At 38.8% G+C, this 72,089-nt stretch overlaps 2 protein-coding genes across 2 annotated transcripts; both read right to left on the bottom strand.

Moving 5' to 3' along the window:
- Positions 1-23,232: 23,232 nt before the first annotated feature.
- Positions 23,233-43,781, bottom strand: LOC125264448. Its single transcript, XM_048183749.1, has 2 exons — positions 43,441-43,781; positions 23,233-25,278 (listed from the first exon to the last, which is right to left on the bottom strand). Exons 1-2 carry the CDS (start codon positions 43,726-43,728, stop codon positions 23,794-23,796), a joined length of 1,773 nt encoding a protein of 590 aa, XP_048039706.1. The 5' UTR covers positions 43,729-43,781; the 3' UTR covers positions 23,233-23,793.
- Positions 43,782-62,717: 18,936 nt separating this feature from the next.
- LOC125279553 (interferon-induced very large GTPase 1-like) lies at positions 62,718-70,973 on the bottom strand. The gene is made up of 2 exons (XM_048209764.1): positions 70,932-70,973; positions 62,718-68,035 (listed from the first exon to the last, which is right to left on the bottom strand). The coding sequence occupies exons 1-2, from the start codon at positions 70,971-70,973 to the stop codon at positions 63,242-63,244; spliced, it is 4,836 nt and encodes a 1,611-aa protein (XP_048065721.1). The 3' UTR covers positions 62,718-63,241.
- Positions 70,974-72,089: the final 1,116 nt, after the last annotated feature.

Genomic DNA, 72,089 nt, shown 5'->3' with positions numbered 1-72,089 from the left:
TAGTAAATGGTCAATTCATCATTTATAAAGCATTAATAGACATTAGTAAGCGTATTACTGCCCTCCTCAGGTCAAAGTTTTGAACAAATTTTTATATGCAATATGCTAGTTCAATAGTATATAACAATTAGTTCAAACTGTGACCTGTGGAGGGCAGTATTACGCTTAGCAGTGTCGACACTGCCAGAATTCCCATAGAGAAGAAGAAGAAGAGAGCTAGTTCAAGATGAGCATTTCTGGCTAAAACTTATATAATTTTCAATTTTTTTTCAGAAAATGAGTGATGGTTTCACTAGATAAGACCCTTATTCCTCGTCTGGGATCGTGTTGAACAATTTGAAGCTGCAGTGAAACTAATTATGACCTTCAACAAAAACTTTAATTTCTTTTCGCGTGAAGAAAGAAAGACATGGACATCTCAGATGACATGAGGGTGAGTAAATTATCAGGATCATATATCACTTATTTATTGAGAAGATACACAGGGGTGAAGAGAACATGTTGAAACCGCCAGCAGAGATGAAATACATGAAGATTACAGTGAAGAAGAGAAAGAATGCTAGAAGACAAAAGCGTAAACGACAGAGAAAGGACAAACTGAGCCTCCAAAAAGAAGAAGCACAAGGGAGTCATCTCCGTCACGAAGCGCATTGTCAGATCTGCGAGTAGTAAGCACATATTCAGAGACCTCGTATTTGTTCTGAACAACAGCTGCACATGTTAACTCTAAACGCACTTCTCATTCACCTTCTCTCTTTTTCTCTCTCCTATCCACCATCTCTAGTGGCAGCATGAGGAACTACATTATAAGACACAACATTTGCCCTCTTTGTAAAAACATTTCTCTTAACTTAACCAAGGAAACATGTACTCTGAATAAAGCAGTTGTGTCAACCTAGGCAACTATTCAGTAACAGTCCGTACAATATATTCATTGTATATTAAAAAATGATGTATAGGTGGCTTTAAAACTCATGACATGAATACATGAACTGTCAGCAAAACAGTAAATTGATACTCGAACATATTCAACTACATTACTTTTAACATTTTTTAAACCAATAAGTGCAAAACTAGTCTTATTCTCACTCTCCCTCCCGCATCAAAGAGAGGATTGCGAGAACCGCGTTTGTGGTCAGTCTATCATTTCATTTTGGAATCAAGTCCAGCCGAGTGTAATTTGCTTCCGCAGCTTTATCAGCTCAGGACAAGCAGCACAGGAAGTCTCAAAGTCAGTCACTGAGAGAGAGCATAATGATGAAGAAATTAATGTGACAATGTCAGGCTCCATGTCAGCAGGTGCTGGTATGAGAAGATGAGACAGGCAGTCTGCAGTGTGATTTTGGGAATCAGGCCGGTAGACAACGTCAACGTCAAAACAGAGCAGATGTGCTGGCCCAGGAACTGCAGTTTTTTATCATTTAACACCAGCCCAGCCTCTTTCAGTTTCTGTAACACAGTAGTGAGGTTCGAGTCATGCCCTGCATCCCAATGTGCATACTATCCACCCTATCTGCCCTAAATAGTCATCCGGGTAATTTTTGACACCTGGTGCCCCTGCAGGATGGTGTTTACCAGCAAATAGTTGTCGAACATGTGCAACCACGTCGAATGGCATGATCGGCTCTCCCGAGCAGGGCAGGAACATTGGTGCTGACGAGACAGCCAATGTAGTTATACTTACCGATGTACCTCGTTTAAACATCCACATACTGGGAATGTCATGATAGAATACAGGAAACAAGAGCGAGTTAACACGTTTATTGAAACGTATAAAAATGGACAGTCACTGAACGTAGAGTTCACTGGTGGCACAGGGACTGAGATGGTCAGCGTGAAGACAAGGTGCGTTGATGAGATGAAGTGTGCTGGTGAAGATGACAGAAGAATCCAGACAAAGAACGTAATCCACATAGACACCGAACAGGAACAGGAATCACGAGACTGGCACGCCGAACAGGAACAGGATGGTAGACACAGCACGGAGACATCAAACAACGATCTGACAAATGAGATGAGATATGAGTGAGTATATATAGGGTGAGCAAATGAGCTGCAGCTGGTGCTGTGATAGGTGTCAGCTGGAAGCGCTGATCATCCAAGTGGCTCGGGCACGCCCACAAACACCCACACACACACACACACAACAACAGTGACACGAGACAAGCAGGAAACAATGCATTCAAATACCGTGACAGTACCCCTCCTCCTAGGAACGCCTCCTGGCGTTCCCCGACTCCCTTACCTGTCGATTGTAATCATCGATAAGGGAGTGATCCAGAATGTCTCTGGCAGGTACCCAACTTCTCTCCTCCGGACCGTAACCTTCCCAGTCCACCAAGTACTGAAATCCGCGTCCCCTCCGTCTAGCATCCAGAATGCGATTAACCGAATAGGTGGGTTCCCCATCTACGAGTCGCGGCGGTGGGGGAACCGGGGCTGGCGGATTAATTCTAGAATGAAACACGGGTTTTACTTTGGATACATGAAAGACGGGATGAACCCTCCTGTACGCTGGAGGGAGTTTGAGGCGGACTGCCACCGGACTAATGATCTTGGTGACAGTAAACGGACCAATAAATTTGGGAGCAAGTTTATTAGACACGGAGCGGAGAGGAATGTTCTTGGTAGAAAGCCACACCTTTTGACCAACGACGTATACGGGAGGCTTAGACCGGTGGCGATCGGCTTTGGCCTTGGTGCGCTCCCTCACCTGGAGAAGAGTCTCTCGGGCTCTAGTCCAGGTGCGGTGACACCTCTGGACGAAGGCGTGAGCGGAGGGGACCGCGACCTCGGATTCCAGACTAGGAAAAATGGATGGCTGGTAACCTACACTACACTCAAACGGAGATAGGCCCGTGGACGACACTGGCAACGTATTGTGGGCGTACTCCACCATAGAGAGTTGCTGGCTCCACGAGGAAGGATTCTTAGAGACCAAACATCGCAACGTTCTTTCCAAATCTTGGTTGGCTCTCTCAGTTGTGCCATTGCTCTGGGGATGAAACCCTGAGGACAGACTGACAGTCGCTCCTAACAACTTACAAAATTCTTGCCAAAATTTAGATACAAACTGGGGTCCTCTGTCGGAAACCACGTCTGTCGGGAGGCCATGTAAGCGAAAGACGTGATTCACGACTATCAACGCTGTCTCCTTGGCTGATGGCAATTTGGGCAAGGGAATGAAATGGGCCGCCTTCGAGAATCGGTCCACCACGGTTAAAACTACCGTGTAACCCTGAGAGAGCGGAAGGGCGGTGATAAAATCTAGTGCGATATGGGACCAGGGTCTCGAAGGGACAGGCAGCGGTTGGAGTAGCCCATCAGGAGGACGATTGGAAGTCTTACCAGTGGCACAAACTGAGCAAGCCAAAACAAAACTGTGAACATCACGAGCCATAAGTGGCCACCAGAATCGTTGCTTGACTAGAAATTTAGTGCGTTTAACTCCTGGATGACAAGCCACATTAGAACAATGTCCCCACTGGATGACCATGGACCGTAATCCCTCCGGCACGAATAACCGGTTCGGTGGGCACCCGGGCGGAGGCGTTACCCCTTCTAAGGCCGTCTTGACCTTCGATTCGACCTCCCATGTGAGTGTGGAAACAACTAGAGTCTCCGGAAAAATGTACTCGGGAGTAGACGGGCGCTCGGAACGATCAAAAATGCGCGACAATGAATCGGGTTTGATGTTTTTGGAACCCGGGCGGTACGAGAGAGTAAAATCAAAACGACCGAAAAAAAGTGCCCACCGAGCCTGCCTGGAGTTCAATCTTTTAGCGGTTCTGATATATTCCAAATTCTTGTGGTCGGTCCATACGATAAAAGGTACCCCTGAACCTTCTAACCAGTGACGCCACTCATCCAATGCAAGCTTGACCGCCAGCAACTCTCGGTTACCAATGTCGTAATTACGTTCAGCAGGAGATAACCGATGAGAAAAAAAACGCGCAAGGGTGCATCTTGTCGTCTGTGGGAGAACGCTGGGATAACACCGCCCCTACCCCCACCTCTGACGCATCAACCTCCACCACGAACTGCCGTGATGGATCAGGGGCAACGAGAATAGGGGCTGAAACAAAGCAACCTTTCAGTTTGGCAAACACAGCCTCGGCTGTGTCTGACCACCTGAACGTAGTTCTGGGGGAGGTCAAGGCAATCAGAGGCGCGGCTAGTTGGCTGAAATTGCGAATAAAACGCCGGTAGAAATTGGCGAATCCCAGAAACCTCTGTAGGGCCTTACGGGAATCCGGACTTGGCCAATCCACCACAGCCTTAACCTTCTCGGGATCCATGCGTACTCCCTCAGTCGACACAATGTACCCTAGAAAAGGAACAGACTGTGCATGAAACACGCATTTCTCCGCCTTGACAAAAAGCCCATTCACTAGCAACCTCTGAAGCACTCGTCGGACGTGCTGCACATGTTCCTGGAGAGAAGAAGAAAAAATCAATATGTCATCCAGGTAGACATATATGAACTGGTCGACCATATCTCGCAGCACGTCGTTGACGAGTGCCTGGAAAACCGCGGGGGAGTTGGAAAGCCCAAACGGCATAACCAAGTATTCAAAGTGCCCCCTAGGGGTGTTAAAAGCGGTCTTCCATTCATCCCCCTCCCTGATGCGGACCAAATGATAAGCATTACGTAAATCCAATTTTGTGAAAATTGACGCTCCCTGCAACCTCTCGAATGCTGAAGACATCAACGGCAAAGGGTAAGTATTCTTTACCGTGATGTTGTTCAGTCCCCGGTAATCAATACAAGGTCGCAGAGATCCGTCCTTCTTCCCCACAAAAAAGAACCCCGCCCCCGCTGGAGAAGAGGAAGGGCGGATGAACCTAGATGCCAGTGAATCAGAAATATATTTCTCCATAGCCTCCCTTTCCGGAACAGAAAGTGAATATAACTTGCCTTTAGGCGGAGATTTACCTGGCACTAAATCTATGGCACAGTCATAGGGACGATGCGGAGGGAGAGAAGCAGCCCGAGACTTACTGAACACCTCCTTCAGGTCGTGGTACTCCGCGGGCACGTTAGATAAATCCACTGTTTCCTCCTGAAAAACAGAAACAGAGACAGACGGACATGCAGACACAAGACACGACTCATGACACTTATTGCTCCAAGCCCCGATGGACTTCTGGAACCAGTCCACCTTGGGGTTGTGTTGAACTAGCCAGGGATGACCAAGGACGATGGGTGCAAGAGGAGAGTCCAAAATAAGAAAAGATATGATCTCGGAGTGGTTGCCTGATGTGATGAGGGTGAGGTCTTCAGTGGTGCGTGAGATGGTGGGGAGTTCTTGACCGTTAAGAGCGTGTACTGCAATCTTGTTAGTGAGGGATTTGAGGGGAATCTGAAGTTTGAGTGCGAATGCATAATCCATAAAATTACCTTCGGCCCCGGAGTCCAGAAGTGCTCGACAGTCGTGAATGTGATTAGACCATCTCAATCTTACCGGGAGGAGCGTAGATGTGGATGAGGTCTTCTCGGCGGAGATCCCACCCGATAGTAGCCTCATACTTACTACCGGGCTTGACCTTTTACCGGACAGTTGTAAGCGTAGTGGCCAGCTCCCCCGCAGTAGAGGCAAAGGCCCTGGGATCTCCGCCTCTCCCTCTCCTCCCGGGAAAGCCGAGCTCGCCCTACCTGCATGGGTTCGTGATCTTGAACGGGGCTGACCGCATCCCCACCGCTGGATCGTGAACTCTCAATTCCTCCAGAAACACGGCTGGGTAGGACTCGTCGCTCGACCCTGGTCAGTCGAGCATCCACTCTCAAAGCCAGTTCAATCAGTCCGTTAAGTGATGTGGGAAGATCCAAAGCATAAATCTCCTTGTGGATGCGGTCAGCCAACCCATGCAGGAACATGTCCCACTGCGCCTCCTCGTTCCATTGACACTCTGCCGCTAAAGTCCGAAACTCAATGGAAAAGTCAGAAACCGACCTCTCTCCCTGACGTAGCTCCGCCAGCATTCTGGCCGCTTCTCTCCCGGCAACCGCGCGGTCGAACACGCGTTTCATCTCAGCGGCGAGTGTCTGGAACGAGGCGCAGCACGGATCTTGGATTCTCCCACACCGCCGTTCCCCATAGCGCCGCCCTCCCAGTCAGTAGAGTCAGCACAAAAGCGACCTTGGCACGTTCTGTGTTGAAAGTTCTGGGTTGAAGAGAAAAATGCATAGAACATCGTGTGAGAAAAGATCTGCAGTAACTGGGTTCACCTGCATATGATTCAGGAACTGGTAGTCGGGGCTCCAGCTGGGCGACGCTTTCTGGTGGTGTGGGGAGAACGGCCGGTGTGGGTGGCGCAGTGGGAGCACGTAGAAGTTGGAGTTGTTGGGTGAGCTCGGACACCTGCGCCACCAATGCTTGGACAGCACGACCCGTGTCGTTCAGGTTCTTCTCCTGTGAATCCATTCTATGAAGACTGCTGTTGATAAAATCTTCCAGCGCTGAAGATGGATTACTCGCTGCTTCCATGCTTTGGTCAGATCGTTCTGTCATGATAGAATACAGGAAACAAGAGCGAGTTAACACGTTTATTGAAATGTATAAAAATGGACAGTCACTGAACGTAGAGTTCACTGGTGGCACAGGGACTGAGATGGTCAGCGTGAAGACAAGGTGCGTTGATGAGATGAAGTGTGCTGGTGAAGATGACAGAAGAATCCAGACAAAGAACGTAATCCACATAGACACCGAACAGGAACAGGAATCACGAGACTGGCACGCCGAACAGGAACAGGATGGTAGACACAGCACGGAGACATCAAACAACGATCTGACAAATGAGATGAGATATGAGTGAGTATATATAGGGTGAGCAAATGAGCTGCAGCTGGTGCTGTGATAGGTGTCAGCTGGAAGCGCTGATCATCCAAGTGGCTCGGGCACGCCCACAAACACACACACACACACAACAACAGTGACACGAGACAAGCAGGAAACAATGCATTCAAATACCGTGACAGTGAAACCTATCCCTATTAAAGGAATAATAAGCTGTAAAACTAAATCGGTTATTTATCTTATAACATGCCCATGTGGGAAATCATATGTTGGTAAAACAGCTCGCAAGTTGAACATCGTAGCACAATTTGATGTAGCAACATGAATTATCCATGGCTGCACATTTTGTTGAGTCTAACCATCCCGTTGCCTCTTTACGTTATATACAGGTGCTGGTCATATAATTAGAATATCATCAAAAAGTTGATTTATTTCACTAATTCCATTCAAAAAGTGAAATGTTTATTTCTTTTAATTTTGATGATTAGATCTGCAAGTAGTAAGCACACACTGTATGTGTTAACTCTGAGTGCACTTCTCCTTCACCTTCTACTAACTCTCTCCTTCTCCCTCCTATCCAGCATCTTCAGTGGCAGTGAGGAACTACATTATAAGACTCAATACACATCCTTCCCCTAGCATCAAATTAGAGTCAAAAACGTGATATTAAAATTGCGTATACACAGATTATGTGTCATTAGTAGATTATGTGACATCTCAAGAACAAATAAGACTTTCATGTTCTTTTCCACAGTCACGATTCCTGCCTCCCCCTTGACCTCCCTCCCCCTGACCTCCTCCTCCTCCTCCTCCTCCTCCTCCTCCTCCTCCGCTCCCCTCCCTGTGGTATTTTCCATACATACATTGTGTGTTGGAGGCATCTCAAGAACAAATAAGACATTCGTGTTCTTTTCCACTGTCACTGTGATGTTCTGCGTCCCACATCCCTGGACATGACCCTCTACTTGTAGTATTTTTCCTGAAAGTCATGTGATTTACAGGAAAGAGATTTAAGACTTCTGGCATTTCAATAACATGCAGATCGTTTCTTTTTGGCTGACATGCTTCCTTGGCATAACATGAGTACACTTATTTAAGCCCAGAACATAGTGGCAAAAAAATACAGCAGAAGAATTCAAGAAAACAAGACACATCTCTGATATACTATCCAGCAGAAACACTCAGTTTGCTGTTCGGAGTCACAGATTTCCTGAGGTTTGGACTTTTCTACATTTACATTTATTTCACTTTTACTAAAACTCATCTAATAATTTTTGATTCATGGGGCATTTCTGGAAATGTTAGTTCTGTTGGCACATTACCAGTTTAGAGAATTTATTTATTTATTGTGTTATTTCAGAATTGTAGTGTATGTTGTGCATGTATGTCTCGCGCAGGTTATAGGCAAATTATTGATTCTAAAATTTGGAAGTGTTCAGCGCATTTCAATGCATTAGACAGTAGCTAATGTTGGAGGATACACCTCATCGATGATGACATTATGGGTCACATTCAGTGGACAGAGACACGAACACACTGTATTTTTATATGTATTTCAACAAATGACAACTAAAATCAGAGCTTATGAACAGTTTAGTAGTGGCTCCCTGCAGGGGAACATTTTAAAACGCTGTCTTAATGTACTTAGAGATGAAGGAATAAATCTGACACCCTAAACTTGCCAATAAATTTAAAATTTCAATGTCACAACTGAAACACTGTGCAACATATACATCAGATTTCATTAGATCGGTTAGTGGAGTTTGCAGGATTTTCTCTGTTTCTACTAAAGGATAGACCGGGTTAAGACAGTTCTGTTGATACTATAAGAAATAAACACAATAAGAATAAAGGTGACTTGACTAAACGCATTAGTATTTGTGGTGGCACAATCAGTAACTGTTTTGGTCTTAATAAAAAGTCTTAAAGTACATAATAAGTTTGTGTTTGTTGTGTGTAGAACAGAAGAACTGAAGTAAAGTCAGAGCAGCAGAAGTTTCTGTTTATCTGACAGATTACAGTCTGTTGATGTGAGTAAATATTTGAATTACTTCTGAATGAAATTAAGTCTTGAATTTTGAAATAAAGTTATTTTTTTTCTTTTCCAGAAGCACATATAATTTTATCCCTGCCTGAAGAGAAGATCATTGGTTGAAGTGCTTGAAGATCTTGTGTTTTAGCTCTACATCTGTCTTAAGATGCCTGAAAACCAACATAAATCTTCCAATCGCGCTTCCAAGAAAGAGGAAGGAAAAGATTCTACACTCAGTGACATAGCTGAGGATTTGTCATCATACTTTAAAAAGTTTTCTCAGTTTAAAAAATATGAAAAAGATATTAAAAGGAAAAACAAAAAGTATTATAAAACTACACTGCCTGATCGCTGGCCAGTTGAGTTCATCAACAAAGCTTGGAGAAAAACAACAAAACACATGTACACATTCTCAGACAGAAGAAAATGCTGGTCTCTTGCTATATTGATGCAGGTGATGAAAAGAAGTCAGGGGTATGATGAGAGTGAAAGAGAAGAATCAACAGTCTGACCCTGAAGGAGGAAAATCCGCAGTCTGGAGGAGATCCCAGTGCTGTCTACATATGCATCCCATTCACAGAGATGATTAATGACAAAATATGCTCTAGCTCAGATAGCCCTCAAAATGAAAACACATATAAATTAATAAGACATACTCCCTTCACCTACTCAAACACTCCAAAATAAATTTTACATTACATTATATGACAATCAAACCAGGAATGCTGCATGGGTGTATGAGATATTGAACAAGATTCCTCTAGCTATTAATGTCTGTAAGGATCAAAATCTTACATTTACAAGCGATGCTTCAGTTCATCCACTCTTCCAGACACCTGAAGGTGAGAAGTCAAAGTCAAGTCAAGTCACCTTTATTTATATAGCGCTTTTTACAATGCAGATTGTGTCAAAGCAGCTTTACATTGATAACTGGTATATAATTTTGGCTGCACAGCAGCTCTTCAAGAATAGTGTCAATGCAGGCAGATCAAAGCACTGTTGAATAAATGTCAAGAATACAAGAGAACTCGTATAAGGATAAAAGATACAACCAAGGTCATCTTGCTGCGGCTGCCAATCACAGGTGGTGTCAGAAAGCCTATGAGGACACTTATTTGCTAAGCAATGCTGTACCACAGCAGCGTGACTTTAAACAAATGGCCTGTGGAGTGATTTGGAGGAACTTTGCCGGAAAATAGCTCAGAAAGAAGAAGTCCCTTAACATCCATGTGTACACTGGACCACTTTACCTGATAAGCAATAGTAAAAAGAAAAATAATGATAAAAATAAAAGCGAAGAGTGTGTGAACTACAAGGTTTGTGGGAGGGAAAGCAGTGCCAACTCACTTGTTTAAGGTGATAATTGTGGAGAACGAGGACAGGAAAGTACTAAAACCAGAATGCTATAAGATGCCCAATGAGAAATCAAGACCGAAAGAAAGAAAGGTCATTGCAAACCCTCCCCAGAAGGAACCGGTTAAAATAAAGGTCACTACAGTCCCCTTCCAGAAAGAACCAACCAAAGAGCAAATTTTAGCACAGATCATAGAGAACTGTTGAGAAAATCTGAAACCTGTACAATGTGTCAATTGAAGAAATCCAGAGAGACTCTGGGCTGATCTTCGAAGAAAGGGAAATCAAAGAGAAAATGAAGGACAAAATATGGAAAGTGCAATGGAAGAAAGCCCAAGAAAATCCTAATGCACAAGAACGTGTAATCTGAGATAGAAATCAAAGTAAGCAGCTCATATACTGATCACAGTGATCGTGCTGTATTGACACTGAAACACAGCGAGTTGTGTTTGATCTTATGTGTGTGTTTGGATGGATTGACCATCTCAGGAAAAGAAGGAATGCTTGTTTGACTATACAATAATAAAAGTAATATTATTATTACTTTTTTATAAATGCACGACTTGGACCAAAAACCACAGAGAAGCGGCAGTCAAGTGTGTTCAACAGGAACTCCAATATTGTGTAAAAAACATCCCATATGGAGACATTATAACATTGTCTTGATGAAAACTGTACAGTTGTGTAAATTACACGATACATTGAAGAAGCTAAAATATAACAGATTTGATTTAATTCACCTTTTTTAGTTCCTACATAACTCCAACGTATAGTTTATTATTCTTAAATGTGTTAAAAACATAATAATAATGAGTTTCCAAATGTGTATCTGAGTGAAGAGCATTCAATGACATATAACAGATATTCGCTCATGTTTCTACATATCTATGTTTTCTTTGAAATGTTTGCAGTGATTCTTTCTGTATTTGTTTTATAAGACACTTTCTCCTTCACAAATATAAAGAAGTGACTGAGAAAATCAAATACTGACTTTTTTATGTCTTGATATGCCTATTTTACAGTTTATATTACAGACATCTATATTGTTTTTTGTCTTGTTTGATTAATTATTTGATTGACATCTTTTTTTTCATATTGTGTTTCATTTTCTTGCCATTATTTCTTTTGTGTAGTAATGACTTGACACTATTGTTTGTAGACACAATCACTCTAATAAAGTAGCTGAAATTAATTTAAATTAACTTGCATTCGTATTTTACCCCAACATTGCTGTTGCAGATCAAACACTCTCAATAACTGTTACTTTCATTTCAGATTTTAAATAAAATGATCTATTGTTAAGACCCATTATTGCTTAATACTTTAATTTTCTGTGAACATTATTAGGAGTGATTGTGTTATGTTCAGATCATGTTTTTACATTAGAGACAGATAAAACTGTGTCCAGCAGGAGGCGCCAGATCTACAGGTGGAAAAACAAAATATTCCCACAAACTCACCAGGAGCATCACCTGAGGCAACATGGGGAAAATATGAAACACATTTCAATGCTTTTTTTAATATTTGTATTGAACATTGATGAAGCAACATATGTTGTGTGAAAATAAATTATAAAGGTGTTTAGCAAAGTTTGAAGGCTACTTTTTTTTTGTTTATTTTGAAAAAAAATTGTTCAACAAATATAGCCTACTGTCTTTAAAATATGTTAAAATAAAAATACAGAAATACTCCCATAATAAAGATTTACAGTAGTATCAACATGTCATATTTCATTGATTATTAACATATTTTTTAAATATGATGGTTTCATAATAAATATGGTGATTACATTTCCGAAATTTTGTATTAATTACCGCGACCGCGAAATCCTGTAGTCTCTTACCAGGTGTCTCGGGACTCATCGCCATTTTACTGTATCTGCATTGCTGACAGGTCACAGCGCAGGAAAATGCTTACTAAAATAACAACAAATGCGCTTCATTAAAACACATAAAATATACTCGGTTACGAACGTAACCTTGGTTCTCTGAGATACGGAACGAGTACTGCGTATGGGGGAAAGGTCTCCTTTTTCCCCGCTGCTAAAGCCTTTTTCAATCGCCCAGTATAACTGCACGGCCATTTGTTCAAACTTAAGAATTTTGTACGGCGGAGCTACGTGAGCCTATGGCGATGCAGCGTGCCAAAGCCCGCCAAAATGGGTCGCCAATGACTAGACTTATCTTTGGCACCGTAGGGGTCCAGGGGACAAGTGAGAGGGCCGAAGCCGTCAAACCCTTTGTTACACTTGCTAAGAGGGAGCTGGCTCCCTGGAAGTGGCATGATGGCGGAGCTCAACAGAGGCCGTCGTATCACACCGAGAGGACCCAAGCATGCAAGGTCGGGATGTCCACGTTATAAAATCTGACAAAAGTGGATGGCGAGGACCAGCCGGCCGCCTCACAGATGTCTTTGATAGAGACTCCACTAGACCAGGCCCAAAAAGAGGCCATCCCTCTCGTGGAGTGGGCTCTAACTCCTATGGGGCAATCAAGGCCCATAGAGGAGTAACATAGAGCAATAGCGTCGACTATCCAACGCGAGAGTCGCTGCTTTGAGACCAGAGACCCTTTGGTGCGTCCACCAAAGCAGACGAAATGCTGGTCAGATTGCCAAAATGGCTGTGACCGCTCAATGTAGGTCCTCAATGCCCTAACCGGGCAGAGTAATGACCTGTGCTCTGAACGAGGTCGAGTGCACTTTAGGGACATGACCTTATTATGACCTATTAAAATGACCTTAGAGTGATTGGGCCTGAACTCAAGGCATGCCGGGCTCATGGAGAGGGCCTGCAGGTCACCGACACCCTTGACTGATGCTATTGCAAGTAGCAGAGCAGTTTTGAGTGTTAAGGGCCGGGCCAGCTGAAATAGACTATTTACCCAGAGTTTGCTTTCTGTTTTGGAACAAAGTGTGTTGATTCACTGTTTTCAACAATCTGCCAAACTTTGACCTTTGACCCGGTAACTCTGTGCCATCAACATCAGGGTCAGAATTACATACATTACTGTCTTCAAGACTTCCCTGACAGACCGGGTGATCTGGAGAAACATTTCCAGGGACCACATTTTGTGATGGAACATCAACAATTTTAGATGAGTCGTGAGCATTACCTGACTCAACCACCTGAGCATCATCGTCGGCCACGACACCATCAGGTACAGAATCATCAGAAGATACAGAACAGTTATCAGGAACGTCATCATTTACAGAAAATACACTCTCGTCATCTTTTTTCCCCACAATGTCACATACAGGTCCTTCTCAAAAAATTAGCATATTGTGATAAAAGTTCATTATTTTCCATAATGTAATGATAAAAATTAAACTTTCATATATTTTAGATTTAATGCACACCAACTGAAATATTTCAGGTCTTTTATTGTTTTAATACTGATGTTTTTGGCATACAGCTCATGAAAACCCAAAATTCATATCTCAAAAAATTAGCATATTTCATCCGACCAATAAAAGAAAAGTGTTTTTAATACAAAAAAAAGTCAACCTTCAAATAATTATGTTCAGTTATGCACTCAATACTTGGTCGGGAATCCTTTTGCAGAAATTACTGCTTCAATGCGGCGTGGCATGGAGGCAATCAGCCTGTGGCACTGCTGAGGTGTTATGGAGGCCCAGGATGCTTCGATAGCGGCCTTAAGCTCATCCAGAGTGTTGGGTCTTGCGTCTCTCAACTTTCTCTTCACAATATCCCACAGATTCTCTATGGGGTTCAGGTCAGGAGAGTTGGCAGGCCAATTGAGCACAGTAATACCATGGTCAGTAAACCATTTACCAGTGGTTTTGGCACTGTGAGCAGGTGCCAGGTCGTGCTGAAAAATGAAATCTTCATCTCCATAAAGCTTTTCAGCAGATGGAAGCATGAAGTGCTCCAAAATCTCCTGATAGCTAGCTGCATTGACCCTGCCCTTGATAAAACACAGTGGACCAACACCAGCAGCTGACATGGCACCCCAGACCATCACTGACTGTGGGTACTTGACACTGGACTTCAGGCATTTTGGCATTTCCTCTCCCCAGTCTTCCTCCAGACTCTGGCACCTTGATTTCCGAATGACATGCAAAACTGAGCAACAGTCCAGTGCTGCTTCTCTGTAGCCCAGGTCAGGCGCTTCTGCCGCTGTTTCTGGTTCAAAAGTGGCTTGACCTGGGAATGCGGCACCTGTAGCCCATTTCCTGCACACGCCTGTGCACGGTGGCTCTGGATGTTTCTACTCCAGACTCAGTCCACTGCTTCCGCAGGTCCCCCAAGGTCTGGAATCGGTCCTTCTCCGCAATCTTCCTCAGGTCCGGTCACCTCTTCTCGTTGTGCAGCGTTTTTTGCCACACTTTTTCCTTCCCACAGACTTCCCACTGAGGTGCCTTGATACAGCACTCTGGGAACAGCCTATTCGTTCAGAAATTTCTTTCTGTGTCTTACCCTCTCGCTTGAGGGTGTCAATGATGGCCTTCTGGACAGCAGTCAGGTCGGCAGTCTTACCCATGATTGCGGTTTTGAGTAATGAACCAAGCTGGGAGTTTTTAAAAACCTCAGGAATTTTTTGCAGGTGTTTAGAGTTAATTAGTTGATTCAGATGATTAGGTTAATAGCTCGTTTAGAGAACCTTTTCATGATATGCTAATTTTTTGAGATATGAATTTTGGGTTTTCATGAGCTGTATGCCAAAATCATCAGTATTAAAACAATAAAAGACCTGAAATATTTCAGTTGGTGTGCAATGAATCTAAAATATATGAAAGTTTAATTTTTATCATTACATTATGGAAAATAATGAACCTTTATCACAATATGCTAATTTTTTGAGAAGGACCTGTAAAGGGAGGAAATTTACACACAAAAGAAGGTTTCTGTGTACCACCTTTAACTGACCAGATAAAGGATGTTTGTGGCAAGGGGGGCGTGGTTCAGCGAGGTCTGCAACTGGAGAGAGTGTCGGGAGACGTGTGGTAAGCGAGTGGGTTAAATGTAAATTACGAACACCTGTTTCTCATTCCAGTAATTGGCGCGGAGACAGGATAAAACGCCAGGAAGGAGGAGTGTGCGAGAGAGAGAGGGACTGCTGACTGAGACACTGAGCACGACAACAGCACTGGAGAGAAGCCCTATTGTAGATTGTTTATACCGTTCTGGAGTGAAGCCCTGTTGTGGATTGTTTATTTTCGTTGTTGTGCGGTGCACAGACTTTTGTTGGACATTTTTCATATACACTAAATAAAGCTCAGTCAGCAGTCAAAAGCCGACCCTTGTCCTCTTCCTTCCCCACGAACTTTGAACATTACTACACTGGTGCCAAAACCCGGGAAGGAAGAAGGGAGCCGCCGCCATGCAAACGCCCTCCGCCGTGCCGTTTGCGGACATCATATCATCCCTCGCGGTCTTACACCAAGACCAACATCAAGCCCTGCTGGACCTCCGTTCGGATCAGGAGCGGTGTTTCCAGGCCATCCTTCAGGTCCAGCAGGAAGACCGCGAGAGGTTCCGGAGCTGGATCGACCGGGAGGTTCGTACGGAGACCACCTTTTTGAGAAGTCCACAGAGGTTTCAGGTTGGCCCCGGGATCAGTGGCCCATGCGACTCATCCCACTACTCTCGGGTGAGTCGCAGGTGGCAGCGCAGCAGCTGCCTGTACAGAACCTCCTGGTCTTCGACGACCTGAAGAGGGCCATACTTCAGCGGGTCGGCCGGACCCCAGAACAGCATCGCCAACGGTTCCGCTCACTGGAGTTAGCCGAGTCCGGCTGGCCCTTCGTGATGGCCCAACAGCTCCGGGACTCCTGCCGCAAATGGCTCCTGGCCGAGGGAGGCGACGTGGAGCAAGTCATCGATCTGGTGGTGCTGGAGCAGTTCATAACTCGGCTGCCCCGAAGAACAGCCGAGTGGGTCCAGTGCCACCGTCCCACGTCGCTAGACTCGGCCATCCATCTCGCGGAGGACCACATGGTGGGGTGCTCAGGGGTCGGCGAACCCCTTCCATCTGCCTCTCTCTGTCCTTCTCTTCCCTCATCCTCCTCTCTCTCTAAGCCTGTCCCTCTCCCCAGGTCTCGTCCGCCCGGCCTCCTCGTGTCCCGCCCTGGGGGCGGGGCGGGACTGAACAAGGATTCTTTTCCGGACCTCGGGTTCCGCCCAGGGGGGCGGGACCATCTGCTGCCGGGCTGGACCCCACTCCTGCTTCTCCCCTCTCTCCCCGCCAACCATTTAACCCCCTCCCTGCCACGAGAGCGGCGGGCAGGTCTGGGCCGGCCTGTTGGGAGCATTTCGTGGACAGGTGTCCGATTATGGAGGTCGGGACGTTGATCCGGGTCCCGGACGATCCGCAGGCCGCCCCTGGTCAAGCTGGCGGGTACCAAATTCCTGTGAGTATCAAGGGGGTACCTATCAGGCTTTGGTGGACTCAGGATGTAACCAAACCTCGGTGCATCAAAGCCTGATTTCATCCGGGGCATTGGATACAAGCCGCATGGTTAGGGTTCGGTGTGTGCACGGGGATGTGGTGAAATATCCTATAGTGCCAGTCATTATACAATTTAGGGGACAAAAGCATAATGTTGAGGTGGCAGTTAATCCGCAAACACACTTTAAAACACGCTTTTGAAAGGGTCAGCACTATCGATGGTCAGCCTCTCCAGCCTGGACGCCCACTGAATTATCCGTATTTTGCGATCATAAAGGATAGGTTGTATCGAGTGACCCAAGACACTCAGACAAAGGAGGATACAACCCAGTTATTAGTTCCAAAGAGCCGCAGGGAAATGCTTTTCCACGCGGCTCATTCTAATCCAATGGCTGGTCACTTGGGACAAACAGCAACACTAAATCGCCTCATGACCCGATTTTTTTGGCCGGGCATTCACGAGAACGTGCGCAGGTGGTGTGCGTTTTGTCGTGAATGTCAGTTGGTGAATCCACCGGCCGCTCCAAAAGCGCCTTTGCGCCCCCTCCCATTAATGCAGGTCCCCTTCGAAAGAATTGGTATGGACCTCATCGGGCCATTAGAGCGATCAGTAAGGGGGCATCGCTTTGCATTAGTCATTGTGGATTATGCAACGCGATACCCTGAAGCAGTGGCTCTCCGCAACATTTCCGCTAAGAGTGTTGCGGACGCACTGTTTAGTTTAATCTCCCGAGTGGGGATTCCGAAAGAAATCCTCTCTGATCAGGGCACGGTGTTTATGTCACGCACGTTGCGCGAACTTTACGAATTGTTGGGCGTTAAATCGATTCGTACCAGCGTCTTTCACCCACAAACGGACGGGCTGGTCGAACGTTTTAACCGCACGCTTAAATCCATGGTTCGTAAGTTCGTTAGGGAAGACGCCAAAAATTGGGATAAGTGGCTAGAACCCCTGTTATTCGCAGTACGAGAAGTCCCGCAAGCCTCCACGGGGTTTTCCCCCTTTGAGCTTCTCTTCGGACGCCAGCCCCGCGGGGTGCTGGATGTCCTAAGAGAGACTTGGGAGGACGGACCGTCTCAGGCCAAAAATGAAATTCAGTATGTGATGGACTTGAGAGCAAAACTCCACACTTTGGGGCGGCTATCCATGGAGAATTTGTTACAAGCCCAGCACAAACAGAGCCAACTGTATGACAGGGGAACTAACTTACGCAAATTTTCACAGGGAGATAAAGTGCTTGTATTGCTCCCTACTTCAAGCTCAAAATTACTGGCAAAGTGGCAAGGACCGTTTGAGGTTACACGGCCAGTTGGGGATCTCGATTATGAGGTAATACGGTCGGATAGGAGAGGAGCACGTCAAATTTACCACCTCAACCTCCTTAAAAAATGGAATGAGGCAGAATCAGTGATGCTGGCGACGGTGATTAGCGGGGAGGATGATCTCGGGCCAGAGGCGAATGTCAAAAAACAATCCCTCGCTCTGGCTCCAGGGGGAGATCACCTCTCGCCCTCCCAGCTCACTGATTTAACTAAGTTACAAGCAGAGTTTGCTGACGAGTTTTCTCCCCTACCGGGTTGTACTGACCTCATTCAGCACCACATCGAGACAGAGCCGGGCGTGGTGGTTCGCAGCCGGCCGTATAAGTTGCCTGAACACAAAAAAAAGGTAGTTCAGGCAGAATTAGGGGCAATGCTTAAAATGGGAGTAATAGAAGAGTCCAGCAGTAACTGGGCGAGCCCGATAGTTTTGGTTTCCAAAAACGGACGGCTCAGTTCGGTTCTGTGTGGACTATCGCAAGGTGAACGTAGTGTCGAAATTCGACGCGTATCCAATGCCACGGGTGGACGAACTGCTTGACCGGCTCGGTACGGCTCGATTTTATTCGACACTGGACTTAACAAAGGGATATTGGCAGATCCCCTTGTCGCCATTATCCAAAGAAAAGACAGCTTTCACGACGCCGTTCGGATTGCACCAATTTGTTACACTTCCGTTCGGGCTGTTCGGGGCACCGGTTACCTTTCAGCGGCTCATGGATAAAATTTTGCGGCCCCATTTCTGGTATTGTTAAGGAAGAACGAAGTGGAAGGTCAGGCTTTGTTTCGCACACATCCTCCAACGCAATACAGGGGTAAACGTCGGCCACTTTGGTGTTTCGCTTCAGCATTACTATCTTATCACTAGGATTAATCAGCTTAAGTGGAATCCAGCCATCGCCCCAAAGCGGAGTGACAACACAACACACTAAAACATTCCTGGAGGCAGAACGGAGTCTAGATGTTTCCACCATAACGGTACTGCTCAGTTGGCTACAGGACTTAATGGGGAGTTTACCCCAGACAAGATGCTCTTGGCCAGGCGAAAGTTTAACTGGATGTCGAAGTTTAACTGTACCAATGACATCAGGAATTGTTCCGCCCCTCCATCGACATACACCAGCCATCATAGACAAGAACTCGTCAATCTCTGGATTATGTCTGCTGGGAGTAGAGATCAGTTCCCAATATCTGTCAGATTTTTTTAATCTGTGGACAAGATGTTTGTGTCACAGTTGGTAGCAAACACCAGGCGAAACGAATGAGAGAAGATGAATACAGGCTTTAATGAAGACACGTAGAAATAACACAACCTTACTCAGATGAGAACGGACAAGGAATGAGGGTGAACACAGGGCTTAAACACAGGAAGCAAACAAAGGGAACTTACAAGGTGATGAGATAATTAGACACAGGTGAATCAAATGAACTAATGAACAGAATGGGGAAACTAGGTCACAGAAACATGAGGATATGTAACAGTTTGATGGCGTTTGTCCCCAAAATTAGATCATCTCCTTGGCCTGGAACAACAAGACATGGGACAATAACGTCACAGCCATAAATGTCCAACTTGAGCTCAAGCATGCACTTTGGAAATGCTCTTTTGCCACCACATTCAATTAAGATGACATCAGTATCTTCTTCATTAACAGTATCCAAAGCACCATGTTCCCTTAGTTTACTGACAACCAAATCATTTAATGTACAGGCAGTAGAGCCGCTGTCCAACATTGCACTGACAGTGAGTGAATCATTAATATGAACAAGCGTGTAGAAAAGTGTATCTGAGCGGGACATATGTTCTTGAAAGAGCTGAACAAAGCTTCGAAAGTATCAACTTTGAGGGAATTTTCAACATCACCCTCTCCAAATGTGGGTGCATCAGTTTTCCTGACTGGTAGGTGGCATTAGTGCAGAGGCCGATTTTGGGAATCTTGCTGTGCAGTCGCATTTTTAGCGGCGTGCGCCATGACATCTAAAGCACAAATGATCAGATCTGCAGTGATCGAATGTAGTGTGTGTTGTGTCGCCACAAATCTTACAGTTCCTAGGTCCAGCTGTGTTCCTTCTCATGTTGTAAGCTATGTAAAAGCTCCTGAACATCTTTCGCAGTCCAGCATTCTAACAGTCGTACTTTAAAAGTGCATGCTAGATCAGGGTCTAGGCAATTTCTCACAAACATCATTGCAACTTCAGAATTTAAATTGATTCAGATCAAACTCTGTGTTGAAGTGAATCTGTCCTGATTCAGATCAAACTCTGCGTTGAAGTGAATCTGTCCTGAGTCAGAGCAAACTGTGTTGAAGTGAATCTGTCCCGATTCAGATCAAACTCTAAACGTGTGTCTGATTCACTAATAAAACACTGATTCAGATCTGATTCAGGCTCATTCCAGTTTGAATGTGAACAGGCCTTTGTTTTCTGTCATATTGTCTGATATTTGTGATCATTGTGTGTTTTAAAGTTGTTCTGGATGAAGTGACTCCATCTCTCCAGCTCTCAGGTAAAACATCAAGAGCTTTAAACCCTTTAAACTCTAATATTGATTCATCATTGTTAGTGATCAGATGATTTGATATTTGATCACTTGTATAGATCAGTTGTGGTGGCTGTTTGCTCTCTTCATCATCATCATCTTCATCATCTCCATCTGTTTCATGCTGCGTAAAAGGATCTTCAGGTGAGTCCAGACTTTCCTAACATCATACTTCTTTACGAGCTCAGGTCATCATGAATCACATTTTCATTAATTTTATTAGATTATTTTATGAATCTGTCACATTGTGGACCAGCTTTCTAGAGTATGAATTTATATATTTGTATCGATTTTGGTGTAAGAAACAAAGAGGTGAAAATATAATTTATGATTTGACCTTTGTAGCAGTCAGTATCTTCTGTCATAAAGTCAGATTTAATTATTAAATCACGAGACAGATCTCAAGTTTTAATTATCTCTGAATAAACAGAAAATACTTTGAATTTAATAGTATGTGATAATAAGTGTCAGTCTGTTTTCAGATGTTTTCAGAGGCAAGAGCGATTCATCCATCAGCGTGAGGATGATCCAGAAAACAGGTGAGTGAATCAAACTGAGAGAAAGAGGTGAATTAGATGGAGGATGAAATAACCTACAGCTGATACAGATGAATCTGAACTGAATCTGAATGTGTTTCACACAGGGATCTGGTGAAGGTCGTATCTGATGATCCTCGTTCACTGCAGGAATCTGAAACGGTTCGGTGTCCAAATGATAGTGATCACCGGGTGCTTTGATTCAACATCATGACATACATTTTTAACATGTACTCAGCTGACAGTGCTTTATTTTTCCTTCACAACGAGGCACAATGTGGATTTCCAGACCCTTCACCATCTCTGTTCCTCTCTGTTGAGATGAGCTGCTGACCTCCATATGATCTGCTGTGACTCTCATAACCTTCAAGAAACAGATCATGAACCGACCATCTCTTCACTACTATTTACAGCAGCAAGTAAACATGAATGAACATCAGAAGATATGATAATGAAATCAATCATGTCTCATGTAATCCATCAATCAGTGTTTCAATAAATGTCAATAAAACAGCTGGACAACAATAATGTCACGTAACATCACATTTACCTCAGAAAAGACATTCAGTGACCATAAACTCTAGAGAGAAGCATCTGATAAATACTTTAATTCAATGAAATCATCTCACTTTTCTCTGATTTAACTCCTCCAGTTTAAAGGGGGATACCAGTGTGTGGGTGTTTGTGGCTCAGCATGCCAACTAGATTTTTATCAAGAGCTGAGTAAATGATTTTAGACTAAACACTTTAATTCACTGAAATCAAGCCACTATTCTTTCACTCATTCTGTGTATTATAGCTCTTCATTTCAAAGGGGAATACCTGTGTGGGTGTTTTTGTGTGTAAACTTGCTTTTTATCAAGAATAGCTGCTCTGCAATAACTTATTCTTACCAACTGACATTTTGATTAAAAACTTGCATAGCACATGTTTGCATGCTTAAATGTATCTTATTTTTAATTCATGCAAAGGTAATGATTAAGGAATTATGTGTCATTGGCACAGTTATTTGAGTGAAGCAATAGCCAGAACGATGATGACCACAAACACCACAGAAACACTCCTAAATGTCCAACACAAATGAACATCTTTCCCTTTTCTCAGAAATACATAATATACTCACTTCACTTCAACATTTACTCTCCTAAATCAGCAAAACAGACAGAGTTAGATGAATAACTCTGAACTGAATAAACACCAGCAGCATTTGATCTGTTTCTGACACTTCTCAGTCCTGATGTGTGTTGAGTGTCCGGCAGATGGCGCCAAATCCTCTCATTGAAACTCTCACTGTGTGTTTGTGTGTAAACATTTTAATGAACACAAAATATAAATTCAATTAAATGTCTAATAAATGTTGGTTTAAAACAATTAATGACATTTTCCCTTTATCGTCACCTAATCTAAAGTGAGAACTATTTACTCCTAATGACCAATTAACAGTTTCTTTATTACGAGCTGATTAAACGATAATAATTGTGTCAATTGCAGTGGTGACTGCTAAAAGATGTTCTTTAACCTCAAACGTTTCAGTTCCATCAGCTTTGACTGTATAAACACATCTACTACTTCTTCTGTAATTAAAGTGCTCATTATTTGAATGACCTCATTCTGGATCTCATATAGTGCATTACAGGGAATTGTTTTCACGGCATGTTTCAGTTCAGGATCTTTTCTGCGGGTATACTCAAAGAGGGATAGAAACAGGTCACTACCACCATCCAAAAACAAGCTACTGTAAATGTGTCCTGGTGTCCATTTGCACAGGGAAACTCGATCATGTCACTTATGTGTTTCTACCTTAAATGAATTCACTAATAGTGATTGTAAATTAAATTATTACATTGTTAGCTAACTATGATTAAATATGTCTGAAATTACAATTTAGTGACTGTTATCAGAGTTGACTGTCCAGATTATATAATGTTGACATGCATTCTCTGTAAAGCTGCTTTGAAACGATCTGTATTGTGAAAAGTGCTATACAAATAAATCTGAATTCAATTATGCTTGAGTGGTAATAGTGACTTTGTTGAAGTTGAAACCAGTTCTGATGCTCACTGTTGGCTCTTTCGGCGGTGGACAGGGGTCAGCATGGGCACCCTGACTGGCTATTCAGTTATACAGTGGTTAGTAGGACACTACAGAGACTGTAATACATTGTGATGTTTGCCTACAGGAAAAAAGTATTGCGTTATCTGAGGAAAATACTGCTTGAGTGTTTGAAGAAAGACTCTCACAAGAGTTATGCGACACGTGTTTATTGGTGTTTTGTCTGAGTAAGTGACATGTAAAGTGACAGAAGACATTGTGATTTAATAAAGACATTACAGGTTACTGATGGCAGCACAACAGTCTCATTGTTAAAACATACTGCAGCAGCGCCAGTCGACAGCAGGAACTTTAAAGACATTATAAACACTAAAGTATGATTTCTTTCTGTGAAGCTGCTTTTAAACAATGAGTCTGAGCACATTAACATGGACACAGTTTGAATTTTGCTTCATGAAAATCACATTGCTCTGTAAGTTTTGTGTGGATCTGTTCACACTCATATACAGTATATCAAAGATTTTTACTAAAAACAAAGTATTTATGTATGAATTTGAAAATTTATAGTTTTTTTAAGCTGTATGTTTTTGCATAAAAATCATTAGGAAAATGTATTTTCTAAAATATATTTATAGAAGCACAGAGAGTCTTACTTTTTATGTTAGAAAGAGTCTCTCGGTTAGTAAGCACTTCAAGTACAATTACAATGAACATTGTGAAGTGCTGCTTTAGTAATAATGGTAATTTAAACCAACTAACCACAGCTTGTGCAGCAATAATCCCAGCTGCCATCAGTGGTCCAGCACCACAGGTAATCTTTACCATGTTTGCCACAGGGGTGACTAGGTTTGCAGGTTTGGTCACTCACAGTGGAGTAGCAGTCATCAGAAGTACAGCAGTAGTCATAATTGCCTTCATAATCTGTGTAGCACCACCTATAACTTTCACCATATTTGGCACAGGCGTTGTTGTTGGGGCAGTACTGCCCGTTTTTAGCCTTACTTCTCCACAGTGGAGGACTGCAGTAATCCCAGCTGCCAGAGATTTTGTAACACCAGTAGTAGTCCTCACCGTATGTGCCGCAGGGGTGATCATCCTTGCATCTATCTCCTTCATACGTGATGAGTGAGTACGGGGGTGAACACGCTATCAGTTCCTGGCCTGAGTAACACCTGTAGCCCTTGAGATCATCCTGGTACAGACAGGGAGAAGAGCAGCAGCGCTTGGTTTCTCCTCCTGTGTCACAGTGACAGCCATAACCAGAGTCAGAGATGCTTGAGCAGGGCGAGCCATCAGCTGCAATCTGCTTCTCTGGGACCAGCTGGCATTGAACAGCATCTGAGCCTGCAGATACCTCCCTTTTTCTGAGCTCATCATGCATTATCCTCACTTGTGTTTTGGCGTGAGTTAAAAGACAAACACTTCCAGCAAAAACCTTCAGCTCCTCTGTCACTCTGTAGTAAGAGCTCATACTGTCGAAGGTTAGTTTTACTGTTGAATGACTCGCCACCTGGTTGTTGTTGGATTCAGATATGATGTCACTGCAGTCAGCCCTGTTCTCTAGCAGATTTGTGTTTTGTATGACCAAGCATGTTTTGACTGCATTGTTCACTGGTAGATTAATTAGTTTCTGAAACTTAACCTGAACCTCTTGTAATTTATTATTGTCACCAAAACAATCATCATCAAAAATATTTATTGCACTCAAGGACCCATATCTCCAGCTCAGCTCATTATTCAGGTATGATACACTCATCAGTCTTATGTCAGGCTCTGTCGGATGGTTTCTCCCAATAAAGCCAAAGGAAAAAGACTTTCTATCATCAAAGTTGTGTTTATAACAGACGGCCGTCCAGATGTGAGAGGGCACGTTCACCCTTACACGCTCTCCAGGGGTTCTTGGTAGCCATGTATTGCGATCAGGTACCGTACCTGTGACAATGAAAGCTGTTGCCAAACCACTATCACTGATAAGCTTCTGTATTAAATAACTCCTCAGCGTGCCCTCCCATCTCCTCCAGTGGACTTGGTTGAAACGCTGTGCCATAGGTGCTGCATTGGTCAGTGTAAATGTTGCTGTACGGCCTTCACCACATGAGAAGCTGTTGGGGTTCAGGTGTCCTCGATCATATCCAGTGAGACTGTAGTCGCTGCTGATGGCTTGATTTTCAAAATAATCCTCTCGACTCCTTTGATTCTCACGGACCATATGATCAATTTGGGCTTCAGGTTTGGAAATCTGCAGAAGAAATATTATGTTACATGATCATTATATTGCTTGTAAGAAAAGAGTTTTGATGGATGTTTTTTTCCTTCTAAATTTCATAGGGGGAAAGGCTTTGTTCTTACTGTCTACATTGTCTTTTAGTGGACATTTTTTTATGTGTACTGTACAATTATGGTATGAGTATGTTCAGTAAAGTACCATCCAATGTAGTTTCATTTGTACCCAAGTGAAAAAAATATATATATGGGTCAAAGACGAAAAGGGGGTTTAAAGCATAAAACAAATAAAAGTGTAAAAGAGCTTTAAATCTTTTTCACATACATTAGAATAAGTCCTGTTTAACTTTATATTTTTCTGAGCAAAAAATAATTACTACCATACATTTTACTGTGATTTTACAGAAGACACCCACTAAAATGTCATTCAGTGTAACAATATTTTTATGCAAAAAAATATGATCAGACATTTTTAGAAAAACTATTATTTGATGACATATTACAGGACTCTATTTAAAGATCACAATGCAGACCCCAAATTATTGACAAAATTATTTGTCATTTTAAAGCATTATACTTCGCCAATATCCTTTAAACCATTAGGTTTTACCCATTTGTCAGCAAGAAGTTTTTGTAAGGAAGTGAAAATCAATTAAAATCAAATAAAATTTTGTAGGATCACATATTATTTTACATATTTTAATAAGTACAGCTCAGAATAAGTATATTGTTTCATTTCTACATAAATATATCTGTTACACCGAATGACCATGGTTTGTTATGCTGAATGACATTTTTGACAAAAATGAAGAAAATAGTGTCATTGTTTCCATATTGCAATGTTTTGAATATTATTCTGTATCATTTAATTCCTAAACAAATCACAGAAGCAGATGCTGAAATGAATAATCATTTTATTCCACAATGCATATCATATTCGTAAAAATTAACTGAACTGGTGGTAATACTGTATAATCAATATCTCTCATTTCATTGAGAACTTGGAATTAATTAACCCTCTACTGCATAGTGTTGCCATATGGCAACATACTCTTTGTGTTCATTTCCTTGCCACCGTCTCTTTAAGAGAACATTCTAGTTTTTTTTTGTTGGTAAGAGAAGACCTTAGTTTAGCCAATGATGTGCTTTGGTTAAGTCACATCACATGCAATTTTTTTCTGTGACGCGATATCTGACAGACTGGTGTCTCTTGTCGGTAGTTGCTGAAAGCAAACTAAAACGTCAGTAACAAACAAGGACACGCCCATGTCACATTCACAAAAAAAAAAAAATGTTAGCATTGTAGGACTTGGCCTATTTATTAGCTCAATTAATTATCAAGAGGGGTAATTGAGTTACAGGGAATAAGAATCGAATCAACTGTAATTGATTCACTGTAAATGATTCAGAATTAATATTTAACACTTCCTCAATTATTCGTCCAGCGAAAATTGAGGTTAAAGTATTTTACCAATTCTGGATAAAATATTATTCTGCGGCCAACAGTAACAATATTGTATTATGAAGCAAGAGGTAACTTGATCTTTTAAGTTTAAGGCAGTAATTTGACACACAGCACAAGAAACTCGTATATGTGAAAATCAAAACAAGCTTTATTGACTACTTCTAATGATTACAAGAAACTAAGGCTAAACACACACACACACACACACACATTCATACGCACACACACACACACACACACACACACATTCACGGAGTTGATATGAGTTATGAAGAAAGTCCCAAATACTAACTAAACATCGCAACCTGAGGAAAATCACAAAAGCAGAGCTTTGGCTTGATTCTTTAGGTTTAAAGTAGTTTCACCAGTTTCCAGCAAGAGAGAGAAGTTTGCCTGTACCTGCGTTTGCTCTGACAGCTGAGGTAATCGGGTTGTTCTGCGACTCGCGTGCAGCGGAGTCCCGTTCTGGATTGGCTGTCTTTCAGGTGACGTCTTCTCGGGAAAGCCCTTCGTGGGTTGCGCGGAAGCTTTAAAGTTGTTGCGCTGTTCTGAGCAGTTTTCTTCTTTGGAGACTTTGGTCAGATGTTTCACAGAGTGTTTTGGAGTCTGGATGTGGCGGCTGTTGAATGGTCAGCTGCGCGGCTCGTGGATGACGTCGGCGACTGTTAGATGGAAAATCAGCCCCGGTAAAGGATCGGTTCTTAACTTCTTTTCAGCATGACCCAAGCAACTTTTCCGCCGTGGTCAAAGTAGCGGTGCTTCGGCTACTGGGCTTCGGCTACTGGGCTTCAACGACTGTGCTTCAGTCCGACTTCTGACCGACTTCTGACTGATTTCTGACAACTAGCTATTGGGAAAGCATAGTTTTAAAGGAGCAATTTGGCTCCATCCTTCAGATGCGATCCTCCAATGAGACGTTGCTACGGAGATTAGACACGCCTCGTCTATTGTCTATTGATCACATCGCGTGATATCTGTGGAACATTCTCCTGTTTTATTAACAACTTTATAACGTTTCTTAATATCTTCCTGATACTGAATTTCAATGTTTCATTCACACAGAATTACAGAGAATTATAAACTCTGTATTTAGAACTCAAACATGACACACTTCTTACACACATATTACTAGACTGACCTAATTAAAACAATGATTACCAGAGAAAGAAAATGCATACGGGAATACAAACATATAATGCATTGACTCCAACATGTTAGTAATCACATCATAGCAAGTGTTATTCTGGATATAGTTAATATTTTAAAATATCAACAATTGTCCTTTAGAGATTGGAGATTGAGTCTGTAAGCATAGAGTCATTGAACAGCGAGGGTTTTGTGAGAGAATCAATAGATTTAATGTGATCAGATCCACGTGATAGGTTCTGATTAGTTTATTGCTGATGAGCTAAGAAGTCCTTTAGACAGAGTCCTTTGTTAAAAGAAGTCGTGTCATCACTTCTGTTAAGGCTAGGTGTTTCCTGTCAGGAAATGGATCTTTTGGACCAAATGAAGCTTTGTTCAATCATGCCTCTGGCTTATAAAGCCATTTGGTAACGTCTGTCCCTACAGCATCATCTCAGGTAAGGTATGATGACATATTCACCACTCAAAAAAGTTTTTATGAAATTAGTTTTTAGTAAATCGAGAAAATGTCTGTGTTGCCATATGGCAACACTGCGCAATAATGGAATGGCATTATTATAATAGGTTAGATAGCTAGCAAAAGTTAGCTGCAGTCTGTTAAGCTGTAACAATAACAACATTAATGCTAGTGATATAATGTTGATTAGTCGTACTGTATGTTAAGGACTGCCATGGCATTTGTATTATGGATTAAATCAACATCGGTGACCTGCCACCACAGCCAGTGCTACTGGCCCAGACCTACCACTGGCCTACCATGGTGTCTCAAAAAGGCAGGTGCAAGTGGCTGTAAGTGTATTGTTAGGATGAAGTGCACCAAATGTGATGTGTACATGTGTCTCACCTCTGGAAAAAAAATGCTTTTTGAAGATTCATACAGAAAAAAGGTGAAGTTTCAAGGATTATGGGGGGTTCATGTTCATAACCTTCCTCTCATAAGATTGCGTAATGTTGTATTTTCATGAACTGCAATGTTTTTGGTTTTATGTCAGTGTTTTATGATACATGATGAATAGTATTAGATTTGTTTTTAACTGTCTACATTTGCAATTTAAATAATATTCATGAAAAATATAATGAAATTCAAAGAATATAAAGCATTATTCAGCAAAAGAGAATGGAAAAGCACAAGATGTTGGAAAATAAGTATAAGGTATTGTTTATATTTACTGCTAAAGCTTATAATAGCACCAATTGATTCAATACAAACAACATTTCTGAGGAAAAATATCAACTATATACACTTACACTTATTCTAAGTTATTTCCACTATTGTGCGTTGTTGCCATATGGCAACATATCATAAAGTACCTTAAAATAATATTTTTTTCCAAAAATTTTTTACAGCACTTTAAGTTAAACCATTCTAAGAAAAGAAAAAAAAAATATTTTTTTTTTTATAGATTTATCATAATGCGTGCGGTAGAGGGTTAAAAATACTTTCTGTTTGGCAACATAAATGACATGTTATCAGGATTGGTATTATGGGCGGAGAATCCCCTAAGTGGCCTCTCTTAAAGGATTAGTCCACTTTTAAATAAACTTTTCCTGATAATTTACTCACCCCCATGTCATCCAAGATGTCCATGTCTTTCTTTCTTCAGTCGAAAAGAAATTAAAGTTTTTGATGAAAACATTCCAGGATTTTTCTCCTTATAGTGGACTTCAATGGGCACCAAACAGTTGAAGGTCAAAATTAGTTTCACTGCAGCTTCAAATTGTTCTACATGATCCCAGATGAGAAATAAGGGTCTTATCTAGTGAAACCATCACTCATTTTCTGAAAAAAATTGAAAATTATAGAAGTCTTATCCTTAAATGCTCATCTTGAACTAGCTCTCTTCTTCTTCTTCTCTATTAGAATTCCAGCAGTGTAGACGCTGCCAAGTGTATTACTGCCCTCCACAGGTCAATGTTTGAACTAATTGTTATATACTATTGAACTAGCATATTGCATATAACAAGTAGTTCAAACTTTGACCTGTGGAGGGCAGTAATACATTTAGCAGTGTCTACACTGCCGGAATTCTAATAGAGGAAAAGAAGAAGAGAGCTAGTTCAAGATGAGCATTTAAGGTTAAAACTTACATAATTTTCAATTTTTTTCAGAAAATGAGCGATGGTTTCACTAGATAAGACCCTTATTTCTCATCTGGGATCGTGTTGAACAATTTGAAGCTGCAGTGAAACTAATTTTGACCTTCAACTGTTTGGTGCCCATTGAAGTCCACTATAAGGAGAAAAATCCTGGAATGTTTTCATCAAAAACTTTAATTTCTTTTCGACTGAAGAAAGAAAGACATGGACATCTTGGATGACATGGGGGTGAGTAAATTATCAGGAAAAGTTTATTTAAAAGTGAACTAATCCTTTAACTTGTGGTATAGGTAGGGTGGAGTCTCTATCTAAAAACAGCAGTAAACTATTATTCTGTAGGGCTAGTCGTTGACACAAATTTCACGATTTGATTAAATTTCAAATCAATTTGATATTGATTAACATCAGCTGAAAGATCGATTCTTGGGATTTACAAATCAGTATTGTTTCTTCAAAATTAGAATTGATTAAAATCGAGAAATCTATCTTTTTAAACCCAGCCCTATTATTTTGACATTGCACTCCTCAATACCTTTCTCGTCTCCTTGCTAAAAGCGCTGCCCTAGCTACTGAGTTAATATTTATAAAGTTTGATATATATATATATATATATATATATATATATATATATATATATATATTATTTTATTTTATTTTTTGTGCTAAACATCCCTCATTTATCTGAAATAAATAAAATGCTAAAAATGTTATCTAAACAGTGACACTGTCATTCAGTGTAATGGATGACACTGTGGTGTAACAGACAATTTGCATTACACTGAATGACGAAACTTCTACTTAAGCTAATATTGCTAGCTAACAACTAGCCACCCATAGACTGTAAAAAAAGATGGACGACGCGACGCCGCTTCCTTCCATTGTATTGAACTGAAGCCAAAATGGGCTGATGAATGGGCGCTGACACGTTACGCAATACGTCAAAAAAAAAAAAAGTTTGGAGCCTGGGCATGCGCAGAAGGAATCGTCAGTGGAGCCGGAGGCGGAGTCGCGATATCAAACTTCCGCCCAGACGACTGCGTCATCATTCATGTATTTTAAATAGACTATAAAAATTATAGACAATTTAAAATTATACCTATAAAATAATAGGCTATTCTGTTTCTAGAGCAATAATATTTTTGAAACAGCAAATTCAGTAGATAAACTCAATATAATATGCCACTAGAAACAACTCTAAATCGTCAGAAACGGTCCTGCCATTTTAAATCAAGTTCAACTAACGTTACAGGAGATCGATTGCTGTAATTAGAGTAAGCTATCATTAGTTTTGTCCTGCTAATTATTATTTTACACCCATAAAAATAATAAGTAACTGCCAGATAACGATCACCTGCTTTTTCCCGACATGGTTAACATTAGGTGCGTTATCTTAACTAATAACATTTATTAATTAGCTTATAACGCCCACATTTGATGTTACAGAAAAAAGTTCAGTGATCCGTCAGATCCTGTAGGTCGGTTAGTACAGTTTACTGCTGAACAACTCATTTTGTTGGTGTGAAATAACAAAGAAATCGAAAATTAACAGTTAGTTAATACATCTTCAATCTCCCCTCGAAGCTCCGACAGTCCTCAGACAAGCTGTCAATCAACTTCGAATCATGACGACACGCCCCGTTTTTATAGCATCAAATTGCTAGCTAAAATCTAAATCATCACAAAAACGAACAATTGAATATATATCAGTGTGATAACAACTACCTTAAATGACCAAAGCCATCTTTCAGAAAGTTTTATTTGAAGCAGAATTTATTTTTAAGTTTTCACTGAAGTCTCATTCGACTGCATTGAGAGGGCAGGGTTTATGACCTGTACTGCATCCAGCCTCCAGGGGGCGATCAAAGAGCCCGTGGCTTCACTTTTCAGAACGTATGAGACACACCCGTAGCCACCTATATCAAACAGTGAACTTGACCAGAAAGGTTAATCATCATTATTCACAACATCTACTTATTTTTCAAAAAATCTAACAATAAAAGTGTTTTTTGGCATTTCACTGAATGACATTCGTTTTTGTAACTCAAGATACCACACTATGAAAAGGTGAAATTATCAAATATTTAAGAGCAATAAACACTTAAATCACCACACGGTCTTCAGGAGGCCTTTTGATGATGTCACAGACTGCTTGATGACTATTGGTTGTTTATTTAATTTCAAAATGGCTTCCTGATCCCGTTACACTGAATGGCCTCAGACAAACTGCATATTCGGGACAAAAGTCCCCTAGTTATTTCAATATTTAACGAAAAAAATAACACATAGTCCTATTAATATAATACAGCCAACACTTATGTGAACATGCCAAGGAAGGAAATTTTTTTTTTTAACATGGTATTTTATACGTTTATTTAAAAATGTATTAGTAAAATCATAGTCCGGACCATTACGCTGAATGACAATTTTACACTTTGGAGCATTATTTAACTCATATTTTGTCATTGTATTTTCACAAAAGTTATTTGAAACATGAAAGTAGACATTTTACTTGCATTTAATATGTTTTTTTTTTTTTTTTGTATGTAAAATCACTTTTGTAAATTGTATTTGATGCGGACACCAAAATGGTGACGTCTCGTCTTTGACCTATATGGAGTGCATTAAAAAAATACAAAGTACAAGCAAATACATTCTTTATTTTGGTGCTACATTAAAAAGTGTCAAAGTTTTACACTACAAATACACTATCTCAAATTATATTTGAAGAGTTTGGTTCCAAAACGCAATAAACGCCATTTAAAAAAAAAAAAAAAACAGTTTCCGCCAAAATCAAAATCTGGTCGGTGTTGAAAAGTCGTTTATTATTTTTGCGCAAAATGCGATATCCGTCGTGTTATTCTGTCATGTTTTCTCCCTTTCTTTCCAAAACGCAACAAACATAACCGCTCAACCAATCACAGCGCTCCATTCCACGCACTAAACAGTAATGGCGGCGCTCTGAATACAGCCGACACCCTGATAGCACACGTACATCTCGGAGACGTCTATTTGATGTGTGTGTTTACGTCTGGAAGACGTATTATTTAGGTTGTTTGCTCATCTGGAATACATCTATAGGACGTATCCTGTCAGATGTCAAATAGACGTTTAGAAGATGTCTTTAAGATGTTTATGATTTAGAATGTATGTAAAACTGACATCTTAAAGACGTCTATCAGATGTTTGTAAACAGCAGATGCTTTCCAGATGAAGTGATCTTTAACAGACGTCTTGCAGACGTACGTGTGCTTCTAGTTTTCCTTACTTGTGATCAACAAAAACAGAAAAATTAATCATTTTGAAGGCATTGATGAACCTGTGGTGGTTTCTGCGGTGGGGAAGAAACGCAAGTAATGGAAATGTAATCATTCATGTGAGGAGATTCAGAAGATGAGGCATTCGAGTCGGGAGGAGGAAAAATGCGGCTGTTGCTTGTACCACGACAGCATCAAACTATTAATTAAATTAATTAATTTATAACATTTCAAAGATGACTCGTTGAATTCATTTTGGGAGCGACGCTGAATATATTTTTAGTAAAATGCCTGTAGGCCTATATAAGATAAATATTGGCAAAGTTCAGACTCTGTCATATTGTGAATCAACTTAGTACTACTTTGTGTATTTTCAATTTGAAAAATAACTTTTATATTGATGAATTAATTGCATTTTGAAAAAAAAAAAAAAAAAAAAAAGCGTCATGGACTTATTGCATTTTTGGGGGGGGAAATCCGTTTTTATAATAAACCTTTGAAAATCAAAATGTAGATTTGAATTTTTAATGTTTTTTATAATCAAAAGATGCTATGTGAAAGTTTGAAACAGAAAATATTGGTTTTCATCTTGCCACTTTCTTGGTAAAGAAAACATATTTTACTCAAATTAATCAAAATGGAGTTATTGCGTTTTGGATCCAAACTCTTCATTTGTTCTTCAGTAGTACTTCACTGCACTGGGTAAAATATACCAAATACCACTACTACTTAAACAGATTTTTAGTGCATTGAAATAAAGTATACTGCCTCAAAATATACAGAGGAGTTTTCTTAGTGTATTTGTTAAAAGTGTGCTTTGAATGCTTTAAAAATTAGTTTTTTTTTTTCTTTTATGTAGTAATCCTAAATTTAAATTAAATCCATTTTATTACAAATATATTACTAATGCACTAGTTCTACGTAATAAATGCACTAAATAGCACTAACACTTAAATACTTTATTAGTGGATTGAAATAAACTACCACAAAAATATACAGTTTTATTGGTGTATTTCTTAAAAATGTGCTTTCAATGCTTTAAAATTGATTTAAATCTTAGTAGACTTTTACACAGTAATTCTAAGTTTAAATGACATTGACATTATCACAAATAATTAGCACTACAGTTTCAAATGATTTTAAATGTAGTCAGATAAAGTAAACCAAATATACAGTGTTTTATAAGTGAATTACTTAAAGTGTGTTATGAATGCTTTACATAAGTTTTACTAGATTTTTATATATACTGTCACTAAGTTTAGTTTTAATGGATTTTCATGAAAAATACAGTACAAAATGAATTAATTACAAGTAAACAGGTGAAAAAGACGTAGGCCTAGTATTAAATGTATTAAAGATATACTTGAAATGCAAGTTGTTAATAATACATTTGTATTCCCAACATGCTTATTATAAGTGCATTAAAATATTAAAATATTACTATATTTCTAAACAGTAAACACAAACATAGTTTTAATATATTTCAAAAATGTATTCTAGAAGTACGTTGGTAATTAATATGCTCAGTTACACTTTTAACATATATTCTGAAAACGAGAGTACTTTTTAATATATTTCCAAACAGTATACTAGAAGTGTTTAATAAATTATATACTTTTGTATTTTTAAAGAATATGTTAAATACAAGAATACTTTTAATACATTTCTAAACAGTTTACTAGAAGTACAGTGGAGCAAAAAAGTATTTAGTCAGCCACCAATTGTGCAAGTTCTCCCACTTAAAAAGATGAGAGAGGCCTGTAATTTTCATCATAGGTACATTTCAACTATGAGAGACAAAATGAGAAAAAAAATCCAGAAAATCACATTGTCTGATTTTTAAAGAATTTATTTGCAAATTATGGTGGAAAATAAGTATTTGGTCACCTACAAAAAAGCAAGATTTCTGGCTCTTACAGACCTGTAACTTCTTCTTTAAGAGGCTCCTCTGTCCTCCACTCGTTACCTGTATTAATGGCACCTGTTTTAACTCGTTATCAGTACAAAAGACACCTGTCCACAACCTCAAACAGTCAGACTCCAAACTCCACTATGGCCAAGACCAAAGAGCTCTCAAAGGACACCAGAAACAAAATTGTAGACCTGCACCAGGCTGGGAAGACTGAATCTGCAATAGGTAAGCAGCTTGGTGTGAAGAAATCAACTGTGGGAGCAATTATTCGAAAATGGAAGACATACAAGACCACTGATAATCTCCCTCGATCTGGGGCTCCACGCAAGATCTCACCCCGTGGGGTCAAAATGATCACAAGAACAGTGAGCAAAAATCCCAGAACCACACGGGGGACCTAGTGAATGACCTGCAGAGAGCTGGGACCAAAGTAACAAAGGCTACCATCAGTAACACACTACGCCGCCAGGGACTCAAATCCTGCAGTGCCAGACGTGTCCCCCTGCTTAAGCCAGTACATGTCCGGGCTCGTCTGAAGTTTGCTAGAGAGCATTTGGATGATCCAGAAGAGGATTGGGAGAATGTCTTATGGTCAGATGAAACCAAAATAGAACTTTTTGGTAAAAACTCAACTTGTCGTGTTTGGAGGAGAAAGAATGCTGAGTTGCATCCAAAGAACACTATACCTACTGTGAAGCATGGGGGTGGAAACATCATGCTTTGGGGCTGTTTTTCTGCAAAGGGACCAGGACGACTGATCCGTGTAAAGGAAAGAATGAATGGGGCCATGTATCGTGAGATTTTGAGTGAAAACCTCCTTCCATCAGCAAGGGCATTGAAGATGAAACGTGGCTGGGTCTTTCAGCACGACAATGATCCCAAACACACCGCCCGGGCAACGAAGGAGTGGCTTCGTAAGAAGCATTTCCAGGTCCTGGAGTGGCCTAGCCAGTCTCCAGATCTCAACCCCATAGAAAATCTTTGGAGGGAGTTGAAAATCTGTGTTGCCCAGCGACAGCCCCAAAACATCACTGCTCTAGAGGAGATCTGCATGGAGGAATGGGCCAAACTACCAGCAACAGTGTGTAAAAACCTTGTGGAGACTTACAGAAAATGTTTGACCTCTGTCATTGCCAACAAAGGGTATATAACAAAGTATTGAGATGAACTTTTGTTATTGACCAAATACTTCTTTTCCACCATAATTTACAAATAAATTCTTTAAAAATCAGACAATGTGATTTTCTGGATTTTTTTTTTCTCATTTTGTCTCTCATAGTTGAAATTTACCCATGATGAAAATTACAGGCCTCTCTCATCTTTTTAAGTGGGAGAACTTGCAAAATTGGTGGCTGACTAAATACTTTTTTGCTCCACTGCATTGGTAATAAATATATGCTTCGATACATTTTTTAAAAAATATGCTAAACACAAGTATACTTTTATTGAAGTTAGTGTATTTAAAGAAAACATAGTTATGTTCTCTTACTTAAAGTATTTTTTATATGTACTTTAAGAAAAATAGCAAAAGGATTTAGCTTTAAGTTGGTTTAAATGTACTTAATAACCATGTGTAGGCCTAGTGCAATATAGCCTAGCCTATTTTAAATATTTATATATTTAGAATTGTAATATTTTCAAAATGAAGATATTTTGAAAAACATTTTTAACATTTACAATGTATCAACTAAAAGTATTATAAACATTTGTCAACTGTTAATAAGCATTGCCATAAGCATATTTAAAATGAATATGTTGTTCAGTTTTACTTATTTGAACTAGAGTCCATAACTTTTTTTGGTTAAAAATGATCCAAAATCAATTTTTGAGCAAGTACATAAACAGCCAGTGTTCAAAACTATCTAATTATCTTTTCTCGATTCACAACAGTAAGCTTGTAATAATGTTTTATAATAAGAGCGACATGGTGGATTTCCGCGGGAATCGGCAGTCCATTAGTTTCTACTGCAATATCAGCTGCTTTGTTAGAAAAAATGTACATTAAAGCTGAAATCCAACCTGAATGATGACAACACAGAATAAAATACTATCACTAGTGATCATCAAATCCTTTTAACAGTTTATTTGACACACTTTGTGTTTAGGTCTTCCATTTTTTTTTTTCACAAAACCTTTGCTCTCTAGAAACCCAGTCAGTTTGGGTTAAAATTCTTTAAAAGGCTTATAAACACTGAATTAATACCAACATATGAAATTAAATTAAGGACATGCATCTGAAAAACTGGGGATGTTGGACAATAAATATATGAATATAACAGCTTGATTTTGCAGTGTTGTCTAATGTCCGTCAAAGCAAAAGTGTCCAAAAGTGTGAATTATGCGATAAAGGACACAGCAATGCATCATGTATTATAAGATCATTATGTTTGTGTGATTCATTAAAACGTACAATATATATATTTCAATTCAGACCTAGTGATCCTATTATTATTATTATTATTATTATTATTATTATTATTACTCCACTAGGTCTGAAATATATTGTTGCTGCAAACATGATGATCTTAAATGTAATTATTAATTATAATTATTAATTTACTATTAATAGGCTAACTACATTACCTCAGATGGATGAATGGTTGAATTCCACAAGTGGTAAAATAAAACATATAGCCTACTTAATTTAAAAAATAAACTGTTCTATTGCGCTTCTGATTTGGCAGTGAAATTCGCTGATTTTGGTGATAAAGCTCTTTTCATGTAGTCGCGATGTTATATTGTGTCATGATTATCCAAAACTGATAAAAACGTAGACATTGGTAAATGCGTATGTTGAACTTTATTCTTGTAAAAACAAATGCTGTAAGCAGTACATAAAATACTGAATGAGAATGTCTCTGAAACATCAGTGTATAGTCAGATATTGCATTTATTTCACTTCAGCTGTGATAAAGTATGCAGACGCAGCGTGAGCGTCGCTACCAGAAGCAGAAAGTGTCCGACTTAACGTCTCCGATTTCAGCTCCTCCCCGCCTGCTACTCTCTTATGGAGTTCCGAACTGGCTCAGTAATTATGGCGCGGACTCCAAAATCAAGCTTCCGAACGACCGACCGATCGATCGATCGATCTAACGAACGTCAAACCGACGTCTTGTAGGCTACTTTGAGCGTCTGACGAACTGACGTAACGCCAGCGTCTTGAAATTAACTGTTTTTTAACCATGTAAGGAGCCAAGCTGATGTGTAAAGACTATAAATGTACATTACAGGCACTAAATAAAGATATTTTATACCTATACTGAATCATGGACATTACAGGCAATAGCAATACACACCTAAAACAACACTAACACATTTTTTTTTCCTGAATCTTGTGATTGTTTTACTTTCAAAAAGCAGAATACAGACATTCCATATTCTTAATTTGACCTATATTATAATTCTAACTTGTTTTTGTTAATTTTATTTCCTGCTGTACAATGTTCACAGTACATGCAAGACACTCTAAATTAATCAATTGTTAAATTGTTGTAATTGCCTACTATAGTATACCATTAGACTACTCTCTTTATCCTTTTTTCCCATAATCAACAGAATAATTAGGTGATATCATGTGAAGCCTCAGGAGAGCCTTTAAATATTTTTGAATGAAAGTTTAACATTACAATTCCTTTAGTGGACAGTTGCTCTTAGCCTATTTTCTTCATCTCAGTTGAATGAGATTTTGTGACAAAATTATATGTAATTATCTGTCAAATTAATTATCTACACCAGGGGCGCAGCCAGGGGGTGGCCACACCCCGCTCACAACTGCTGTTTCTGTCTACTTTTTTTTTTTGTTGACAAGAATTGCGTTCATTTAAACGCAGAACCGTCTCTTTAAGACCACAAAAAAACGGGATACTTTTCAGACGCGCACTTCAACTTCACCTCAGCGCCAAGCGCAAGTCAGACGCGCGCGGAAATGATACAGGTGCCGAATGAGCTTCAGCAGAACAACAGTGAACGGCGAACATTATATACAGCTTATGTAAATGTTTCTCAACTGGTGGGCTGCAAGACCGCGCACTTTTCGATCACGCGCAAATACGGTGCGCAGCGCTGTATAATACTCACTAAATAAAGCGCAACTTAAAATACCAGCATGCAACGTCGTAGTTCTGTCATCTATTAAGTCATGAAATAACCAAAAAGCGATTAAATCTGCGTTAAAACTGTGCATGCATGTGTGTAGGCCTATTTAATATATATGCGTCACATGTCTCTGGACCAGGGGCGGAGCTACGGGTGGGTACTCCACAAACCACCAACAGAACATAAAAAATATCAAAAATAAAGATAAAGGCTATGCCAGTAAAACTCAATCAGCCTTATAGCCTACTGTGCTCGAGGCGCGAACTTAAGAATTGCTCGCGCAAATGCGGCGGCGCGCGCTGCATATTACTTTATTATAACTTAACTAAAGCGCAAAAGAAGCTACGGGCATGCACCGTCGTTATTCTGTTGTAAATTAAGTCGTGAAATTACCAAACATGCGATTAAAGCTACCTCAAAACTGTGCATGTATGTATTTATTGACATGGTTTTAAAGCTATTGTTATCCAATTTGTTGACCTTAAAATGTCTTAAAATGCATATATGAACACCAAGGAAATCAAAATTTTCTCGGGGGAGCATGCCCCCGAACCACCCTAGCATAATACATTTTGTAACCTCAGTAATTATGAAACCCTGCGTACGGCCCTGCTTATTTTCTATCGAACGAAATCAAAGGTAAACGTGTATTTCTCCAGGTGTGCGCGCTTTGGGACTACACTTTTTTGTATGCACTGTGATCAATGTGTGAAAATAAATGGGAGCAAAAATGCGATTGAATGTAAAGGTTTGTGTCTCGTTGTTCTATTTTAAATATCAATAAATCAATTGAATTAAAAAACATTTGGAGGGATGACCCGCCCACATTGTTTTTGCTTCCGACGCCCATGGATCGCCTCTTATTTAACACAGACATACGGATTTCTTATCGAATGGAGATGTTTCTTTCTTTTAGGTAGCCTACAATTATTCGCGGTGTTCATTTTTGAGACGCGCACCCTGTTTTTATTTATTTTATTTTACAAAAGTACAAGGTTTTGTTGTTATTGTGAGCGTACACGAATAAAAGTAGACCATTTGGCTTGACGAAAGACTTGTCGTTTCTGTCATGATGAGGAAACAAATCCATCAGAACGCGCCGGCGTGTTCGTCGGCCAGAGGGATAAACATAGCCAATTTAGTTTTCATATTTATATTTAAACATTAGGCTATAGAGCCTATATTATTTGTTAAATTTCACCTATGTTGATTATGAAAAGTGAATAGCATGACGGATGCGCAATGTCGGGAGACATGCAGCTGGTCAGACATGAGTTTGTCCACTTCATTAAGTTTTGTTTTATAGTAAGCCTTTCTTTAAAGTGAATTTCGTTTTGTAGAAATTGTATCTTAATTTCAATCACTGTTTCATCAACCAATTGCCTATATTTAATAAATAGGAAGAAAACCAAAAACGTCGGGTGGCATGTATTTAAGTGCGTAACAAACGAACATGTTTCTGTGGCCTTTGAATAAGGCTGAAGCAATATTCTGTTTTTTAATGAATTTCTTAAATAAATAAATATAAATTCATTCGATGAATCCGAACGTATGTTAATGTGTGAGCGTTTGTCACTAGTTTCAAATCAGTATTGATTTTTATTTATTTATTTATTTTTATTTTTTTTATCGCAAGCTGACTTTTTTGTTATTTTTATTTATCCATATAGCTGCCTGTTACCATGCCAGGTTATTTCCAAATTATTATTATTTTTTCAATCGGTTGGTGCTGTTGGTTCAGGTTGTAACTGCAGTTTTGTCTTGTTCTTATCTCGTAGATTTACTTGAATTGATATTGTCACGTAATATTATATTAAATGACGTAATTTGAACTTGCCATACCTTGACTTTTTGTGAACTGACGCCACTTAGGGACGGTCCATCATTTTTCCCCTCCCAAATTAAGCCAGTTGAACAACACGGGATGATGCGAATTATTCTGGCCCACCCACACTTTTAGAGGCCCACCCACCATCCACTTTCTGCCTCCGCCACTGCTCAGGACTAAAATATTATGCTATGTGAGATCACAATATAAGGCACAAGCTGATATGTAATTTGTTTAATGAATAAATAAATGTGAGAACTGTGCATTTGTACTAGAAGTTGCTAATTTCGTGTTAATTTATAAAGTACAAACAAAATATATCACATTTAAACATAAAATAATTAATTTTACATTCTGGCATTTATGTGCTGTTGACTTCCGCCCTTAGTCACATTCTTGCAAATGGGAATTCAAAAGAGAACCCTTTTTTTTGGTGCTGAGTTTAAATTAGGTATGAACTGTTGAAATTATTTATTTTGACAATATAGAAAGTTAAACATTTAAGGCCTGTTCACACCGAGACGAATGTCACTTGGGTGTGAACACAAAAAACGTCTCGAAAAACGCTGGCGATAAACGCGTTCGTCCCGGTGTGTACAGGCCTTTAGTGTTTACATTTTGGTTAGTTTTTTAGACAAACTCAGAACTGTTGAAGTTAATTGATTATACATATGTGCCAAGGGGGGCGGTGGATGAGCGGCTTAAGCGCAAATAACAAACACCTGTCCCTGTTGCAGTAATTGGCGTGGAGAGAGTATAACGCCAGGAGAAACAGGAGCGAGCGAGAGAAAGAAGGACTACTGGCTGCCACACTCCTAGAGACCTGCTGAACTTGCTGGAGTTAATTATTATATTGTTTATGATCTGTTTTTGTGCCTGTCTGCACGCCTTTTTGTTTGGTTCTGCCAATAAAGCAGCCAGTAGTCACAGCCGACCCTTGTCGTCTTCCTTCCTTTTATTACGAACTCTGTTACAACATAAAATTCAATGAAGGTTGAATAATCTTTGAACTACATATAGTTATCTGCATGTCTCATCCATGGAGATGCAACAACGGAGAACAAGAACTGACTGAAAAAGTTTAAATTTAGCTATTCTGTGAGCCCCTTTATTAATATGCCTGCAAGTAAGGAATGATTTAAAAAAGAAAAAAAAAAGAAAGAAAAAAAGGTCAAATTCACTCAGCATTCCATGATCTAATTCACTATCTCAATTACAATTAAGTACAAATTAACTGTATTCATTAGGCACAGTACATTATAGTCAGACTCATTTTAATGTTGAAATAATGAAGATTTCTGAGCCACCCCAGACTGGTTGCTGGCCCCTGCCTGACCACCCCTATGAAAAAATCCTGGCTCCGCCATTGATCTACACACAAATAAAAAATGGGATTGATTTGGTTGATTTAAAAGTATGTACCCCTCAAAAGTCAATATTGGGGCATGTCTTTTAGAAAATATATTATAACTTATACTTTACATTCTGTAGAAGTTTGTTGCTGTGTTTTTATTTTATTATCAGACATGACCTTAAAATACATACTCTTGAAAAAAATTAAAATGCTTTGGTACACTCATGCAATTGATTATGTAAGTGTCTGCTGTTCTAATTTATTAATTGCTTATGTCATGCTGATCAAAATATATGATATGGTTCCCTGTTGAATAGTCTTACCCCTCAAAACATATAGGCATTAGTTCCTTGCATGAGTCATTAAATGCAAAATGGTTAAACTAATTGCCACAAACTGTCAAGCATATTTTCTATTAGACTTTTTTCTTTCTTTCTTTTTCTTTTTTTTTTTTGTAAATGTGTCATGAATTGAAGAATTGCAGTGGTGAATTTTGAATTTCACAAATGAAGGGAAATGTAAAAGGCTAGATCAGAACATGATAGACAGTCACTTTTTTAAATAAAAGATCTAAATTAGATCATACATTTTACATTTTAAATAATTCTTAAGTGTATTTCCTATGTCTGATGAGTACATTTAAAATTGTACAACAAGTGATAATGAAATATTTTTTTGAAATACAGAGATAGTATATTAAAAGCACATTTTAGTTTATATTTCATACTGTCTCAAAATAGCACAGTTGAGTACACTTAGATGTTCTTAAGATTATTTTAATTAGTACTAAAGAAGATTTTTTAGTATATTAAGTGCGAAAATAGAGCACTTTAAGAACATTATGGAAGTGTACTAAGTGTATTTTACTGCACTTTTTTCACCTAAGTATGCCTTTCTTTTATTTTGCATTTTAATATTGTTAAACAGAATGAGGACCAATAGTTTTAATTAACCAAACTGCTTCTTATGAAATGCAGAGCTTCAGCTGCTAATGAAAGTCTTTTGTCTTAAGCTGATAGAAGGTTACCTGTGGCTCGAGGTGCCAGTCGTCTGATCTTGAAGTGTCGCTTGAGCATGAAGGATCCAATATGTAGGCACTGTAGAGAGGAATCTTGTAAGGAATGAAGTACAGTGTAGCATAATAAAAGCCTCTATTTTCCAGCTTCTGACAGATTCTCTTGGCATTCTGATCCATTCCTTCTGGTTCTGTGTGTTTGTAGAAAAACTCGCTACACTCATCAAAGGTCTCGACCACTTTTGCCTGAGCACTGAATGCTCTCAGAGCAATACAGGTGAGCAGACCCAGAACAAACATGGTGTGAAGCTGGTCTTGTGTTTGAGAGACACCAGAAGCACAGCTGCTTAAGTACACAGTCAGAGTCAGTGATGATGTGGAGGGTGTGACTGAAATGAAGAAGTGAGGAAGACGATGGCACCTTCGCTTCATCATGCTTAAGGCACTAATTTTAGAGTATGAACAGAAACACTGATTTACTGTGAAACAAACAAACTTTCAAATTCTGCTCAGAAATATACAATAAATGCACAGCTTGCGGTTTCCACTTCAGTTTTCTAGTGCATGTTGTTTCACTTCTGCATCTGGAGCGAGAAGCAGGATCTCTGTTTTCTCCTGCTCCGTGATCGTTCAGCGCAGGTTTCTCTTAGTGAGCGGGAATCTGGAAATGTAAACTCCTTGAGTTTAGCACTTTGAAAAATCTGTGCCTATGTTCTCATCTCTGTGTTTCTAGGTGAAACTCAAGAATCTTTGTATTCTCTTCTTCTTTGTGGTGGAGAAAAATAAAATGTCCCCAACACTTGGGTCAAAGTGTGTCTAAATCGAGTCTGAATGCAACAAAAGGGGAAATGAAACGAGACTGCTGTCTAAATATATAAACTCATGACTTCTGAGTAACAAGCTGAAGTAATCTAGGAATACAGATTTGCTTTTACCTAGTAACAGAAGGGTTTGCTAAATTATAAATGTAAACCAGTCATACTGTAGAAAAATGATGCAATGAATCATGTCACGTTTGCCATTCTCCTATTCTATAACAACTGTTGTATTCTTTTGCTGGTGTGAATCTCTCTGAAATTGGTGATTAAAGCATGTTCAAAGGTATTGTCTGGAGTCTGTCTGGTTAGAGGAACACTAAACACTAAAGTATGTGCATTTTACTTAAGTAAAATTATCAATATCTGCCAGTGTGGTAATAAAAATAATCTTAATGCAAACGGAAAGTGTCAGAGTGTCTACCCGGGTGAAAAAAAGCACTTCTTTAGTATTTCTGTAGATAATCTTAAGAACATCTAAGTGTACTCAACTGTGCTATTTTGAGACAGTATGAATTTGAACTAAAATGTGCTTTTAATATACTATCTCTGTATTAAAAAAATGTATTTAGTTACCACTTGTTGTATACTTGAACCCATCTTTCACCTTTAAAATAGACTTATGATGTGTTTCAAATATACGATTAATATATAATGAATATATACAAAATGTATTTATAATTTATTGCCTTCAACATTACGAATACATTTTGTATATATTTATCATATATTATTCTTATATTTTAAATAATTCATGAGTGTATTTATGTCTCTCACAAGGAACGTCACGGCAGTGATTGACAAGCCAGAGGGCCAATCATTTACGCGATGATCGCGTAAACGATTGGCTGATGTTTTTAAGGCCCCTCCTCGTGCACAGATGATGTATATTAATATTATTCCTTTCAGTGCACCTAATAAATAGTATTTTATCAGTTAGTAAAGACAGTTTCAAGTAATATTGCAAAAATGTATAAAACAAAACATCCTTACCAATAGTTTATTACTCATTTTTCATTTTCTTTCTTTTCACTTTTTTTATTTTGTGGTAATACCCATCACCAACACACACCAAGTAAAATAATAATAATAATAATAAAGTAATAATAATAATAATAACACAGAAATAATAATTAGAACAATAGTCAATACATATATGTGCATATGTATACATATATGTATACATAATTAAACACTTATATGAATAAAAGAAATAAACACACACACACAAATTAAACATTCACATATTCATATCAAACCCTTATAATGACCCCTAATTTGTAATAAATAATTCAAATAATATTATTTAAACATCAATTAATAATAATATTAAAAATAATATGTAAAATAATATGAAAGAGTAATTAATATATACATGCCTTTATTTTATAGTACACACTTTAATTTTAGAAGTATCCATATATTTTCAAAATGTATACTTTTGCTTTTAATTGCAATTCAGTTCAATTCACATTTATTTGTAAAGCGCGTTTCACGATACATATCGTTTCAAAGCAGCTTTACAGAGAATTCATGTCAACTTTACAATTTAGAGAATGCAGTTAGCAAATAATGTAATAATTCAGGCAATTCATTTACAATCACTGTTAGCAATTTAATTGCTACAAATTTCATTTGTTATCCCTCTTTAGAGAGTAAATCTGACCAATCAAAAATTGTTATTGCTTTAAAAGCTGTAATTCTCAGTATTATAAATAAATATCTTACAGCCAAAACTATATTTTGTATCTTTATTATATTTGATTTCTTAAAAAGTTCTTATATTACTTGAATTACTTTTGTCCAATTTTTTTTTTTTTTTTTACAAGTATAAAATATACAAGTGTAATGAGCTTTAGGTTCACTGCAACCTCTCCAACAACCTGAGAATAAATTATTGGTTAAATTATATAAGCTTCACAACCACATACACCAGCCAAAACCAACATGTTCTCCAACCAATACGACCATATAGGTCGTTTGTCACTTCCCTGAAATAAGACCCATAGGAGCGTTTACTAAAGTGGCGCCCCTTTCAACAACAGGACACTTTCATTTTAATGCATTGTTCCCTTTTATCTGCATTATGTTTCAGGTTTCGCGTAGCTCAATTGGCAGAGCATTGCAATAACAATATGCAATCATGTGATCATGCGATCGTGGGTTCGATCCCAGGGAACACATGTGCTCATAAAATGTGTATGCACTATAAGTCACTAAGGTTAGGTTTAGGGATGGGGGTGGGTGTAGTTGTTAATAAATAAAAAAAAAGTTTTGGTAAATGGAAATAGGAGAAATGGTGTAAAAAGTCCACATATTGCATTTAAATGAACACGCATTTTGATTGGTAATGACAGTAATACGTCATTTCATGAGACAGACGTAACACGACACTGTCATTATTTTTACGCCCACTAGAGGGCGCATGACTTCAAAACGTAAATATAGGTCATAATAAGGTGCTTGAAAAACGACCTATAGGGTCGGTTTTTTTTGGAGGACAGTCTCGCCAAAACAGTGTTGACAAGCCGCTGAAAGGTACTTGGTGCATTTTTCATCCCGAAAGCCATAACCTAATTAAGGAAAGCATCAGGAGTGACAAATGCTGAGATCTCCTTAGCACGTTCTGTTAGAGGCACCTGCCAGTATCCTTTCAACAGGTCAAGTTCCGAAACATAAACAGCAGATCACGCAATCATCTACCCTTGGCAAAGGATAAGAGTCAGTTTTTGGTGACAGCGTTTATGCGTCGATAGTCGAGCCCGATCACACGAAAATGAGTTTTGGCGTGCTTATGGTACGCAGTTTTTCGCGTGCATATGATTATACGTACGAAACCCCCACCCCCCACCCCCCAATCCTACCCAAGAGCGTATCATATACACGCCATAAAGTGCGTATCATATGCACGCGAAAAAAACCGCGTACCATAAGCACGCCAAAATGAGTTTTGGCGTATATATTCTACGAGATTACAAACTCGTACTATTGATACGCATTCTCATGTGATCGTGTTAGGAGCAGGGGCGGAGCTACGGGTGGGCCTGGGTGGGCCTGGGCCCACCCAGATTGACAGCTTGCCCACCCAGTCAGATCCAAGGAAATATATTATATGGGCGTCGGAACCATTGTAACCATTGTACTTTTTAAGACCAATATATTGGACCTACTCACTTTTACCGTCTCTAATTCAGCATGTGTCTAATCCCCCCCAGGTGATGCTACTCCACAAACCACCAACAGAACATAAAAAATATCAAAAATAAAGATAGTTTTTAAAACATCGCCAAGTAAAACGCGTTTATAAAGAAATGTCTCTTTACGACCACAACAAACGCGACACTTTTCAGACGCGCATTCCGACTTCCTCGGCGCCAGGCGCAAGTCAAACGAGCGCGGAAAAGGTAGCTTCAGTTGAACAACAGTGAACTGCGGTCAGATGAGATGTTGTCAGGCTATGCCAGTAAAACTCAATCAGCCTTATAGCCTACTGTGCTCGAGGCGCGAACTCAAGAATTGCTCGCGCAAATGCGGCGGCGCGCGCTGCATATTACTTTATTATAACTTAACTAAAGCGCAAAAGAAGCTACGGGCATGCACCGTCGTTATTCTGTTGTAAATTAAGTCGTGAAATTACCAAACATGCGATTAAAGCTACCTCAAAACTGTGCATGTATGTATTTATTGACATGGTTTTAAAGCTATTGTTATCCAATTTGTTGACCTTAAAATGTCTTAAAATGCATATATGAACACCAAGGAAATCAAAATTTTCTCGGGGGAGCATGCCCCCGAACCACCCTAGCATAATACATTTTGTAACCTCAGTAATTATGAAACCCTGCGTACGGCCCTGCTTATTTTCTATCGAACGAAATCAAAGGTAAACGTGTATTTCTCCAGGTGTGCGCGCTTTGGGACTACACTTTTTTGTATGCACTGTGATCAATGTGTGAAAATAAATGGGAGCAAAAATGCGATTGAATGTAAAGGTTTGTGTCTCGTTGTTCTATTTTTAAAAAAAATCAATAACTACCGATTGATTGGCATTTTATCTATCTATCTATCTATCTATCTATCTATCTATCTATAAATTGAATTAAAAAACATTTGGAGGGATGACCCGCCCACATTGTTTTTGCTTCCGACGCCCATGGATCGCCTCTTATTTAACACAGACATACGGATTTCTTATCGAATGGAGATGTTTCTTTCTTTTAGGTAGCCTACAATTATTCGCGGTGTTCATTTTTGAGACGCGCACCCTGTTTTTATTTATTTTATTTTACAAAAGTACAAGGTTTTGTTGTTATTGTGAGCGTACACGAATAAAAGTAGACCATTTGGCTTGACGAAAGACTTGTCGTTTCTGTCATGATGAGGAAACAAATCCATCAGAACGCGCCGGCGTGTTCGTCGGCCAGAGGGATAAAAATAGCCAATTTAGTTTCATATTTATATTTAAACATTAGGCTATAGAGCCTATATTATTTGTTAAATTTCACCTATGTTGATTATGAAAAGTGAATAGCATGACGGATGCGCAATGTCGGGAGACATGCAGCTGGTCAGACATGAGTTTGTCCACTTCATTAAGTTTGTTTTATAGTAAGCCTTTCTTTAAAGTGAATTTCGTTTTGTAGAAATTGTATCTTAATTTCAATCACTGTTTCATCAACCAATTGCCTATATTTAATAAATAGGAAGAAAACCAAAAACGTCGGGTGGCATGTATTTAAGTGCGTAACAAACGAACATGTTTCTGTGGCCTTTGAATAAGGCTGAAGCAATATTCTGTTTTTTAATGAATTTCTTAAATAAATAAATATAAATTCATTCGATGAATCCGAACGTATGTTAATGTGTGAGCGTTTGTCACTAGTTTCAAATCAGTATTGATTTTTATTTATTTATTTATTTTTATTTTTTTTATCGCAAGCTGACTTTTTTGTTATTTTTATTTATCCATATAGCTGCCTGTTACCATGCCAGGTTATTTCCAAATTATTATTATTTTTTCAATCGGTTGGTGCTGTTGGTTCAGGTTGTAACTGCAGTTTTGTCTTGTTCTTATCTCGTAGATTTACTTGAATTGATATTGTCACGTAATATTATATTAAATGACGTAATTTGAACTTGCCATACCTTGACTTTTTGTGAACTGACGCCACTTAGGGACGGTCCATCATTTTTCCCCTCCCAAATTAAGCCAGTTGAACAACACGGGATGATGCGAATTATTCTGGCCCACCCACACTTTTAGAGGCCCACCCACCATCCACTTTCTGCCTCCGCCACTGGTTGGGAGCGTCAGTGCAAAATCGAAACGTGCCATCTGATTTACTCACCAGCAAACACGGCGAACTCCATGGACTCGAGCTGGGCTCAGCGATGTTATTTTCCAACATGTATTATTTGACTTCTTTTTGCAGATTAACTCTTTTAAACGGGTTAACACGATACGGATGCTGTTTTTTTCGGTGGCGTCAAACCCACATCAATATAATGCTCGATAACTGACGTCTGACCGGGAATGTCGCTGAACAACACTGAAAACTTACTTACCAACTCCATGACAACAGCTTTCTCAGCTTGAGACAAGTGCTGTAGCTGACTGGACAAAAGAGCATCTCTGAATTGTTGGTCCTTCGTCTGCCTCATCCATCCGTTCAGATGCGAGCAGCCCGACAGCAGAGATTTCACACTCTGAAACGCAAGGTAGACCACTCTTTGAATTTTTGGCACCCGAATTTCTCCCACGATAGGCTTTAATCATGTTCACATGGCAGACTCGAGAACTCTGCCGGCGGTCAGGAGTAAGGATGACATAGTATCATCTGACAACTTCTTTTTGATCACATAAGGGCCAGTATAACGAGCAGGGAAGTGCACAGGGGGGTTGCTCAGGTTGCCCGGGCAACTGCCCATATGCCCTTCTCGACTCACGTTGCCCTTCCGAGGTGGAAAAAAATAAATAAAAAATCGTACAATGGATGCAGAATTTCACGTAAGCCTAGATAAAAAATAAAAAATCGCAAAGCCTCATTCACTTCCATATTCGGGCAGCCGTCCGAAAGTGAAAGTAGGGGAAGGGCAAACTCTGTTTACGTGGCTGCAGCGCTGCACGCGACCGGCACCTGAGCTGAGCCTGCAAGAGCGGCACTAGAAGGAGATTGTCGCGGTTGTCGGGTGAGACGACTTAACGTTGTCGGAAAGGTGAGTAATGTTATAATCGTTAACGAAAACGAACGAAAAAACGAAAACTAGGTGGGAAAAAACATCGTCGTTAACTGAAATAAAAATAAAAACGAGGCATTACAAAAAACGATAACTAACCAAAACTGTAATGTGTGTTTGGCAAAACTAACTAAAATAAAATAAAATTATAGATTAAATGTCCTTAGTTTTCGTCTTTGTCAATGTCTTTCATAGAGCAAACGTTCAGCTGCATTTCATTTCCCTGCGTCTCTCACTCACGCGTCTCTCTCACATACTCGCGCGCGCACAGCCCCTCCCCTCCGTGCACACCGCGCCTCCATGAGAACGAGTGTTGGAAGCAAGTTCGCGAAAGGTTGGTATCTCGTGAAAACCTTTACACAATCACACATTAAAAAGTGGTATAAAAATATTTTTAATTCTGAATATAATTTTGTCAGTGTGTTAATGTCGACCCGAGAAGCGATTGCTAGTTAACTAGACGCAAGTTTGAGGTAAAATGCACTTGGGTTGGCGATGTCAAAACACTATTTAAGCTGTGATTCAAGTAAGGGGCCGTTGAATTATTAGAAAAATAATGCACACCTGAGGTGGTGATTCGGTCATGACTCGAAGCGGAGTCAATTATTCCGCTTATACCACGGTTATTCTCAGTCCTTCATATAGACCGTGAGTTTTTTTTTTTTGTTTGTTTGTTTTTGGGGGGGGGGGATTTGGTAGGGGAGTGCCCTTTTTTAGGTCAGAGCAACTGCCCCTAAAAATTCCTGTGCACGTCCCTGATAACGAGCTTGCAATAACCCACCAAGCACCGGTAACAAAACCAAAACTTTGTCACCAGGGCTAAAACTCTGTGCTCTGGCTTTCTTATCAAGTTTTCATTTTCTCTTGCGCCTTTTCAAGATTTTGCTTGGCCAATTCACGGACTCGGTATAAAGGTGTATAAAATTGTGAAACGTACTCAGAAAGAATGCTGCATTTTGGATCAGAGAGCCATTTTTCTTTTAGTACGGCCAAAGGACCGTGCGAATTGTTGCCAAAAACCAGTTCTGCAGGGCTAAACCCCAGTGATTCCTGTACCACCTCTCACGAAGCAAAAAGCAACCAAGGAATTCCCTCTTCCCAGTCCCTCTCAAGCTCAAAACAGTAAGAGCGCGGCATAGACTTTAGGGTCTGGTGAAACCTCTCCAGTGCCCCCAGAGACGTTATGCTTAATACCAAGTCGTTTAAGCACTTGAGAGAACGAGACATAAAATTCATTCCCCGATCACTTTGTATCACTCTTGGTAAACTGAAAACTGAGAAAAACTTGATGAGTGCCTTACTGATGGCTCTAGCGGTGCCAGAACGCAAAGGAACCGCCTCAGGGAAACGCGTAGTCACGCACATAATAGTTAGTAGGTACTTGTACCCAGACTTTGAACTCGGAAAAGGTCCAACGCAGTCAATTATTACGTGCTCGAATGGCTCCGAAACCATGGGAATTGGATAAAGCGGAGCAGGCTGAATAATTTGGTTGGGCTTTCCCACCATTTGGCACACATGACAAGTCTGTCAAAAACGCGAAACATCTCTTTTTAAACTGGGCCAGTAAAAATTTCGCAAAATCCGGTCATACGTTTTTGCGACACCTAAATTTGGCTGACTGTATTCCAGTCATCAGGAGATTTAGGGGACACCCACTTTCTCATTGAGATCTCATTTTTGAGAAAATATGCCTGAGAAAACATCATATTCACAAAATATCACACATTTATTTTCCAAGCATATTCTTGCCAATAAGGAGATTGCATAGTTCTTAAATTTTCATTTAAACTTTGTTTCCAATCTCCTTTTGTAATTTTATTATCCAATGTCAATTTTCCAATTTGTTTTAATCTTATATAAATCCATATCCTTAATTTTTCTAAATATATTATTAATTTGTTCTATCAAGTTATCTACTCTATTAACTTTACTAACTTTAATCATAAAACGCAACAGAGGCTGAAAATCATCTAAAGTTTTTATTTTCATCTCATAATTTAAATAACTTATTATTTGAATATAATTGTAAAATAATGTCCTAGACAATACCTTTTTTGCCTTATACTCTCAAATGTCTCCATCTCATTGTGTCCATAAATTTGATAAAAGTCCTTTTCTAGCCCAGACCTTAAATACATCATCAAAAGTCCTTGGATTTAAATCTGGAGATCTTGTTCTAAAGTCCAGTTAAAAACCTCACATCATATTGGGGACAGCAGTTTAATGAATTACTTATAAAATTCATTTTTAAATCCATCACCCCCTGGACATTTTTCTGTTTTACTTTAATAACTCTTAAAATCTGTTGTTGGAGAGGTCAACACTTTATTTTGTTGACTTGTGATTGTAGGAAGATTCAAGGAATTAAAATAATTTTTAATTTTACTTGTATCCAAACATTCAGAATCTGGTTCATAAAGGGACTGGTGATAATCTCTAAAGCACGAAACTATTTCTAACTTTCCATTTCTTTCAACTTATACTCATTATTGCATATTTTTCTTTTTTTTTATTTAAATGCTAAACTTCTTAAAGATTCTGCACTATTTTCATAATATTTCTGTCTAATATACATTCAATTCTTCTCAATTTCTGTAATTGCTATTTTATCTAAGGACTTCTTAACATTCTTAATTCTTTAACTGTAATCTTGTTTTTATTTTTTATCATGCTTTTCTTGTAAACTTATTAGTTTATTTTCTAAGTTTAACTTCTATTTTTTCCCACTTTCATTGTGGCTTTAGCTGCCTCCCACAATATAACTGGTGTCACTTCTAAAGCCAGTGTTAAGGGAAGATACTTAATCTTAGTTCAGAGCTGTCTGTTGAAATCTGTCTCTCCTTACACACACACAGCATGTGAGGGATATCCTAGAATATCTCTAAGAGTTGTGTGCAACAGCAGTCAATCTCACAGCAATTCAATGAATCAATAACACAGTCAGCACCGCACAGTTCTCTGAGAGAAAATGGCAAATAAAAAGAATCAATTTGTCTTTATTTTTGCCATGAAATCCAGCTTTTAGTGGTTCTAAAACTGGTGAAAACTATGGAGTAAAACAAACTTTTTACCTCTATTTAAACTCTGTTTTACAATAAAGCATGCAAATGGATCCCTCTCTAAGTGATGATTCATTACAAAATCTATATTAAATTATGGGATTTCCTTCAATGCTTTCAGAATCTTTACTTTATAAAATAATTTTGTTTCTATATTTTTATTATTTTTATATTTTAATGACCAAATATTATATTACAAATGTTATATTTATTGAAAAAAAAAAAATTCTTTAATTTATCAAAATAAACAGAAAGTAGTGCACACTTTGCTATAGTGATTGTTTTGTAAAGTAGGCTGTTACCTTAGACATCATCAAAAACATTATTTAGCTGAAGTATTTAGTACTGTGTGTATTTTCTCCGTGTGAAGTCCCCCTCATCACCTCATTTGCATTCATACAATTTTTAAACAAATTAAACCACTTGATTTGAATATTACGTGAATATCAAATGTTAGATTTCAAGGTCAGCTTCTTCGTTTCTTGGACTCTCACATGTGCTGCTGAGTCAGAGCTCGCGCTTTATAGGCAGCTCAACATCAAGAATCATCACACAGCTCTGGCAGTTCGAAAGATTTTTATGAAATATTATTTCTCATTTTTTTCAGCACATGCAGTCAGAGTTACACAATAATAATGATAATGCAACAAATAAGGAGTTTGTGTTATTTATTTTAATCAGGTTAGTTAAAAGTGTGATCAAACGATGTTAGTTCATTTGCACAACCATGTATTTTCCGTAACAATGAAAATATTAGAAAAACATTTATAAACAAGTAATGATGCAATCCTTTACATCTTAATTCTTGAGTGTAGCAGAAATAAAATTATGAAATGAAAAAAAAAAAAAAAAAAAAAATTTGACTTCAAAATAAAGCACTTTCCCTCTGTACATGACTGTGGGGACGAGCACTTCTGTGCTGCTGGAATTCTTATAATTAATTAAAAAGCAAATACCGCCACATTGATGCTCAAGAAGGTGTTCAAATAACATATTGTTTCATTTTAGAACATAAAGAAAGTGTAATCCTAAAGTGCTTTTCAAATGGACATTTAAAGACCTTTAAACTCTGTCTTGTTTAGTGGTTCATGAATGAGTTTCGAAAGAGTTTCGCAAGTTTCTTCCTTTCCTTCTGCTGCTGAGTCAAATCTCGCTCTAGTTGGACATTTCAGAATTTCCCGCCTCTAGAATAATCACGCAGCTCATTGGCTCTCCTGTGCTTCCTCACTATGATTTCCTTGTGTTTGAATGACAAACGCGCCTTCACGAGTGACTCAAGATCAGATTTTACAACTTAAATCCTGCACTCAACTTCACACAGCATTATTGTAGTTTCTGTGTAAAGAAAGTGTAAAGTTAAGAGTCAGTAAAGCGCAGATGTGTGAGAAGCAGGTGACTGACCCTCCAGATGCTGATCTTCAGTTCTCCTCAAACCAGCAACAGATCCTGGATTATATCAAGTGTTTATTGGATTTACACCATGATTCTGTTCACATGTGGAGATGAACTGCAGGATCTGGATGAAACGCACGTGGGAAGTTTCAGTTTCATTAAAAGATTGAAGGAAACAGTGGGAAATGGAGGGAAATTTATCATGGAACACATGAAAAGGAGGGACAGAAGAGACACGCTAAGTTGTTTTGTTGTAAAAGAATGGCAGTTTGTTCGCTAAACGCTGTTTGCTATTTTTCTGTTGGAAATTGTTCAGACAAATGACTAGAAATCTCTGATGTTAGTGGATGTGGAGTGTTATAAATGAGCGGCCGCGTGCACGAGGTTAGTCATTTGCATAAAACACGCCCAAACCATCTCAAGGTCTTTCCTTACAGCCTTTCGTCAAACTTGCCGCTGTTTGCAGACGCGCTCTTAACAAATACTCGAGCATAAGTGTGCCTTAGTCTTCCAAGGTTTATAACAAAAAAAAATGCATCCATCCATATTTAAAGAAATCCATGATACGACTCCAGAGAGTTAATAAAGGTCTTCTGAAGCGAAGCCATGCGTTTTTGTAAGAAAAATGTCCTTATTTACAGTAAAACTTTATAAATTCAAATAACTGCTTCCGTACACATACTGCACATTCCTCCATCTGTCACCAGTAGCTGGAGATCTGCATTATGTTGTAGATGTTCATCAATGGTCTCATCCAGATCCCCCAGATCATCTCCATGTGTGAACAGAATCATGATGTACTTCTGAACTTCAGGACCTAATAAACACTTGATGAAATCCAGGATCTCTTCCTCATTTCCCACAGGTTCCTGTAGAGGAACGGTGAGCAGAACTGAACTGAGACCTGCTGAACATCCAGAGACCAGCTGCTCTTTCATCATCTCCAGCTTCTCTTCAGACAGATCTGGATCCAGTAGATCTGGACAGTCAATCACACACTAGCAAATATTCACCCCAGTATTTATTACATTTAGTATTATATCTGGGTAACAAAACGCTTCTGATGTTATTCTCCTCTGAACCACTAGATGGCAGAAAAACTTGCCATAACACTTTCTAAACATCTGCTTTTCAAGATGAATGTGGAAATGTGTCTGATCTTGATGTGATCGTGGACAGCAAAGATGATTCTGAGTATAGTTTGTCTAATATTTAATGATTTTTTTATTGTTAGATTTAAGTAGCAAATGAGAATCGCTATAATCATTGTCTATTTTTTGAGACAAACATTGTCTTAATGATTTTCTGTTTTGTTCAAGGTAATTAAAGCAACAGTTTTCAATAAAGGAAGAATATGTAAAAGTTTGGTGTTTGGGGTAAAAAGCACAATAATTAACATGATAATCACCTTCACATTCACGAGATTTTTAAACCAAATAAACCACTTGTTTTGAATATCCAGCCTGGTCTCATTGTTAATACGTAGGTATTAATACGTAAGTTTAAAAGACACAAAACGTACATTTTTGTACGTTTGAAAGGTGCTAAAACGTACATTACTGACGTAATTATGGCACCAAAACGTAAAAATACTTACGTTTTTACAGCGAATAAAACGTAAAATATTTACGAATCTTTAATTCATAAAAAATATATGTATATTTTCCCTTTTTGTCATTTTTTAGATAAACGTAAGATCCCTAAACCCCACCCCGAACCTAAACCTACCCATTTTATACAAAATGTTAAAAGAATAAAACATAATGGACAGAAATGTGTAGGAAAATGACAATTTTAGTAAAAATATAACATTAAAACGATATTTTGAGCCACTAATCCTACACCTACCCCTAAACCTACCCATAACAATTTCTTAAAACTACATAACGTGTTATAAATAAATGAATAATAGACAAACAAGCGTAATGTTAATCACAATCATTTATTTTTTGAGAAAATGTCAAAAGTGGTACCAAAATAAGTTCAAATGTTCCAGTCGCAGTCCTCTCTGGCGGTAATAGTTTTTTTATCAGAGCAGAATTTAATTTATTAATCCGTGAAATTATGAATCCGTCTTCTCTCCGTGAAGGCGCGCACTCATTTCAAATGTCAATCCACTGAAACACGGCATGTCGCAATCTGTGACGAAGCAGGTGAGAACCAATGAGTTTGATATTAGTGCCGTAAACCATGTCATAACGCTTCTCGAGGGTGGCGCAGGCGCATTGGCGCTACTTTCAAATTTGAATCATAATGAGCGCGGGCTTTGACTGTGACGGTCGCTGTTGCTGAGAATGAAGATGAAGATCGATGGATAAAGGGCTGAATTTGGATTTGTTCCTTGCAAACATATGGATTCTAAAGATATGGAGTACAGCAAACAAATAAAATGGATGTGATTTTATGTTGTGCTTTGGTGTATCTTATGGTTGTATTGTCAGTCACTGCATAGGAGAAAATCGCACAGCACACAAACTAAATATTACAAAATGGTTAAACAAGTACAGAATTTTTATTCATTTTAAGGTTTCAAAGTCTCGTTTAACATTATGTAATCCCCGAAACGAGTTTGCAGCACGATTTTAATATTAATACATGGGACTTCATATACATGCACACTTTACGTTAGATGATTTACGTTTTTTTTGCTGTTAATATGTAAGTATTTGTACGTTTTAGTGCTATAAATACGTCAAAGTTGTACGTTTTTGTGTGTATGAAAACGTAAATAAATGTACGTGTGGTAGAACCACACTTGACGTAAAAATACACACGTATTCTCATGAGATCACGTTGGAATATCACATGAATATCAGAGTTGCAAGATCAGCTTATACTGCAGTCATCACTTAAACGTTGACCACATTATTAGATTACTCTTTAACTTTATGAACACACATAAATGACAAACAGCTTATTTTTGTGTTACCATACTTCTCTGGCAATATTTAATGGAGTTACAGAAAAATAATGATAATGCGAAAAAAAAAAAAAAAAAAAAAATTGTGTGTTATTTATTTTAATCAGGTTAAAAGTGTGATTGAACGATGTTAATTCATTTGCACAACCATTGCTATAAAAATGAAAATATTTGAAAAACAGTTATAAACAAGTAACGATGCAATCCTTTACATCTTAATTCTTGAGTGTAGCAGAAATCAAATTATGAGAAGAAAAAAAGCCTGTATGTGACCTCAAAATAATGTGTGATCATAAAGTGTTTTTTTAAGTGTAATTTCTATAAAGGCTAAAACGGACATTTCCATAGAAAGACCTTTAAAGGGATTGTTCACCCAAAAATGAAAAAGCTGTCATCATTTACTCACCCTCAAGTGTTTCCAAATCTGTATAAACTTCTTTGGTCTGTTGAGCACAAATTAATATGTTTTGAAGAAAGTTTGTTACCAGGCCACTTTGGGGCACCATTGACTTCCATAGTAGGAAAAAAAAAAAAAAAAAGTGATCGAAATTGAAAGCGCCCTTTGCGGTCGGATCGCGTTCCCGTTCTCCCATTCGCGATTTCTACCGCTGGAAAAACCCACAACACTGATCTAAACAATAACATGCTATACATAATTTTATGTTTTAAAAAGAAGTTTCTTCTGCTCACCAAGGCTGCATTTATTTAATTAAAAATAGAGTAAAACTGTAATATTGTGGAATATTATTACAATTTAAAACCGTTTGCTGTTTAAATATATTTTATAAAGTAATTTATTCCTGTGATCAAAGCTGAATTTTCAGCATCATTACTCCAGTCTTCAGTGTCACATGATCCTTCAGAAATCATTCTAATATGATGATTTGATGCTCAAGAAACATTTATGATTATTTTCAATGTTGAAAACAGTTATTTACATTTTTATTTCATGATGCTATGATGAATAGAAAGTTCAAAAGAACAGCATTTATCTGAAATACAAAGCTTTTGTAACATTAAACACTACCGTTCAAAAGTTTGGGGTCAGTAAGAATTTTTATTCAAAGAAATGAAAGAAATGAATACTTTTATTCAGTATGGATGCATTAAATCGATCGAAAGTGACAGTAAATACATTAATAATGTTACAAAATAATTTTGAAAAAAAAATATTGTACACTATAAATGTTTGAGTATCAAATCATCATATCAGAATGATTTCTGAAGGATCATGTGACACTGAAGACTGGAGTAATGATGCTGAAGATTCAGCTTTGATCACAGGAATAAATTACACTTTACTATATATTCACATAGTAAACAGCCGTTTTAAATTGTAATAATATTTTCGGTAAACTGCTGTTTTTACTTTTCATTGTGCTCTACATGAAATGCAGCATTGGTAAGGCGAAACTTCTTTTAAAAACATTACAAATCTTACCGATCCCAAACTTTTGAGCGGTAGTATAAACTAGCAACTAGTTTTTCATTGAATACTTTTTTACTCTTACTCAAGTAACTATTAATATTATTACTTTCACTTTTACTTTGAGTAAATGTTTCTCTAAGAACTTGTACTTTTACTAGAGTACAGTGGATACTCTCCATAACTCTGTCAACTGTCATTTCACAAGATCAGCGTCTTCCTTTTCTTGGAGTCACGTGTTCTGCTGAGGCAAATCTCGCTCTAGTTGGACGTTTTAAAAATTTCCCGCCTCTAGAATAATCACGCAGCTCATTGGCTCTCCTGTGCTTCCTCACTGTGATCGCGTGATTTCTCCTTCCTTGTGTTTGAATGACAGGCGCGCCTTCACGAGTGACTCAAGATCAGGTTTTCAGCGATTTTTTTACTCAACTTCACACAGAATTATTGTACTTTCTGTGTAAATAAAGTGTAAAGTTGAGAGTCAGTAAAGCACAGATGTGTGAGAAGCAGATGACTGATCCTCCAGATGCTGATCTTCAGTTCTCTTCAAACCAGCAACAGATCCTGGATTATATCAAGTGTTTATTGGATTCACATCATGATTCTGCTTCAAGAAGTACTGCAGAAGATTGAAGGAAACAGCGGGAAATGGAGGGAAATTTATAAGTGAACACATGGAAAGGAGGGACAGCAGAGACACACTTGCTGATTGTAAGTTGTTTTGTTGTTCGTTTGTTCGCTAAAAGCTGTTTGCTGTTTTGCTGACAGTAGAAATCTGTGATGTTAGTGGATGTGGAGTGTAATAAATGAGCGGCCGCGTGCACGAGGTTAGTCATTTGCATAAAACACGCCCAAAACCGTCTCCAAATAAGGGCAGACCTCTCATCAGACCGATGTGGGTTTAACAGGGGAGACCCGTGTGTGTGTGTGTGTGTGTGTGTGTGTGTGTGTGTGGGTGTGATGTCCAGTTAAACCCAGATTGTCCTCATAATTAAGGGTTAGGGGTGTGTGTGTGTGTGTGTGTGTGTGTGTGTGTGTGTGTGTGTGTGTGTGTGATGTCCAGTTAAACCCAAATTGTCCTCATAATTAAGGGTTAGTTAGGGTTGTGTGTGTATGTAAGTAAACAATGTCCAGTTAAACCCAAATTGTCAACAATTTTCATTTAGATACTAATACCAATTCTTGAACAATCGTACTCTTTTCACAATAACATGAAACACCATCAAATGCCAATATTCTGCTTTATTCAGAACTATTTTTATACAAAACTACTTAAAATCTAATGAATAAATTAAGACATTGACATTCAAGGTTCAATTATGTAACTTAAAATAAAATCATAATCTCAAACTGTTCAGTAACACATTTAATCAACATTTTTGAAAAAATGTATGCATAAATGTGTATTCTCACTGGGAAGTGACTGCTCTAGTCAGTGACGGTTAACTAGTAAACTATCCTTTGTTTTTTTTGTTTTTAATTTAATAGTTAAATTATTTTCATATTTCACTTCCCCTCTTCTCTCTTTGCTCTTCACTCACTTCACACCTGCTAAAGATCACATTACAAACTCAGGATTGTTTTTTGAAATATTTAATAAGATTAAGCCAGGTTGAGCAATTGCTGATCATTTTTCTTGCTTTGTTTTATTTTGTTATTCTATATACTGGTATTGAAACATACTTAAGTGATGTGGTACACACAAGGGTAAAATTAAACAAATATGATGCTCATGTTTAATGATGTACTGTAGGTGACTGTCCAGATAAACCAGGGTAGTCCTCATAAGTCATAATTAAATCAGGAAACGCCCACTCCCGCCCTGTCCTCACAGTGCTTTAGAATGTCAGGTCTTCATATTTCCAGACTGTTTCACTAGAATTGAATTCTGAGCAGTCAGATTTTTACCCCATGCCATAATGTTTCTTATTAATATCTATGACAAAGGGAAAGGTGGGTCCCCATAAACCACAATGGAACTTATTTGGGAAAATAGTCCTTATAAACCACCCGTACCGTGTGTGTGTGTTTGTGTTTTTGGATGTCTTCAGGAGAGTTTGAGAGGTTCGGAGGACTTGTCAGGAGAAGAAATACCTGTGCTCTCTTCTGCCGGGTAACGGTCCGATCGGCCCGATGTTGCTCTGCCGCCAGTGTTACAAAAGTGTTAGGAGTAAAGCGCTGCTTTGATCACTTCCGTTAGTCATTAGTCAGGGCGAATACAGCGTGCGTGCGACGTTGTCACTGAAGATCTGGACGCAAGGTTTCAGCATACTTCAGCAGGGAAAACGGCACGGCATTTCTCTGTTGCCAATGTTAGGAGTAAAGCGCTGCTTCGATTCACACTCTCAATAGCCAAGGCAGATATGGCGAACCGCGTCACAGAAGAGCATGGAGCTGGTGCAACAGGTAAGTCAATTCTCATTCCTCCCTCAAACACTTCACATCCTCCCAAGTTTTATTTCCCTTTTATCCTTTACCCCTAATTTGTTGACAACCAAATATGGGCATGGACGGCCGGAAGGAACTTCCGCCCTGCCACACCTGTGATGACCAAACCTAGTAACATGTCATGAACAACCAAAATTAATGTTTTCCCCGTTGATTTCATTTTATTTAATTTAAGTTACAGTTTGTACATATAATATTAAAAGAATAACTAAAAGTTTTTTGGGTTTTTTTGGGCCACGCCATGGCCTGTGGTAGGAGGGGCATCAATGACCGCTAGGGGGGGTACGGCCCTCGAATGCCCCACCACAGTGCCGACACTGCACCAAAATAAAGAACGTACTACAAATGTACTTGCTTGTATTTAAGTATTTTTTTTAATGCACTCAAGTATACTTTTTTTCACCTGGGTTCAGATCCTGTTGGACACTCAGCACATTTCTCTCAGTCTCTTAATTTCTAACTCTTAAGACAGTTAAGAGAGTTATATGTCTAACTCTCTGACAGACTGAAATACTGTCAGAGAATGAAAATCTGCTACAGAGATCTTCAGGTTTCATCATTTCAATTCCTAAAGTCAAATCAAAGTTTCTCATAAATATTAAAGTAAATATTAAAGAGTAAATATTAAACAAGTGTGTTGCAGCCCCAGTCTAGGTCAGGACCGCAACATAAATGACACTGAATGGCTGTTTAAGTACTAATTTTTATTTTCTCAGTTGATCTTTTGATCAATCTTTTTGTGCAGTAGCAACAATATCATAACAAGAAAAATAAACAAAAGAACTGAAGCAAATTATCAGGGGTGAGCAAATGCCAAAACAATAAACAAACAACACTCTAACTTCCCATTAAAGAAACTAACTTCCCTGTGCATCAAAATAAAGAAACCAAAATACAACAATTTAACCTCACTCCTTGTCTAATCAAAAACAGGAAAAAAAGGTAATGGCCGAATAAGGCACTCACCCCCTACAGATTCACACGTGGTTTACAAACATGAACAGTGGACATAAGTTCAGGACATAAGGCTCTCACAATGGCTAACAGCACTCTGTTAGGATGTAACTTGATTTAACAGCATTTTCACTAGAGCTTAACACACAGGACTAACACATGAGCAATCAGGACCAAAGAGAGAGATACAGAGATATGATCATAGCAAGTAGCAAAGAGAGTAGCAATCAGAGAAAGAGTGAGAGCAAAACTGAGAGCGCCCTCCAGCGAGATCCTGGGGAATTTATAGTCCAGGTCTCATCTCTGGTCCAACCATTGACAGTCTCTCATCAAGCCTTGGACCAATCCTGTTAGAGAAGAGACACGGGAACATATACACAACATACAATACGTCATGGACGTAACAAAGTGTGAAAGGACAATTTACAAGGTCAATAAATTCATGATGTTGACAGTATTTGTGTCGCTCAGATTCACTGATGAATGTCAGAGAAACTCATTTCTGACTGAGATCTGAATATGAGAGGAGACGCAAGAGTCTCAGTCTTCATCTGCTCCATTACATGTATTGATCCAAACTCTCAATAGCTTCATGTTTTCTGTATTTTCTCCATTGATCTGGTATCTCACCCCTCCCCTCAAATGTTTTATTGTAGTATTTTTCCAGATCTTTCTGGAATCTGCACACAAACCACTTCCAGTAGGACAGTTCAGAGAGATCAGGAGTGATGCTCCACTTCGCATAAACTCCTCCTGCACTTCTGTAGTCTCTATAAGGGAACCACTTATCTGAGTCACTGTGATAAAAAGATCGATCGTTGTTTGCTACAGATGATGTGCAGATCCAAACAGACAAGTTTGTTGTATCCTTGTACAAAGCACCTCTTATACATCTCACTGTGTGGAAAGAAGCACTGTGATCTTCATCATGGTTTTCTATGGTGTTGGTGCAGATGACTCCACAGAGCGGACACTGAACCCAACAACACTGAGTGAAGTGACCAAACAGAAGCTCATCTGGTCTGAATTTGCGGTCAAGCTTTTTTGGAAATGTCTCAGTATTGAATCTACTGCTAATCTCAGATATTATATCAGTAAGTTCTTGTCTCATCACATCTTCTAGAAGGTCGAAATCATCAACACCATCATGTTTGACTCCACTGAGGTCTTTTTCAGAGAAGATCAGCTCATCTGAGATCTGCTGTGTGAAACTCTTCAACCACAAACCAACATTTCCTCTGTTTTCTTGAACATGTTCAGTAGATTCATGTGCTGCTTTCATGATCTTCTGCTGCAGGAGTTCAATGTTCTCCTTCATCTTGGGTAAAACACTGACACTGAACTTATCAGAGATGTACCGACTGACTTCATCTCTGATGAAACTCTTGAAGTGATCTCTGGGATTATGAATGTAGTTCATGTATTTGACAAAATCCTCCACTTCTGCCAGTGTCTTCAGGATGTGTTTCTCCAGATTTGATCTGTTTCCATTCAGTGATTCACAGTTTGATCTCATTTCATCTGTCAGATCTCTGGCAGTCTTCTTGTAGACGCTCTGCTCAATGGACTCTTTCAGTTTCTGACAGATGATCTCACCAAAAATGACAGCTGATGTTGCACCATGACAGTATTTCTGGAAAATACTATAGTAATCTCCCCTTTTGTTCTCAACATATATTTCAGGATCATTGGCTTCTCTGAACAGTCTGTGTTGGTCAGTGATCTTCTTGTTTGCTCTCTTACAGATGGAAAGAACCAAATCCATGAAGAATTCATTCTTGAACACATATGTCACTCGTCCTTCCTCATGTTCTGTTACTTTCCTCTTGATGTATTCTGAAAGTTGTTGAATGTAGCTGATGTTGTAGCCCATCTTTGAAATGTTAAATGACTGAATCATTCTGTCTGTCTGCTGAGCAACATCTGTGACTAATGATCTGATTTGAGCTTCATCATCTTGATATAGAATATAACCAAACTTCTCTTTGTAAGCATTTTTTATGCATCTTGAAATTCCACTGGATTGCTTTAGTTTTACATAATCTGAATATCTCATCACAGTGAAAATATCCCTGCTCTCCCTCCAGTGATCTACAGGAACACTTCCATAGAGGTCACAGAGGATCTCTCTCACATCTCTCATTACATCAATGTCTCTGATCGCAGGAGTGTCTCTGATGATCTTCTTCACACTCTGTTCCCAGAACAAATCAAACTCTTTCTTCAGTGTTTCTTCATCATTTGTTTTGTCTCTGAGTTTTAAGGCGAGTTCTTTGCTCTTTTCAAAGAGAGTGTTTTCATGATGTGTCCTCTGAGCATCTATCTTTTTCTTCAGGTCTTGCTGCTGAAGAACCTCATTTAATTTCCTCTTTGTTTCTCTTGTAATGTTTTCCTGAAGCTCTTTGATTTTGATTTCAAATGATGTTTTCCACTGAATCAGTATATCTTTATCTTTGTCTTTCTCAAAGAATTCTGACACTGATTTTTCCACTTCTTCACTTGTCTTCTTCAGTTCTCTTCGAAGATCAGTTTCCTCAACCTCATGAATCACTTCATTTTCTATTTGGTTGTGAAGTTTGTTCTCAGTTTCCATCATGGCACTGCGGAGACTCCAGGACCACTTGCTGTATTTGGTCTCCAGTTTCCTGTAGGCTGAAATCTCCAGAGAATTTCTGAAGCTGAAGACGAATCGTTCATTCAGTAAACCCTCCCAGAGATCTTTAATACGATCTTTTAAGTCTTTCAGCATCATTCCATGTGATTTTAAGGCATGAGACATAATAGTCTCCTTCAGTTCTTGAATATTCTCACAGTAGTTTGGGTTTGGTGGAGCCATGGGTGGGTTTCCCTCCCAGAGATGAGCAAAATACTTCACATCTTTATCAACATCAAATCTAATGACATCACTGAAACATTCAGCATCACCATCTTCCTCTTTAGCAGCGAGTTTTGTCATCTGATCCAGTGTCTGCTGCAGTCGTCTCCTTCCCTCCATGTTTTTCTCTCCAGCTGTGACGTCTGAGACGTTCTGATGCACAAACACACAGCTGGGATTCAGTCTGACCTTCTTCATCCTCATGAAGGCCTGAACAACAATCTGAAGAATGTCCTGCATCTCAGATGGGTTTTCTCCAAAGATGTTAATGAAGGTCAGATTTCCAAGACCAACAACAAATGTGGCCAATTCATTGTCATGATGTCTTGTTGATCTTCCAGTCAGATCTAGAGCACGAAGACCTTCAGTATCAACAACCAGAATATAGTCAAAGTTCATCTGTGTTTTCATCTCGTCTGACACTCTGACCAGCTGCATGAAAGCTCCTCTGGTGCACCTGCCAGCACTGACGGCAAACTGGAGTCCAAACATGGCATTCAGCATGGTGGATTTTCCAGAGCTCTGAATCCCTAAAACTGACAGCACAAAGACTCTCTGGTCTCCCAGTTTCTGGATGAGTTGATCTAGAACAGCAGAGATCCAGATCACAGGAACATGAGCAGCATCTCCATCCATCAGCTCCAGTGGAAATCCAGAGATCATCATCTCTGCTGCAAGACTTGGGAGAGAAGAGAAGTGAACCTGCAGGTCTTTCTTGGTCTTCTTCACAGATGAACATGATTCATAGATCTGACCGATCTCCCTCATGATGTGCTCCAGACCAAACGCTGCAGCTTGAAGATCCTCAGATAATCTCTCAAGTTCAGTTTGTGCCGCTTTGAGATGCTCTGATTTATCGTTGTTCTGTTTCAAATTTTTAACTGCTGACCATGTTTTATCATACATTTGATGTAGAGCAGAAAGATCAGCTGATGTATATTCATCTAGGAGGATTCTGAGCCAATTAAGAAAAAACATCTTTTCATGTTTAGCATCTGAGTTCATTTCTTTAATGAAGAGCTTCATAAACTCACTGATGTCAGGTTCATGCTGTTGTTCACGGATTTTTTTCATCTCTGTTTCTTTCTCACTAGTTTCCATTTCAATGTTTTCTCCTCGAGGTCGATGTAGTTCTTTGTTCTTCTGACTCCACTGATGCCACAGTTTCCCCTGATGAGGCAGAACTGATTCTTTGATTTCTCTCAGATCTTTCTTCTCCAGTAAACTCATCATCTGCTGTGCTGCTTCTCTTCCTCTCCTGCAGTCTTCATCATCTTCCTCATCTACTCTGATGTCTGAGTGTTTGGACACATCTTCAAGTCTGAAAGCTGAAGATGATTCTGAGAGACAAATATTTATCGCTCTTCTGAGTTCTTCAGATACATCTGACTGATTTCTGTCTTTCAGACCAATCTTGAATTTCCCTTTCTTTATCTCAGTTACAGTAGATTTATCCTCAGTCAAAAGACAAATGAGTGGCTTATTGTTCCTGTACATGTTCTGGATCTTCGCTGCATGTCTGTCATTCCTGTCCAGTCGTGTTAGAAGAACAACATTGACTGAGCTCATTTCAGTGAGGATCTGCAGCTGTTTCTCATGGTCTCCTGCATCACCGTGTAGATTACAGAACGCAACAAAGTCAGTGAATTTATCCGTGTTTTTCCTAGAGGGGCAGAACCAGGTGATCTCCACCACTCCATCCATCAGGACTCTGGTTCTGCTGCTGCCTGGGCAGTTCCTGTGGAAGAACGTGTTGTGTTTCTCATTGATCAGACTGTTCATCAGCTGAGACTTGGATGAAGACACAGAGCCAAACCTGAAGAAAAACACCATTGGAGTTTGTATCTTGTAGATCGGCTGGGTTTGACTGATGATCTCATTGTCATTGTTTCTGATCTTCCAGCTCTTGTGGATTTGTCTGAATGTCCAGAGAGGAAACTCAATCTGTTGTGTGAATGGATCAGGAACAAGCAGAGGCAGAGCGTACTGACACTGGGACAGTTTAGTGACCATCAGCTGCTTCAGGAAAACATCAGAACAATGAAACACTGACATCTGGACATCCATCGGGTGGATTCGCTCAGACTGACTGATTTCTGTGTTTGACAAAGAGATGTTATGAAGAACATGATCAAAAATATCACCCTCATCTTCAGAAGACTCACTGTCTCTTTGTTGTGTGTCATTCTGTTCATTGTTCTCTTTCATTTTAATGTATCTTGCTCTGTAGTTCATCATCAGTAGTTTTTGTATGAAAGTGTGAACCAGCTCTTCTTCAGCACAAGACTCATGAGACTGTAATGAATGAACAGTTATCTGAAGAACATCTGCAGCTCTCAGTTTGAGGTTCCTGTCCTTAAGAACATCTGCAGCTCTCAGTTTATTGAGGTGCCTGTCCTCAAGATGACGTCTGTGAAATAGGTGCTCTATTTTATTTCTTTCAGTCTCTCCTGCTGTTTCGATGTTCTTGTTTTCTCCCTGTTGAATAAATGAACAGCATTACATTTACTAAGGTTTTGTAAGGACCACCCATTGGCCCAACAGAATCAAATAAAAGGTATAAAAGGTATTCTGTGTGCATTTCTTATATCATGCTTCTGTAAATTTGACTTGTTTTAGATTTCAATTTGAGTCTCCAATTTCAAGTGATTCTTATTTATTTAGTTATGTTAGCAAGTCTAATATCTGTAACAATATCAAAATGATTTGTATCCGTATTCTGATAAAACCGGACATGGGGTGGGCTTTAACCGGAAGTACAGTTTGAGAAGACCGTTTTCTATGGTTTTAAATGTATTTGTTTCCTTTGTAGTTATCATTGAACAAATGTGCCTTGTAAAACATATCATAAATCAAACATCTTCTATTTCAATCAATAATACAATAACTGAGTTACATCATTATAAAAGTAACTAGTTACCAGGGAAAGTAACTATTGCGTTACTTAAAAAAAAAAAAATAATAATAATAATATGTCAAATAACTTGAATGCCCCCAATATTAAATATAAGTCTAAGAATAAATTATTCTTGATCCGACTCGTGACTCATGATCCGCTCTTGCTTATGAAATTTCTCTGTACTGTACAATACGTGTTGGTATAGCCATAAAGAAAATGTAGTTTCATATTTATGTTTAAATAGTCCAGTCCTATGTTATGTTTTAAATTAATTTACTTGATTATGAAAAGTGAACACCATGAGTAAGATGCATCATAAGATGCGCAATATATCTGGAGGCATGGAGTGGGTCAGACATGGTTTTGACCACTTCATTAAGTTTTGTTTTGTAGAAAGCCTTTCTTTAAAGTGAATTTCGTTTTGTAAAAATTGTATCTTAATTTTAATCAATGTTTCATCAACCAATTGCCTGGATTTAATAAATAAGAAGCAAATATAGCAGACATTATAATCATGGCAGGCGTGGGCGCGATCACTGGCGCGTGAACTGGAGCGCGTCTTATAGGCTAAATGAACCGAAACTCAGCGTATAGGCTGCTTGCCTCAGAGACATGAGAAATATATCTATAGAAAGCTTGAAATATCTAAAAACGAAAAGAAATAGGCTACTCTGATTATGTAGCCTAATCCGAATGAAATGTGCATTTCCTCTCTAAGTGCGTCCAGTATGAGCAGATGATGAGAGTCAACAATGTCAGCTTCATCTTTGCAGCCGACACTGATTCAGAAAACATTATTTTATTAATAAACAATTAAAATGTCTCCTTGCTGTTTTGGTTACATTCATAATCATTAATTTTGCACGTTCTTTATGGCAAGCTTTATGCGTGCGCTATAGCCTATATTACGATCATTATTATGGTTTATTCTCTCCAGTATTTAAGAAATTAAATTAATATGAATGTGATTAGTCAACTAATGGCTTAAATAACGTTTCTGAAAGTGCTTCGACGGAAACACGGCCACAGTGCGTCTTTGTGTTTACAGTGGTTGGCATCCACTAGGGGTGTGAGGAGACAGGTATCTCACGAGACAAGACGAGACTCGAGATTGAGTTCACGAGACGAGACAAGATGGTGAAATACATGACTAGAAAAAATATTCTGCAGGTGTATTTGAAATGTTTTAACTAATCATCTTGTAATAAATGTCATTTCAGTTCTACTTTCTGAGTATTAATTATCATATGCAGTAAAAGACAACAATACTCAAGTACTGTAAAAGGTTTTGCCACTAACTCAACTGACTGACTTCTCTTCTGTATGATTTCAGTCTCTTCAGGCCTTACTGTACATGATTGATGAGCTTCTACAACTTTTGACCTCCTAACTGAACTCCTTTTCACAAACTGATCATAGAAATGAAAACAGTATAAATGAAAATATTAACACTTTACAATAAGGTCTCATTTATTAACATAAATATATTAATCAACTAACAATGAGCAATATATTTGCTACAGTATTTATTAATCTTTGTTTATGTTAGTTAATAATAAAAATAGTCATTCATTGTTAGTTCATGATAGTTCACAGTGCATTAACTAATGTTAACAAATGAAACCTTATTGTTTGTGCTTAATAAGATTAAGAGAAAACTGTTATTCATTTTTATGGTAACACTTTACAATAAGTGCAACCATAATCACACTCTCTCAATATTCAAAGTGCAAATAAGACCAATTTTTCTTTGATACAGAGCTGAGAGATGGTTACAACTACACTGCCCAGCCTAAAATAGCTTTCATATTGAGAGATATCTGTATTCATCAGGGAGCCGCTTTCAAAATGCGGGGTATTGAAATCGCGTTTGAATGCGCGCTTGTTTACTTTCACTTTCAGCGATCGCGCGTAAATATGGAGCGGCGGCGCCGTTATCCAACTGAATTAAATGTTTTTTGTTAAATACAAAGCAAAACGACAGTGGAGGTGTAATGTAAATGTAGCGGTGGAATATTCTTTCCTAATCATCCTAACACTCTGTCATGGCAACATCACGAGACTACTTTTCGCCTCGACGAGAAATCTCGTCACAGTTTAGTCTCGCTGTAAACATGTTAGGCTGTAGGCTACACTTCAGCCAAAAATAATTAATTTAAAAAAGTAACGGCCAACTCACCATATGGTAACGGTAACGGAGTTAATTTATTTAAAAAGTAATGCGTTACAGTATTAGTTACTGTCAACTAGTAACGCGTTCCTGCCCAACACTGATGTTAAGTAAAAGAAAGAAAGATAAAACTTTTTTTTTTTTTCTCTCAGAAGAACTTTATGTATAGTGTTACCCATGTCAGGACAATCATTCACAATCTCAAATAAGAGGACGTCAGACAGCATTTAAATTATCATGACATGTGTGTACTGAACAAGACTCACTCTCGAAACCTTGATAAAATGTGATGGTATAAAACTCACCACATGTTTTTCTCCAGTCTTTGATGTTGTGGTGTCCTCCATTCTTTCTTTATTGATTATGGGTTCAACATCTTAAAGGAAGCAGAAAGGGAACAGGTGTAATTTGAAAATGTATTTTTCCCCACACTTTATTTGTAAATTTCACCACGCATTACAAAGCATGCCAACATTTCAAAATAAGGTTCTTCATTGTAACATTTGACTATGTAACTACAGGAATTACGAGGCCGCGTGAATGCACCTGAAAACCGTGCATGTCACAGGGACGTGCAGAGAGTTCCAGAGAGTTCAAATAGAGGCCAATGTGATTAAATCTTGTTTTAATTCAAAGAAACAGATAGTCTATGCATGACATGTCATTTTATTTTTAACTAAAATGAGGCGATCTAAACATGGCACGCTCACTCTTGTGTAATATGTTTCATTCATAGTGGAAGCCAGAGGACACTCTCTCGCAAAATGTCCAAAATGGTTTCGTAGAAGTAAATCAGCAATAGAGGGTATGCACGTGACGTCACCCAGCAAGCAATAGCCGTCATTTCACCATCTCGGTTAACAATAGACCCGATATAGTCCAGCTATGTGTAACCCACTTTTAGCCAAAATAATCTTTCCTTTGGTTACATGTCGTTTTTGCCAAAATAACTTGCGAGTTGTATGATATTGCATCATGTAAGTGAAGTCAACAGTGATCACAAGGTGTTTGGTTTCATATCTTTAACATGTTATATTGTGTAGGCTGTGCGTAGCCACAATTTAGCTCGTAGTCAGACCGGCTATTTGTAGCCCACCTATAGTCAATCCTGATTTATTGTAGTTTTTGGACAGGAAGTGCTTGAGATGGTTGATATCTCATCATGTTCACAATGTCAATGATTTCTACAAGATGTAAGTGGCATTTCATGACATGGTCTATATGTAGTCACGATTTAGCTCTGAATTGGACAGGTGATGTGCAGTCTGCTTTTAGTCAACCCGGTGAAATCGAGGCAATTTATAGTCTAATTTTTACGGCTTGATCATTATGATATGAAAATATGAGTTTTTGATTTGGCAAGGCAAGTTTATTTTGTATAGCACATTTCAACAACAATTTTCAAGGCAATTCAAAGTGCTTTACATAAAATATGGAATTTATGGAACCGACAATTAATCAGG

This window comes from Megalobrama amblycephala, linkage group LG1, assembly GCF_018812025.1.
Source record: "Megalobrama amblycephala isolate DHTTF-2021 linkage group LG1, ASM1881202v1, whole genome shotgun sequence".
NCBI classification, from domain to species: Eukaryota; Metazoa; Chordata; class Actinopteri; order Cypriniformes; family Xenocyprididae; genus Megalobrama; species Megalobrama amblycephala.
This window is presented reverse-complemented; position numbering and strand designations above follow the sequence as displayed.

Coding starts and splice junctions, on each gene's coding strand:
- LOC125279553 (XM_048209764.1), bottom strand. CDS start 70,973: ATGGAGGACACCACAACATCAAAGACTGGAGAAAAACATGTG. Junction 68,036..70,931: donor AGACTGGAGAAAAACATGTG/GTGAGTTTTATA, acceptor TTTATTCAACAG/GGAGAAAACAAGAACATCGA.
- LOC125264448 (XM_048183749.1), bottom strand. CDS start 43,728: ATGTTTGTTCTGGGTCTGCTCACCTGTATTGCTCTGAGAGCATTCAGT. Junction 25,279..43,440: donor ACTGGCACCTCGAGCCACAG/GTAACCTTCTAT, acceptor TTTCTTCTGCAG/ATTTCCAAACCTGAAGCCCA.